We start from the raw sequence: 67,770 nt of genomic DNA on the forward strand, positions 1-67,770 counted from the left end.
CCTTTTCCTTTGGGGTATCTCTCTGAGGCAAGTCAGGCTTGTTTTTCTATCTTCAGGCTAGTCAGCTCCTCAGGCTGTGCCGAGTTGCATAGGTAGTGTCAGGCGCAATCCACAGCCACCTTTAGTTGTGTTTAGGATAGGTTCAGGTTTGCAGTCTACAGAGATTCCACGTCTCAGAGTTCGTTCTATTGTTTTTGGGTTATTGTCTGATCACTGTATGTGCTCTGATTGCTGGCACACTGTGTCACTGGATTGCCTACATAACAGTATCAGGAGCCTACCTAATGATTCTCAATAGAGGGAAAAAAGAAGTTCTGACATCATTTTTTTTCCTCAGCTCTGTGTTCACTCTTTTTTTTCCCCTAGACATTTGGGTGTTTCAGGACACAGGTGTGGACATGGATATTCAGGGTCTGTGCTCTTCAATGGATAATCTCGTTATAAATGTACAAAGGATTCAAGATACTATTGATCAGAAATCTATGTTAGAACCAAGAATTCCTATTCCTGATTTGTTTTTTGGTGATAGAACTAAGTTTCTTAGTTTCAAAAATAATTGTAAGCTATTTCTGGCCTTGAAACCTCATTCTTCTGGTAATCCTATTCAACAGGTTTTGATTATTATTTCTTTTTTGCGCAGCGACCCTCAGGACTGGGCATTTTCTCTTGCGCCAGGAGACCCTGCATTGAGTAATGTCAATGCGTTTTTCCTGGCGCTCGGATTACTTTACGATGAGCCTAATTCAGTGGATCAGGCTGAGAAAAATTTGCTGGCTTTATGCCAGGGTCAGGATGATATAGAAGTATATTGTCAGAAATTTAGGAAGTGGTCAGTACTCACTCTGTGGAATGAATCTGCGCTGGCAGCTTTGTTCAGAAAGGGTCTCTCTGAGGCTCTTAAGGATGTCATGGTGGGTTTTCCTATGCCTGCTGGTTTGAATGAGTCTATGTCTTTGGCCATTCAGATCGGTCGACGCTTGCGCGAGCGTAAATCTGTGCACCATTTGGCGGTATTGTCTAAGATTAGACCTGAGCCTATGCAGTGCGATAGGACTATGACCAGAGTTGAACGGCAAGAACACAGACGTCTGAATGGTCTGTGTTTCTACTGTGGTGATTCCACTCATGCTATTTCTCATTGTCCTAAGCGCACTAAGTGGTTCGATAGGTCTGCCGTCATTGGTACTGTACAATCCAAATTCCTTCTGTCCATTACCTTGATATGCTCTTTGTCATCGTATTCTGTCATGGCGTTTGTGGATTCAGGCGCTGCCCTGAATCTGATGGATTTGGATTATGCTAAACGTTGTGGGTTTTTATTGGAGCCTTTGCGGTGTCCTATTCCGTTGAGAGGAATTGATGCTACACCTTTGGCCAAGAATAAACCTCAGTACTGGGCCCAGCTGACCATGTGCATGGCTCCTGCACATCAGGAGGTTATTCGCTTTCTGGTGCTACATAATCTGCATGATGTGGTCGTGTTGGGGTTGCCATGGCTGCAAACCCATAATCCAGTATTGGATTGGAACTCTATGTTGGTGTCCAGCTGGGGTTGTCAGGGGGTACATGGTGATGTTCCATTTTTGTCTATTTCGTCATCCTCTCCTTCTGAGGTCCCAGAGTTCTTGTCTGATTATCAGGATGTATTTGAAGAGCCCAAGTCCGATGCCCTACCTCCGCATAGGGATTGTGATTGTGCTATCAATTTGATTCCTGGTAGTAAATTCCCTAAAGGTCGATTATTTAATTTATCCGTGCCTGAACACGCCGCTATGCGCAGTTATGTGAAGGAATCCCTGGAGAAGGGACATGTTCGCCCATCGTCATCACCACTGGGAGCAGGGTTCTTTTTTGTAGCCAAGAAGGATGGTTCGCTGAGACCGTGTATTGATTACCGCCTTCTTAATAAGATCACTGTTAAATTTCAGTATCCCTTGCCATTGTTATCTGACTTGTTTGCTCGGATTAAGGGGGCTAGTTGGTTCACTAAGATAGATCTTCGTGGTGCGTATAATCTGGTGAGAATCAGGCAAGGAGATGAATGGAAAACTGCATTTAATACGCCCGAGGGTCATTTTGAGTATCTAGTGATGCCGTTCGGACTTGCCAATGCTCCATCTGTGTTTCAGTCTTTTATGCATGACATCTTCCGTGAGTATCTGGATAAATTCCTGATTGTTTACTTGGATGACATTTTGATCTTCTCAGATGATTGGGACTCTCATGTGAAGCAGGTCAGAATGGTTTTCCAGGTCCTGCGTGCTAATTCTTTGTTTGTGAAGGGATCAAAGTGTCTCTTCGGTGTGCAGAAAGTTTCATTTTTGGGCTTCATTTTCTCCCCTTCTACTATCGAGATGGATCCGGTTAAAGTCCAAGCCATCCAGGATTGGACTCAGCCGACATCTCTGAAAAGTCTGCAAAAATTCCTGGGCTTTGCTAATTTTTATCGTCGTTTCATCTGTAATTTTTCTAGCATTGCCAAACCATTGACCGATTTGACCAAGAAGGGTGCTGATTTGGTTAATTGGTCTTCTGCTGCTGTGGAAGCTTTTCAGGAGTTGAAGCATCGGTTTTGTTCTGCCCCTGTGTTGTGTCAACCAGATGTTTCTCTTCCGTTCCAGGTCGAGGTTGATGCTTCTGAGATTGGAGCAGGGGCGGTTTTGTCACAGCGAGGTTCTGGTTGCTCAGTGTTGAAACCATGTGCTTTCTTTTCCAGGAAGTTTTCGGCTGCTGAGCGTAATTATGATGTGGGCAACCGAGAGTTGCTGGCCATGAAGTGGGCATTCGAGGAATGGCGTCATTGGCTTGAAGGAGCTAAGCATCGCGTGGTGGTATTGACTGATCATAAGAACCTTACTTATCTCGAGTCTGCCAAGCACTTGAATCCTAGACAGGCCCATTGGTCGTTATTTTTTGCCCGCTTCGATTTTGTGATTTCGTACCTTCCGGGCTCTAAAAATGTAAAGGCGGATGCTCTGTCTAGGAGTTTTGTGCCCGACTCTCCGGGTTCATCTGAGCCGGCGAGTATCCTCAAGGAAGGAGTCATTGTGTCTGCCATCTCCCCTGATTTGCGGCGAGTGTTGCAAAAATTTCAAGCGAATAAACCTGATCGTTGTCCGGCGGAGAGACTGTTCGTCCCTGATAGGTGGACTAGTAAAGTTATCTCTGAACTTCATTGTTCGGTGTTGGCTGGTCATCCTGGAATCTTTGGTACCAGAGAGTTAGTGGCTAGATCCTTCTGGTGGCCATCTCTGTCACGGGATGTACGTACTTTTGTGCAGTCCTGTGGGATTTGTGCTAGGGCTAAGCCCTGCTGTTCACGTGCCAGTGGGTTGCTTTTGCCCTTGCCGGTCCCAAAGAGGCCTTGGACACATATTTCGATGGATTTCATTTCTGACCTTCCCATTTCTCAAAAGATGTCAGTCATTTGGGTGGTCTGTGATCGCTTTTCTAAAATGGTCCATCTGGTGCCCTTGGTTAAATTGCCTTCCTCCTCTGATTTGGTGCCTTTGTTCTTCCAGCATGTGGTTCGTTTGCATGGCATTCCTGAGAATATTGTTTCTGACAGAGGTTCCCAGTTTGTTTCAAGATTTTGGCGAGCCTTTTGTGGTAGGATGGGCATTGACCTGCCTTTTTCCTCGGCTTTCCATCCTCAGACTAATGGCCAGACCGAACGAACCAATCAGACCTTGGAAACATATCTGAGATGTTTTGTTTCTGCAGACCAGGATGATTGGGTGTCCTTTTTGCCGTTGGCTGAGTTCGCCCTTAATAATCGGGCCAGCTCGGCTACCTTGGTCTCTCCATTTTTCTGCAATTCTGGGTTCCATCCTCGTTTCTCTTCAGGACAGGTTGAGTCTTCGGACTGTCCTGGTGTGGATTCTGTGGTGGACAGGTTGCAGCAGATCTGGACTCAGGTAGTGGACAATTTGACCTTGTCCCAGGAGAAGGCTCAACTTTTCGCTAATCGCAGACGCCGTGTGGGTCCCCGACTTCGTGTTGGGGATCTGGTTTGGTTATCTTCTCGTCATATTCCTATGAAGGTTTCCTCTCCTAAATTTAAACCTCGTTTTATTGGTCCGTATAGGATTTCTGAGATTCTCAATCCTGTGTCTTTTCGTCTGACCCTCCCAGACTCCTTTTCCATACATAATGTATTCCATAGGTCGTTGTTGCGGAGATACGTGGCACCTATGGTTCCATCTGTTGAGCCTCCTGCCCCGGTTTTGGTGGAGGGGGAATTGGAGTATATTGTGGAGAAAATTTTGGATTCTCGTGTTTCTAGACGGAAACTCCAGTATCTGGTTAAATGGAAGGGTTATGCTCAGGAAGATAATTCCTGGGTTTTTGCCTCTGATGTCCATGCTCCAGATCTTGTTCGTGCCTTTCATGTGGCTCATCCTGGTCGGCCTGGGGGCTCTGGTGAGGGTTCGGTGACCCCTCCTCAAGGGGGGGGGTACTGTTGTGAATTCTGTGGCTGAATTCACTCCTGTGGTCACAAGTGGTACTGCAGCTTCTGAGCTTCCTCCCTCAGGTGTTCTGGTGAGCTCGTTGGCTGCTTTGTTATTTAACTCCGCCTGATTCTGTCTTCCTTGCTCCTGATCAATGTTCCAGTGTTGGATCTGAGCTTCTGGATCTTTCCTGTGGCCTGCTGCTCTGCTTAGATAAGTGCTTCTTTGCTTTTGTTGCTGCTTTTTCTGTCCAGCTTGTCAATTTGTTTTGCTGGAAGCTCTGAGACGCAAAGGGTGTACCGCCGTGCCGTTAGTTCGGCACGGTGGGTCTTTTTGCCCCCTTTGCATGGTTTTTTGCTTTAGGGTTTTTTGTAGACTGCAAAGTTCTCTTTGCTATCCTCGCTCTATCTAGAATATCGGGCCTCACTTTGCTGAATCTATTTCATCCCTACGTTTGTCTTTTCATCTTGCTAACAGTCATTATATGTGGGGGGCTGCCTTTTCCTTTGGGGTATCTCTCTGAGGCAAGTCAGGCTTGTTTTTCTATCTTCAGGCTAGTCAGCTCCTCAGGCTGTGCCGAGTTGCATAGGTAGTGTCAGGCGCAATCCACAGCCACCTTTAGTTGTGTTTAGGATAGGTTCAGGTTTGCAGTCTACAGAGATTCCACGTCTCAGAGTTCGTTCTATTGTTTTGGGGTTATTGTCAGATCACTGTATGTGCTCTGATTGCTGGCACACTGTGTCACTGGATTGCCTACATAACAGTATCAGGAGCCACCCTAATGATTCTCAATAGAGGGAAAAAAGAAGTTCTGACATCATTTTTTTTCCTCAGCTCTGTGTTCACTCTTTTTTTTCCCCTAGACATTTGGGTGTTTCAGGACACAGGTGTGGACATGGATATTCAGGGTCTGTGCTCTTCAATGGATAATCTCGTTATAAATGTACAAAGGATTCAAGATACTATTGATCAGAAATCTATGTTAGAACCAAGAATTCCTATTCCTGATTTGTTTTTTGGTGATAGAACTAAGTTTCTTAGTTTCAAAAATAATTGTAAGCTATTTCTGGCCTTGAAACCTCATTCTTCTGGTAATCCTATTCAACAGGTTTTGATTATTATTTCTTTTTTGCGCAGTGACCCTCAGGACTGGGCATTTTCTCTTGCGCCAGGAGACCCTGCATTGAGTAATGTCAATGCGTTTTTCCTGGCGCTCGGATTACTTTACGATGAGCCTAATTCAGTGGATCAGGCTGAGAAAAATTTGCTGGCTTTATGCCAGGGTCAGGATGATATAGAAGTATATTGTCAGAAATTTAGGAAGTGGTCAGTACTCACTCTGTGGAATGAATCTGCGCTGGCAGCTTTGTTCAGAAAGGGTCTCTCTGAGGCTCTTAAGGATGTCATGGTGGGTTTTCCTATGCCTGCTGGTTTGAATGAGTCTATGTCTTTGGCCATTCAGATCGGTCGACGCTTGCGCGAGCGTAAATCTGTGCACCATTTGGCGGTATTGTCTAAGATTAGACCTGAGCCTATGCAGTGCGATAGGACTATGACCAGAGTTGAACGGCAAGAACACAGACGTCTGAATGGTCTGTGTTTCTACTGTGGTGATTCCACTCATGCTATTTCTCATTGTCCTAAGCGCACTAAGCGGTTCGATAGGTCTGCCGTCATTGGTACTGTACAATCCAAATTCCTTCTGTCCATTACCTTGATATGCTCTTTGTCATCGTATTCTGTCATGGCGTTTGTGGATTCAGGCGCTGCCCTGAATCTGATGGATTTGGATTATGCTAAACGTTGTGGGTTTTTATTGGAGCCTTTGTGGTGTCCTATTCCGTTGAGAGGAATTGATGCTACACCTTTGGCCAAGAATAAACCTCAGTACTGGACCCAGCTGACCATGTCCATGGCTCCTGCACATCAGGAGGTTATTCGCTTTCTGGTGCTACATAATCTGCATGATGTGGTCGTGTTGGGGTTGCCATGGCTGCAAACCCATAATCCAGTATTGGATTGGAACTCTATGTCGGTGTCCAGCTGGGGTTGTCAGGGGGTACATGGTGATGTTCCATTTTTGTCTATTTCGTCATCCTCTCCTTCTGAGGTCCCAGAGTTCTTGTCTGATTATCAGGATGTATTTGAAGAGCCCAAGTCCGATGCCCTACCTCCGCATAGGGATTGTGATTGTGCTATCAATTTGATTCCTGGTAGTAAATTCACTAAAGGTCGATTATTTAATTTATCCGTGCCTGAACACGCCGCTATGCGCAGTTATGTGAAGGAATCCCTGGAGAAGGGACATATTCGCCCATCGTCATCACCACTGGGAGCAGGGTTCTTTTTTGTAGCCAAGAAGGATGGTTCGCTGAGACCGTGTATTGATTACCGCCTTCTTAATAAGATCACTGTTAAATTTCAGTATCCCTTGCCATTGTTATCTGACTTGTTTGCTCGGATTAAGGGGGCTAGTTGGTTCACTAAGATAGATCTTCGTGGTGCGTATAATCTGGTGAGAATCAGGCAAGGAGATGAATGGAAAACTGCATTTAATACGCCCGAGGGTCATTTTAAGTATCTAGTGATGCCGTTCGGACTTGCCAATGCTCCATCTGTGTTTCAGTCTTTTATGCATGACATCTTCCGTGAGTATCTGGATAAATTCCTGATTGTTTACTTGGATGACATTTTGATCTTCTCAGATGATTGGGACTCTCATGTGAAGCAGGTCAGAATGGTTTTCCAGGTCCTGCGTGCTAATTCTTTGTTTGTGAAGGGATCAAAGTGTCTCTTCGGTGTGCAGAAAGTTTCATTTTTGGGCTTCATTTTCTCCCCTTCTACTATCGAGATGGATCCGGTTAAAGTCCAAGCCATCCAGGATTGGACTCAGCCGACATCTCTGAAAAGTCTGCAAAAATTCCTGGGCTTTGCTAATTTTTATCGTCGTTTCATCTGTAATTTTTCTAGCATTGCCAAACCATTGACCGATTTGACCAAGAAGGGTGCTGATTTGGTTAATTGGTCTTCTGCTGCTGTGGAAGCTTTTCAGGAGTTGAAGCATCGTTTTTGTTCTGCCCCTGTGTTGTGTCAACCAGATGTTTCTCTTCCGTTCCAGGTCGAGGTTGATGCTTCTGAGATTGGAGCAGGGGCGGTTTTGTCACAGCGAGGTTCTGGTTGCTCAGTGTTGAAACCATGTGCTTTCTTTTCCAGGAAGTTTTCGGCTGCTGAACGTAATTATGATGTGGGCAACCGAGAGTTGCTGGCCATGAAGTGGGCATTCGAGGAATGGCGTCATTGGCTTGAAGGAGCTAAGCATCGCGTGGTGGTATTGACTGATCATAAGAACCTTACTTATCTCGAGTCTGCCAAGCACTTGAATCCTAGACAGGCCCGTTGGTCGTTATTTTTTGCCCGCTTCGATTTTGTGATTTCGTACCTTCCAGGCTCTAAAAATGTGAAGGCGGATGCTCTGTCTAGGAGTTTTGTGCCCGACTCTCCGGGTTCATTTGAGCCGGCGAGTATCCTCAAGGAAGGAGTCATTGTGTCTGCCATCTCCCCTGATTTGCGGCGAGTGTTGCAAAAATTTCAGGCGAATAAACCTGATCGTTGTCCGGCGGAGAGACTGTTCGTCCCTGATAGGTGGACTAGTAAAGTTATCTCTGAACTTCATTGTTCGGTGTTGGCTGGTCATCCTGGAATCTTTGGTACCAGAGAGTTAGTGGCTAGATCCTTCTGGTGGCCATCTCTGTCACGGGATGTACGTACTTTTGTGCAGTCCTGTGGGATTTGTGCTAGGGCTAAGCCCTGCTGTTCACGTGCCAGTGGGTTGCTTTTGCCCTTGCCGGTCCCAAAGAGGCCTTGGACACATATTTCGATGGATTTCATTTCTGACCTTCCCGTTTCTCAAAAGATGTCAGTCATTTGGGTGGTCTGTGATCGCTTTTCTAAAATGGTCCATCTGGTGCCCTTGGTTAAATTGCCTTCCTCCTCTGATTTGGTGCCTTTGTTCTTCCAGCATGTGGTTCGTTTGCATGGCATTCCTGAGAATATTGTTTCTGACAGAGGTTCCCAGTTTGTTTCAAGATTTTGGCGAGCCTTTTGTGGTAGGATGGGCATTGACCTGTCTTTTTCCTCAGCTTTCCATCCTCAGACTAATGGCCAGACCGAACGAACCAATCAGACCTTGGAAACATATCTGAGATGTTTTGTTTCTGCAGACCAGGATGATTGGGTGTCCTTTTTGCCGTTGGCTGAGTTCGCCCTTAATAATCGGGCCAGCTCGGCTACCTTGGTCTCTCCATTTTTCTGCAATTCTGGGTTCCATCCTCGTTTCTCATCAGGACAGGTTGAGTCTTCGGACTGTCCTGGTGTGGATTCTGTGGTGGACAGGTTGCAGCAGATCTGGACTCAGGTAGTGGACAATTTGACCTTGTTCCAGGAGAAGGCTCAACTTTTCGCTAATCGCAGACGCCGTGTGGGTCCCCGACTTCGTGTTGGGGATCTGGTTTGGTTATCTTCTCGTCATATTCCTATGAAGGTTTCCTCTCCTAAATTTAAACCTCGTTTTATTGGTCCGTATAGGATTTCTGAGATTCTCAATCCTGTGTCTTTTCGTCTGACCCTCCCAGACTCCTTTTCCATACATAATGTATTCCATAGGTCGTTGTTGCGGAGATACGTGGCACCTATGGTTCCATCTGTTGAGCCTCCTGCCCCGGTTTTGGTGGAGGGGGAATTGGAGTATATTGTGGAGAAAATTTTGGATTCTCGTGTTTCTAGACGGAAACTCCAGTATCTGGTTAAATGGAAGGGTTATGCTCAGGAAGATAATTCCTGGGTTTTTGCCTCTGATGTCCATGCTCCAGATCTTGTTCGTGCCTTTCATGTGGCTCATCCTGGTCGGCCTGGGGGCTCTGGTGAGGGTTCGGTGACCCCTCCTCAAGGGGGGGGGTACTGTTGTGAATTCTGTGGCTGAATTCACTCCTGTGGTCACAAGTGGTACTGCAGCTTCTGAGCTTCCTCCCTCAGGTGTTCTGGTGAGCTCGTTGGCTGCTTTGTTATTTAACTCCGCCTGATTCTGTCTTCCTTGCTCCTGATCAATGTTCCAGTGTTGGATCTGAGCTTCTGGATCTTTCCTGTGGCCTGCTGCTCTGCTTAGATAAGTGCTTCTTTGCTTTTGTTGCTGCTTTTTCTGTCCAGCTTGTCAATTCGTTTTGCTGGAAGCTCTGAGACGCAAAGGGTGTACCGCCGTGCCGTTAGTTCGGCACGGTGGGTCTTTTTGCCCCCTTTGCGTGGTTTTTTGCTTTAGGGTTTTTTGTAGACTGCAAAGTTCTCTTTGCTATCCTCGCTCTATCTAGAATATCAATCCTCACTTTGCTGAATCTATTTCATCCCTACGTTTGTCTTTTCATCTTGCTAACAGTCATTATATGTGGGGGGCTGCCTTTTCCTTTGGGGTATCTCTCTGAGGCAAGTCAGGCTTGTTTTTCTATCTTCAGGCTAGTCAGCTCCTCAGGCTGTGCCGAGTTGCATAGGTAGTGTCAGGCGCAATCCACAGCCACCTTTAGTTGTGTTTAGGATAGGTTCAGGTTTGCAGTCTACAGAGATTCCACGTCTCAGAGTTCGTTCTATTGTTTTTGGGTTATTGTCAGATCGCTGTATGTGCTCTGATTGCTGGCACACTGTGTCACTGGATTGCCTACATAACACACTTCCCCACTGTTTAAACAGATTCGGATGCGAGATGAGTGAGCACTGCAGCATTTCTGCACCACTCAAGACATAACGGTGCAAACAGCATCGACATCATCAGAACGGCGCCAGCCTGAGAGATGAGTATTTGCTGTTTCTATTTTACACGAAACACTGACTCATTTACAGTGGACAACCCCTTTAATAGGAATCTATCAGTGATATAATCTCCCAGACCCAAACCACATATATAGACATGCAGGTCTTTAGAATGTAAACCACTTTTACATCTTCTATCTGTTGCTGCATTACCAAGTAATTAGAGTTTATATCCATATGCAAATTATGCATTAAGTGCTCTGGACATGACAAGGCACTTACTAACTGAACCTGCGTCTCCAATGCAAATTCAGTACAGAGTGCAGAATCTGACGCCCCCTCTCTTTAGTGATGGCAGTGCCGCCTGAGGCAAAGCGCTCAACTTGCCACATGGTAGCGGCGCCCCTGGTGCCAGGCAGGGAAATCAGACAATAGGCCATAAATAAAGCCAAAGGGGCTTGTTCTGGCAGGGCAAACAAGCTCAGAAAATAGTGCATTCTTAAGTGCTTTATCATGCCCAGAGCACATAATGTCTCATCTTCATCAAATATATATATATAATTAATATATAGATTATTTTCTTTTAATATGCAAATAAGATATTATGGGCTATGGGCGTAACAATGCACTTAAGGAGACATGATGTCTCCTTAAGTGTTTTGTCAAACCTAGAACACATAATGTCTCATTTGCATGTAAGTTTAAATGCTTATTACTTGGGAATGTAACAACAGATGAAAGATATAAAGGTGTCAGTTGATTTACAGTTCAAAGACCTACATGCCTATATATGCAGTTTAGGGGAAATTAATCTTGCTGAAAGATTTTCTTTAAGTAGCCGATATTTTCTTACCTGCATTTCTTACACGTCTTAGGATAAGATGGCACTTACCAGAATCAATCGAGACTGCATCTATGCAGTCTTTGATCAAGCAATGCTACAGCCTTCATAATTATGAATTCAGCACTGGAGTATAATGCAGGATGTAATTCAGGATCAGTAATGTATGTACACAGTGACTGCACCAGCAGAATAGTGAGTGCAGCTCTGGGGTATAATACAGGATGTAACTCAGGATCAGTAATGTAATGTATGTACACAGTGACTGCACCAGCAGAATAGTGAGTGCAGCTCTGGGGTGTAATACAGGATGTAACTCAGGATCAGTACAGGATCAGTAATGTAATGTATGTACACAGTGACTGCACCAGCAGAATAGTGAGTGCAGCTCTGGGGTATAATACAGGATGTAACTCAGGAGCAGTACAGGATCAGTAATGTAATGTATGTACACAGTGACTGCACCAGCAGAATAGTGAGTGCAGCTCTGGGGTATCATACAGGATGTAACTCAGGATCAGTACAGGATCAGTAATGTAATGTATGTACACAATGACTGCACCAGCAGACCAGTGAGTGCAGCTCTGGAGTATAATACATGATGTAACTCAGGTTCAGTACAGGATCAGTAATGCAATGTATGTGCACAGTGACAGCACCAGCTGAATAATGAGTGCAGCTCTGGAGTATAATACAGGATGTAACTCAGGATCAGTAATGTATGTACACAGTGACTGCACCAGCAGAATAGTGAGTGCAGCTCTGGGGTATAATACAGGATGTAACTCAGGATCAGTAATATAATGTATGTGCACAGTGACTGCACCAGCTGAATAATGAGTGCAGCTCTGGAGTATAATACAGGATGTAACTCAGGATCAGTAATGTATGTACACAGTGACTGCACCAGCAGAATAGTGAGTGCAGCTCTGGGGTATAATACAGGATGTAACTCAGGATCAGTAATGTAATGTATGTACACAGTGACTGCACCAGCTGAATAATGAGTGCAGCTCTGGAGTATAATACAGAATGTAACTCAGGATCAGTAATGTAACGTATGTACACAGTGACTGCACCAGCAGAACAGTGAGTGCAGCTCTGGGGTATAATACAGGATGTAACTCAGGATCAGTAATATAATGTATGTACACAGTGACTGCACCAGCTGAATAATGAGTGCAGCTCTGGAGTATAATTCAGAATGTAACTCAGGATCAGTAATGTAACGTATGTACACAGTGACTGCACGAGCAGAATAGTGAGTGCAGCTCTGGGGTATAATACAGGATGTAACTCAGGATCAGTACAGGATACGTAATGTATTTACACCGTGTTTTCACTTTTTATATTGATCAGTTGTACATATGAACTATTATTGGAGATTGTACCCAATACCAGTCAGCGGGGTGATTGTAGAAACACTGTCAGAACTTTTTCTGATCAGTTATTGCAATGAGATAATTTGTTCTTCCTTAAAGTTTCCCTATCAAAATTTCTGCATTTTTCAGGATAGTGTTGACATACAGTAACTAAGAGATAGTAGAATTCAATGCCTATAAAGAATGACTCGGGGAAATGTTGGAATTTCTTATCTCTTCGCTTTGTTATCCTTACTGGGAGCACAGGGACATGCCTTTGTTGGCTACAAAAATGAAAGGAAATGAAAATGAATCAAGGGGGCTTGTGTAAATAAATAGGAAAACATTTCCAACCCTAGAGGTCAGGGACTGATAGTGGAGCTTTATACAGAATTGATATATATACTAGGTTTCCTCCTCCTGATAATGAGATGACTCTGTTGGCTCTGTCCCTGTTTATACAGTAAAGTTGACAAATGAGCAGCTGAAAACAGGAAGCAGCAGGACGTGCCGGACACCTTCAGCATTTGGTACTTTAACAGCCAGGTATTTCCTCCCAGTAAGCAGTCTCCAGTCATCAAATGGGTTTGTTCTTCTTCAGGCATCTCTTCTTTGACGGCTGCATACATCATCAAGCCTTTATCGTCATTACCTTCTTCTAAAATGTGTTTTCCCAAAATTGTGAATTATCCAATATTAATAGGATTTGGGATGACCTACTGATTGCTGGGGGGAAAACTGCTGTAATTCATACATTGTTTATGGGACTACCGTAGAAAGCTGAGAACAGCACTCCATTATTTCCATTAGTCAGACACCTTCTCTCCATTTAAGACGGAGCTCTGCAGAATCCCATCCTTTGGATTCCTGAGCTCCATTTTCAGGATCACTTGGTCAGACTCTCAGCAATCAGCAATTAATCCCCTTTCCTATGTCTTGTTACACCCGGGAACACAATACACATTTGCTGTCTTCTATAATTCAACAGAATACATAATCTATTGTGTGAGCAAATCTGAGATTCGTATCCACAAATTTGCTCTATTTGGTTGGCAAATTCCATTCAGTGTAAACCAAAAGTGCTCCAATTACCATAAAAAGCCATGTATTATGTCCTGAGACCCCAATGCATAATAAACAAAGAGAAAGGGTCAATAAAAAATAAAATACATTGTCCTCACCTGTTCTTGCGCCGCTTCGGCTGCATCTGCCCGATCCTCCGCCCCAGCCTTCCGTTCTTCCAGCGTTCCCTTCCGGTGCTGATGCTAGTGATTGATGTTAATGGCGTGTGGGACCACGTGACCATGTGAGGCTAATCACCGGCCTCAGCACCAGGATGGACTGCTGGAAAACCTGGAAAAAAAAACCCCTCCCTGTTGGCATCGAAAGGATTTGTATGAATTGAATTCCGGCAATTTTAGATATACCAGGTTGGAAAATTTTGACAAATTTTGAGAAATTCAATTTGTTACTGATCAAACTTATCTCTTGCAATATCAAGATATAGTGAGTTTCAAGGCCAAGAGTTTCATTAACGGAGTCTCTCTCTTATCCGCTCAGGCGAGTCATTCTATGGATCGCCGCTCGCCAGGAAGTTCTATCGCACGTTGATTCATTCAGTTCGCCAATGGCCATTCCCATGTCGCTCTTGAAGGTGTCGATCCAGCGGATTCTTGGACGTCCTCATCTTCTTCAGCCACCAACCGATCCACATAAAAGGAGCATTTCGCATCACTATGTAATTTCCACCTACAGGAATAGTGAACGGTCATTTGGGGTCAGGCCCCTTTTATGTACAAGGTGGATTGTATGAGCTGTTGGTTAACCAAGCACTCTACAGTAGGAAATCGGCAATCAGACCTCCACCGATCTAGCATTTATCACCACTCCAATGGATACATTATAAATTCTAATACCTGGAATATCCCTTTAATGAAGAACAATACACAATATGGTGACTGTCAACACATAACGCAATATGCCCTGTGTTGCATTGCGAATAATACGATGATTGATCCTCTGATCCCCACCATGATAAACCTTTCAGCAGCCCAATCAGCCTGGCACAGACTACAAACAGCCATAGCTGGGCACAGCAGATTTCTGGAATGCCACACCTTTAATCTCTCTGTGTTTTCTTCATGGATTGTGAAACTCATCAATTACAATCATTCAGATTTTCATTTTTATACCTAAATTATCACATCTTTCATAGCCTCTTAATTTTGCTCCTCATTTGCAAAAGCATCAGGTGCCCAAAATCCATTTCTGAAGTATTGAAAGATTTTGTAAGTAGCTGTAATTATCATGGCCGTTCACATCAGCCTTTAAACTTCACGAGTGCAATGTAAGAAAATCTCGCTTGGCACTCACTATCATGTTAGTTAATGAGAGAGCGCTCATCTGTGAGGTTTCCCTCACCTGTAATTGGGGTGAGGAAAAATTGTCAGCATGCTGGGTATGGCTGCGTGACACAGTCGAGACTCACCAATGAAAGCCAATGAGTGCGAGAAAAAAAATTGCATGATACGAGGACCATGCATGTGTCGGACGATTTTTATGCACCCATCTCATAGGAAACCCGACATTTCATCAGCCGAGTATAGTAAATTCACTGCGTGAACATTAGAAAAAAATAGAAGACATATAGTAACATAGTAACATAGTAACATAGTTAGTAAGGCCGAAAAAAGGCATTTGTCCATCCAGTTCAGCCTATATTCCATCATAATAAATCCCCAGATCTACGTCCTTCTACAGAACCTAATAATTGTATGATACAATATTGTTCTGCTCCAGGAAGACATCCAGGCCTCTCTTGAACCCCTCGACTGAGTTCGCCATCACCACCTCCTCAGGCAAGCAATTCCGGATTCTCACCGCCCTAATAGTAAAGAATCATCTTCTATGTTGGTGGAAAAACCCTCCCTTGTGCCCGTCACCTTCCTTGGTATAAACAGATCCTCAGCGAGATATTATTATTGTCCCCTTATATACTTATACATGGTTATTAGATCGCCCCTCAGTCGTCTTTTTTCTAGACTAAATAATCCTAATTTCGCTAATCTATCTGGGTATTGTAGTTCTCCCATCCCCTTTATTAATTTTGTTGCCCTCCTTTGTACTCTCTCTAGTTCCATTATATCCTTCCTGAGCACCGGTGCCCAAAACTGGACACAGTACTCCATGTGCGGTCTAACTAGGGATTTGTACAGAGGCAGTATAATGCTCTCATCATGTGTATCCAGACCTCTCTTAATGCACCCCATGATCCTGTTTGCCTTGGCAGCTGCTGCCTGGCACTGGCTGCTCCAGGTAAGTTTATCTTTAACTAGGATCCCCAAGTCCTTCTCCCTGTCAGATTTACCCAGTGGTTTCCCGTTCAGTGTGTAATGGTGATATTGATTCCTTCTTCCCATGTGTATAACCTTACATTTATCATTGTTAAACCTCATCTGCCACCTTTCAGCCCAAGTTTCCAACTTATCCAGATCCATCTGTAGCAGAAAACTATCTTCTCTTGTATTAACTGCTTTACATAGTTTTGTATCATCTGCAAATATCGATATTTTACTGTGTAAACCTTCTACCAGATCATTAATGAATATGTTGAAGAGAACAGGTCCCAATACTGACCCCTGCGGTACCCCACTGGTCAGAGCAACCCAGTTAGAGACTATACCATTTATAACCACCCTCTGCTTTCTATCACTAAGCCAGTTACTAACCCATTTACACACATTTTCCCCCAGACCAAGCATTCTCATTTTGTGTACCAACCTCTTGTGCGGCACGGTATCAAACGCTTTGGAAAAATCGAGATATACCACGTCCAATGACTCACCGTGGTCCAGCCTATAGCTTACCTCTTCATAAAAACTGATTAGATTGGTTTGACAGGAGCGATTTCTCATAAACCCACGCTGATATGGAGTTAAACAGTTATTCTCATTGAGATAATCCAGAATAACATCCCTCAGAAACCCTTCAAATATTTTACCAACAATAGAGGTTAGACTTACTGGCCTATAATTTCCAGGTTCACTTTTAGAGCCCTTTTTGAATATTGGCACCACATTTGCTATGCGCCAGTCCTGCGGAACAGACCCCGTCGCTATAGAGTCCCTAAAAATAAGAAATAATGGTTTTTCTATTACATATAGATATAATAAAAGAAAAAATGGCACAGGGTCCCTCATATTATTCTTAACTAGCTGAGGGAAAGCTGGCAGATGTTTATAGTCTGGGAAGATTGTAAAAAAAACATGGAGCTTACCAGTCTACTAATATCAGCTCACAACTGTCTACTTAGCTTTCATTGGTTATTAACAAGGGGTGACCCCCCAAAAAATATGATGTGGGGGTCCCCCTTATTATTAATAACCAGCAAAGGCTAGGCAGACAGCTGCGGGCTGATATTACTAGCCTAGGAAGGGGACATGGATATTGTCCCCCTCCCAGACTAAGAACATCAGCCCTCAGTTGCCCCAGACACGGCACATCCATTAGATGCAGCAATTCTGGCACTTAAGCTCCGCTCTTCCCATTTGCCCTGGTGCGGTGGCAAGTGGGATAGTGGTATTCAGGTTGACGTCAGCTTTGCAATGTCAGCTGACATCAAGCTTAGGGGTTAGTAATGGAAAGTCATCTATAAGATTCCCAAACTACTAACCCATAGTCACAGAGTAAAGTGCTTTGAGAGAAATTTCTCAAGCAGCGAGCGGTGACTTCAGTGAGGTGACCGGATGTCATCGGTTATGAACTCCAGTTACCTTCTTGATGTCAGTGCTCGGGACTGAAGCTGCACTCTTCACGCACAGCTCAGTGTTTCCTGGATGTCGGGCTGAGTGGTCACATTTTATGTGACCACTCGGCAAAGCATCCAGATGTATCTGAGTTGGGCTTGGATTATCAGTGGACAGCTGAGGATTTCTTGGTTTTTCATTTCTCTTTGTTGAATATTACTAAATAGGTAGAATAGGATCGGGGAGTTTTTATTTCAAACAAAGGAGTTTGTGTGTTGATTTCAACTAAAGGATTTACTTTGTGTTTGTCTTTATCAAATTTGACTATGGGGTTAGTAATGGTGGTGTCTTATGGACGCCTCTCCATTACTAACCTATGGGCTTGATGTCAGCTGACATCAACCCCAATATTATTACCCCACTTGCCCCCACACCAGGGCAAATGGAAAGAGCAGGGGCTAAGCGCCAGAATGGATGTGCCACATCTGGGGTGATTGAGGGCTAATGTTCTTAGTCTAGGAGGAGGACAATATCCACGGTCACTTCCTAGGCTATTAAGATCTGCCCACAGCTGTCTGCCTAGCCTTTGCTGGTTAGTAATAATAGGGGGGACCCCATATCATTTTTTGGTGGGCTCACCCCTTGTTAATAATCATTAAAAGCTAAGTATACAGCTGTGAGCTGATATAAATAGCCTGGAAAGCTCCATGTTTATTACCCCCTTCCCAGGCTATAAACATGTGCCCACCAGCTGTCGGCTTTCCCTCAACTGGTTAAGAAAAATATGGGGGCCCCCCACGCCATTTTTTTCTTTTATTTATTTAATTACTATCTAAATACATGTACAGTACACTACACATGAACTGCATTGATTATATATCTCAATGACATTTATATATCATCTATCTATATCTGTATATATAAAAGTCTTTTATTAGTTAGTAAACTAGCTTGAAATGAAATAGAGAATGACTGTATGTAAAAGCTGATGTTAAAAATGCATTGCATATGGATGCTAGGTGATGGAAAAAACACACTCGCATAGCACTCACATGGCACATGGATGCTAGGTGATGGAAAACAAGCAGGACACTCGCATGACACACTCCAACTTTTCTGGCTGAGAATCTAAGCTACTTTTTATAAATTGATGTGAGCGCATCCTAATGGTGGTTCTCTGGGTCTCTTCAATGCGGTGATGATGAATGTCTCCATGCGGAATACAAAACTATGAGAAACTAAACACAATTAAAGTTCCTTCATCCTGCACTAACTCCGCCCCCTCCTCCCCGCTCATCACACTGAGCAGCGGATGCGTTGTAAAACTGCATCCGCGCCCACGTTGTACACCGTCCGTCGGTATATCGGGCCGACGGTTTGCGACGGCCCCGTACCGACGGACAAGTGTGAAAGTAGCCTCACGCTACATTTTACAGAATGCATTTCCTATAGCTTCCACAAGGGGGCGATTACAGCCTGCAAATTTATACAGATCCCATTGTAGTCAACAGCGGCAACATGAATTTATATGCTGTGAGCTCCCCCTACTGGCAGCTGCCTGTACAGTCTGCAAACAGATTAAATCCTTGCCAAATTTATTATCCAACCTTCATTCAATGAGATACTTTATACACAGGAAATAAAAAGGATGACAATTTTTTTTTTTTAATAGATATCTGTACAAATGATCTGCCTGTGACACCTATGGGAATGGACTACTGATACCATGTAGCTTCCTCCGGCGATCCAATTCATAAGTGTGAGCTGAGCAGCTAAATGATACCAGACAGACTGATTGCTGGAGGATTAAAGATGGGTTGGAATATATATATTTTTTGCCGCTGCAGAATTTTATCGCAGCAGCACGATGCACAATTGTCAACGTCTGACATTCAAGAATAAAAGGAGACTTTGGCCCAGCGTCTGCAGTAAAGAATAGGTGCATCCATGATTTTTTGGAATTATGGATGATTACTGTTCTCAATGATTGCTCCATATAAGTAATAGGTGCATTAAAGGAAATGTGGCAAAATGATCCTCTTTAATAAATAGCGTGAGTTGATTTCCATTTGCCTGCGTCGTCTGGCAATATTGTTCAGGAGGCTCAGTGACCACACGGTGCCTATATGCTTTTGAACGGCTTCCCGAAAAGGCACCTTTTCAGATGTTGGCATTCATGGCTTTTCTTTTACAAAAAATAAATTGTACAGGTGCAAAAATGTACAGGTGTTAAAAAAGAGTAATCCGATGAGACTTGATTTTACGAATAATTTTGACAAATTTAACAAATTTTGACATCCAGTTTTAGACCGATATTATATGCATGGTTTATCTGAAAAGAGGGCGTGGTTTATAATCTGCCAACAAACCTCAAACATTTTTGGTGCAAAATATTTTTTTTTTAAAGTAAACCAACCGAGAGGGGGAGTAAAATTAAATATAAGGGTCTAAATACGATACTATTATCACGTAGAAAGAACCATATGGATATATTTAGCTCATTCTCAGGATTTCTGGTCTAAGGAAGTCTAAACATTACACAGGACTTGTATATTTGACCCCAGAAGTTCGAGGACCTCTTTAAGCAAAGCAGGACATACTGCCAAGTAATTGTACAGTCAGTGAGCAAATAATGCTACAGACAAACCCCAGGAATTTCAAGTTTAGAATTTTGACAATTATTTATTTTCAGGAAAAAATGATAAATATCAGACATAATTTGTTTTATTTTTAATAAATGTGAATTGTCCCTTTAAATATTTGGCATATACCACATTCAATATAAAGCTTAAACAATTGTCACTGCTATAATATAAGGCTTACTGTATATAGAATGTGCAATGTGCATGACTTCAGAGATAAATATATTTATGGTGCATGTACGTAAAGAATTGGGATTAGATGAATCCAGAACGTGTCGCCTCTCCTGACGTGTCTGAAGCAGAGTTGTGTGTTCCCTATAAAATAACATTTCTAGAGCATCTTATCTCTGATGTTTTTGCTGTGCTGTTATTACTCCTGGAAATCTTTGAATAAACTGACAACTGGGTGTTAAAATTCCCCTTGACAATAGGGTGTGTCCTTCCACAGTGTGACGCTGCCCGTGCTGATTGGACAGTATGAGGTTATATAGAGACGCATCCCGTGCTGGTAACACCCACTTTGCAATTTCATCAGACATTTGCAGGAAGGATAACAGAGGAACGGCGATATTTAGAATTTTTGGATAAGATTTTTTAGAGTTTTTATTTGATGGGTAACGTAAATATTTACTAATACAAAAATGTCATTAGAGCTGACCAACTATCTGGAAATGGAATCTCGTATCCATTATAACCGTATCACATAGACGTTAGCATAGAGACCCTTCCTGATTCATGACGTCAAATCTCCCAAAAATTGAATATGGGTCAATTTTGTTTCCATTAAGGAAATTCAATGCAAATCGAATCTGCCAGTAAGGGGCAAAAAGGCTAATAAGCTCTTACTCACCTCTTCTCAGCCCTCCTCTTACCTAACCCGCCACCACTGTTGCCTGCCTGATCCTCCAAAAGGTCCCTTTTCCATCTTCTCCTTCCTCAAGTTCTTTCGCTGCTGACTAAGCCCCATGCGGTCATTTGGACGCATCGCATGTCAAAGACATTAAAGGAGTATTCTCAAGTTATTAAATTGCCTCAGTTAATTAGACCACATGAAAATAAGCAAGTTTGCAATTGACTTGCTTTTTTCTGTTTGCTGTCATTCATCTGTAATGAGATCTTTCATTTTACATAGAGTACAGCTTGTTTACAAGGAGCTTGGCCACCAGACCCTGGTGTCGAAATGTCTGCAGTAGTTACATTACAGGCTGAAGAGTCAACTTCTAATATCACAGTCAGCTCTCTCTAGTCCATTGATTTCTATACAACTTTTAGATGCTCACCTTCCTCTTTTATCATCTCAGCTCCTAATGAGGGTTCTCTTATCAATCTTGTAGAATCACAATCCCCAGGATCTGGAATTTATTGTGCTTCAGCAAGACAGACCAGAACTGTTACTCAACAGAGGAGCACCTGTTCCCCAAGCAACCAGGAAGTAGGGAGATTGCATAGCTCTGAGCTGCTCAAGAGGCTACTTAGAAATGTCCCTTTAATGTCTTGCGTTGTGCCCCATGTGGTCACATGCGATGCCATGCATGCCATTGATGTTCATTGCTCCCCATGTGACCAAATGCTGCCTTCCTGAAGACCCATAAGAAGGAAAAAAGTATTCAATCTGAGGGCATAGCAAAGAGAAAACAAGTGTGAAGCGTTGGTATTTTAACCCTTTCTTGGCCCTCAGAATTAGGAAGAATGGCAGAACACCGTTCACCACTGTTTGCTGGATTTGCACAAATTAAATAATCAAAAAATTAATAAAAAAATGGGATTCCTTTAGTGTTAATGAGCTCATCTTTATATAATGGATTGCAAAAAAATGTGTACATGTGAGGGGAGTTCAGCTCGTAGAAATATGTGTAGGGGGCCAAACCGAGCTTATAAACCCCATAACATCTAATGTTTGCTTAACACAGTCCCCTTGTAGTCAGATGATAGAGTAGAACAAAAATGCAGGTCCAAAGAGTCTGAAACCTTCACCAGATGCCCTGACGAAAAGGAGGCATTAGAACCCTTATCAACATTGGCATTGGCACTGTAGAAACACTTTAGTCCTACCTAGGTTCTGCCTGATTTCGCTTCCAATCCCAAACAGAACCAGCGTTTGTAGGGTAGGTCGTGTAAACCCAACCCTTTTCCTCCTGGGAAATGTAAAATTTGCTGGGACTATTTAAGAGAAAATCAGGACACTCTTGGAAAAATTGGGTTAGTTGGCTAGTACACATCAGTGTTCCGCAAGGGCGTGACCTCCGCCTTCTCCGACCAATCAAATACCCACCAGTTGTCCAGATCTCACATTGTTTCAGAGGAAGACTGAAAACTTAGGTCCCAACCCAGTGAAGATGTCACATAAGCTCCATCAATGGTGCCAATTTTTTTAGGCATTCTGTACAGTGCTCATGGGGACATGTGTTTTTTTTTTTAATATTGAACTATGTCCGTGAATGGTTGTAGATTTCAGCAGCTACTATTGGTCGCCTTTGATTTCCTTTCCCATCCCTGGCGGATTTTTGTGATCCTCTGGTCCAGACATGGCACAATCAGGATGAATTTCACCACCAGTACGGCACATGGGATAATTAGTGAAACCACAAAAGCTGGAGGGAGATACCATCGGTAGAAAGGTCCATAGATGAATCTGTCCCCACCGTAGACAAGTGTATGTGCAGTGCACAGCACCAAAGTCAGGTAGCCTAGTTTTGACTGTAAAAAGTAATAAAACATTTAAAAAATGAGTTAGTCACAAACTTGAGAAAGAAAAACAAAAGAAAAGGAATAAAATTGAAGAAAAAATAATAAAAAACTGAAAAACATATATATATATATATATAAGAGAATCTACATGTTCCACAATGCAAGAAAATTCAGAAATCCTATAAAAAATATAAATCCAGTCCCCATGTATAAGGGTAATGAGTAAAAATGACTTTACTGAAATTAGTGAAGAACTCAAAGATAATGGCAAAGCCAATTTTCTAATCACAAATTCTAAAAAGGAACATGGATTGGATTATGCAATGTGCTCACCTGTACAAAGCGAAATTCCCGCCAGTTCACAGCATTGCTTACTGATGGCAGCGATGTGATGCCTAATAAAACGTAAAAGAAAAATCCTAGTATGCCCAATGCCACGTAGGAGTCAGAAAGCCAGGCATAGTAGTTTCTGAATGGGTATGTATCATTGTTTTTTATCTGAAAAGAAACAATAGGAACTAGTATGATTTCTAGAAAAAATTTTTCATGTGACAATCATAGTCCTAATCTCAGACACCTTCCACTTACCCTTTTCCCTAAGATATTGTCCTTATCTACTACAATTCACTACTATTGTGAATGTTGGATCCTGTGTTATCTACTGTATACAGAGGTGTTATCAGTCATTGTACAGGAGGAGGAGGTGAGCTGTGATATCACCTATTGTGAATGGTGAATGCTGTGTTATCTACTGTATATAGAGGTGTTATCAGTCATTGTACAGGAGGAGGTGGTGAGCTGTGATATCACCTATTGTGAATGGTGGATCCTGTATTGTCTACTGTATATAGAGGTGTTATCAGTCATTGTACAGGAGGAGGAGGTGAGCTGTGATATCACCTATTGTGAATGGTGGATCCTGTATTGTCTACTGTATATAGAGGTGTTATCAGTCATTGTACAGGAGGAGGAGGTGAGCTGTGATATCACCTATTGTGAATGGTGGATCCTGTGTTATCTACTGTATATAGAGGTGTTATCAGTCATTGTACAGGAGGAGGAGGTGAGCTGTGATATCACCTATTGTGAATGGTGGATCCTGTGTTATCTACTGTATATAGAGGTGTTATCAGTCATTGTACAGGAGGAGGAGGAGGTGAGCTGTGACATCACCTATTGTGAATGGTGGATCCTGTGTTATCTACTGTATATAGAGGTGTTATCAGTCATTGTACAGGATGAGGAGGTGAGCTGTGACATCACCTATTGTGAATGGTGGATCCTGTGTTATCTCCTGTATATAGAGGTGTTATCAGTCATTGTACAGGAGGAGGAGGTGAGCTGTGATATCACCTATTGTGAATGGTGGATCCTGTATTATCTACTGTATATAGAGGTGTTATCAGTCATTGTACAGGAGGAGGAGGTGAGCTGTGATATCACCTATTGTGAATGGTGGATCCTGTGTTATCTACTGTATATAGAGGTGTTATCAGTCATTCTACAGGAGGAGGTGGTGAGCTGTGATATCACCTATTGTGAATGGTGGATCCTGTATTATCTACTGTATATAGAGGTGTTATCAGTCATTGTACAGGAGGAGGAGGTGAGCTGTGATATCACCTATTGTGAATGGTGGATCCTGTGTTATCTACTGTATATAGAGGTGTTATCAGTTGTCAAGGTAAAAATATATATCTTTATACTCTTTTGTACTTTTATATATACTTGTGCTGTGAAACAATAAGTTTTTCCTTTATGCTTGCTAATGCAGATGTAATTGTATTTAAGATGGCTGCCAGTATTCACCTTTGCCTTAGTTTTTGTTCTTGCCAAGAATCTACTTTAGTTTCTGAAGCTAAAGTATCGTTTCTGGAGAAATGGAAATTTAAAGTGACGTGGAGGAAGGAGGATCCATCATATGACGTCAGACCAACCAGAAGGACTGAATACTAGATACATTGCTTAAACCCCGCCTAACCCCGCCCTCTGCACACCTTCCCCAATAGATCATATAATGTTGTGTATCAGAAAATAAAGTTGTTGTTGCTGTGACGTTACACATGAGCATGCAATGAGTTTGAACCAGCATTGTGTCTGACTCATTCTTATCCGGTACCAACATGCTCTTAATCTGATTTGGAATGACTGGTGGATGAAGGGTATTGTCGTGACGACCCCGACACAGTCATTGTACAGGAGGAGGAGGAGGAGGTGAGCTGTGATATCACCTATTGTGAATGGTGGATCCTGTGTTATCTACTGTATATAGAGGTGTTATCAGTCATTGTACAGGAGGAGGAGGTGAGCTGTGACATCACCTATTGTGAATGGTGGATCCTGTGTTATCTACTGTATATAGAGGTGTTATCAGTCATTGTACAGGAGGAGGAGGTGAGCTGTGATATCACCTATTGTGAATGGTGGATCCTGTGTTATCTACTGTATATAGAGGTGTTATCATTCATTGTACAGGAGGAGGAGGAGGTGAGCTGTGACATCACCTATTGTGAATGGTGGATCCTGTGTTATCTACTGTATATAGAGGTGCTATCAGTCATTGTACAGGAGGAGGAGGTGAGCTGTGACATCACCTATTGTGAATGGTGGATCCTGAGTTATCTACTGTATATAGAGGTGTTATCAGTCATTGTACAGGAGGAGGAGGTGAGCTATGACATCACCTATTGTGAATGGTGGATCCTGTGTTATTTCCTGTATATAGAGGTGTTATCAGTCATTGTACAGGAGGAGGAGGTGAGCTATGACATCACCTATTGTGAATGGTGGATCCTGTGTTATCTCCTGTATATAGAGGTGTTATCAGTCATTGTACAGGAGGAGGAGGTGAGCTGTGATATCACCTATTGTGAATGGTGGATCCTGTGTTATCTACTGTATATAGAGGTGTTATCAGTCATTGTACAGGAGGAGGAGGTGAGCTGTGATATCACCTATTGTGAATGGTGGATCCTGTGTTATCTACTGTATATAGAGGTGTTATCAGTCATTGTACAGGAGGAGGAGTGTTATGAACAGGTAATTCAGAACCACAATGGACCTTGAAGTTCAGAGCACACAAGGTGACCTGACATTTACCAAAAACATAGGACAAGCTCTGAGACATGGAAACTCTGCTGACCGCAATCCCTAATCCTAACACACCACACTAGAGGTAGCCGTGGATTGCGCCTAACGCTCCCTATGCAACTCGGCACAGCCTGAGAAACTAACTAGCCCTGAAGATAGAAAAATAAGCCTACCTTGCCTCAGAGAAATTCCCCAAAGGAAAAGGCAGCCCCCCACATATAATGACTGTGAGTAAAGATGAAATACAAACACAGAGATGAAATAGATTTAGCAAAGTGAGGCCCGACTTACTGAATAGACTGAGGATAGGAAAGATAGCTTTGCGGTCAACACAAAAACCTACAAACAACCACGCAGAGGGGCAAAAAGACCCTCCGCACCGACTAACGGTACGGAGGTGCTCCCTCTGCGTCTCAGAGCTTCCAGCAAGCAAGAAAAAAGCAATATAACAAGCTGGACAGAAAATATAGCAAACAAAAATAACACAAGCAGAACTTAGCTTATGCAGGATAGAGAGGCCACAGGAACGATCCAGGAGGAAGCAAGACCCATACTAGAACATTGACTGGAGGCCAGGATCAAAGCACCAGGGGGAGTTAAATAGAGCAGCACCTAACGACTTAACCTCATCACCTGAGGAAGGAAACTCAGAAGCCGCAGTACCACTCTCATCCACCAAAGGAAGCCCATAGACAGAACCAGCCGCAGTACCACTCATGACCACAGGAGGGAGCTTGGCCACAGAATTCACAACAGTACCCCCCCCTTGAGGAGGGGTCACCGAACCCTCACCAGAGCCCCCAGGCCGACCAGGATGAGCCACATGAAAGGCACGAACCAGATCGGCAGCATGGACATCAGAGGCAAAGACCCAGGAATTATCTTCCTGACCATAACCTTTCCACTTAACCAGATACTGGAGTTTCCATCTCGAAACACGAGAATCCAAAATCTTCTCCACAATATACTCCAATTCCCTTTCAACCAAAACCGGAGCAGGAGGATCAATAGATGGAACCACAGGTGCCACGTATCTCCGCAACAATGACCTATGGAACACGTTATGGATGGAAAACGAAGCCGGAAGAGTCAAACGAAAAGACACAGGATTAAGAACCTCAGAAATCCTATATGGACCAATGAAACGAGGCTTAAATTTAGGAGAGGAAACCTTCATAGGAATATAACGAGATGACAACCAAACCAAATCCCCAACACGAAGTCGGGGACCCACACAGCGCCTGCGGTTAGCGAAACGTTGAGCCTTCTCCTGGGACAAAGTCAAATTTTCCACTACATGAGTCCAAATCTGCTGCAACCTATCCACCACAGTATCCACACCAGGACAGTCCGAAGACTCAACCTGCCCTGAAGAGAAACGAGGGTGGAACCCAGAATTGCAGAAAAACGGCGAAACCAAAGTAGCCGAGCTGGCCCGATTATTAAGGGCGAACTCAGCCAAAGGCAAAAAGGACACCCAATCATCCTGATCAGCAGAAACAAAACATATCAGATATGTTTCCAAGGTCTGATTGGTTCGTTCAGTCTGGCCATTTGTCTGAGGATGGAAAGCCGAGGAAAAAGACAAATCAATGCCCATCCTAGCACAAAAGGCTCGCCAAAACCTCGAAACAAACTGGGAACCTCTGTCAGAAACGATGTTCTCTGGAATGCCATGTAAACGAACCACATGCTGAAAAAACAATGGCACCAAATCAGAGGAGGAAGGCAATTTAGACAAGGGCACCAAATGGACCATCTTAGAGAAGCGATCACAAACCACCCAAATGACCGACATTCTTTGAGATACGGGGAGATCCGAAATAAAATCCATAGAGATATGTGTCCAAGGATTCTTCGGGACCGGCAAGGGCAAAAGCAACCCACTGGCACGAGAACAGCAGGGCTTAGCCCGAGCACAAATCCCACAGGACTGCACAAAAGAACGCACATCCCGCGACAGAGACGGCCACCAAAAGGATCTAGCCACCAAATCTCTGGTACCAAAGATTCCAGGATGACCAGCCAACACCGAACAATGAACCTCAGAGATAACTTTATTCGTCCACCTATCAGGGACAAACAGTTTCTCCACTGGGCAACGGTCAGGTCTATTAGCCTGAAATTTTTGCAGCACCCGCCGCAAATCAGGGGAGATGGCAGACAAAATTACCCCCTCTTTGAGAGTACCCGCCGGCTCAGACAAACCCGGAGAATCGGGCACAAAACTCCTAGACAGGGCATCCGCCTTCACATTTTTAGAGCCCGGAAGGTACGAAACCACAAAGTCAAAACGGGAGAAAAACAGCGACCAATGAGCCTGTCTAGGATTCAACCGTTTGGCAGACTCGAGATAAGTCAAGTTTTTGTGATCAGTCAAGACCACCACGCAATGCTTAGCTCCTTCAAGCCAATGACGCCACTCCTCGAATGCCCACTTCATGGCTAGCAACGCTCGATTGCCAACATCATAATTTCGCTCAGCAGGCGAAAATTTCCTGGAAAAGAAGGCGCATGGTTTCATCACCGAGCAATCAGAACTTCTCTGCGAAAAAACAGCCCCTGCTCCAATTTCGGAAGCATCAACCTCGACCTGGAACGGAAGCGAAACATCTGGTTGGCACAACACAGGGGCAGAAGAAAAACGACGCTTCAACTCCTGAAAAGCTTCCACAGCAGCAGAAGACCAATTGACCACATCAGCACCCTTCTTGGTCAAATCAGTCAACGGTTTAGCAATGCTAGAAAAATTAGCGATGAAGCGACGATAAAAATTAGCAAAGCCCAGGAACTTCTGCAGACTCTTCAGAGATGTTGGCTGAGTCCAATCATAAATGGCCTGAACTTTAACAGGGTCCATCTCGATAGTAGAAGGAGAAAAAATGAACCCCAAAAATGAAATCTTCTGAACACCAAAGAGACACTTTGACCCCTTCACAAACAAAGAATTAGCACGCAGGACCTGGAACACCATTCTGACCTGCTTCACATGAGACTCCCAATCATCCGAGAAGACCAAAATATCATCCAAGTATACAATCAGGAATTTATCCAGGTACTCTCGGAAGATGTCATGCATAAAGGACTGAAACACTGATGGAGCATTAGAAAGTCCGAATGGCATAACCAGGTACTCAAAATGGCGTTCGGGCGTATTAACTGCTGTTTTCCATTCATCGCCCCGTTTGATACGCACAAGATTATACGCACCACGAAGATCTATCTTGGTGAACCAACTAGCCCCCTTAATCCGAGCAAACAAATCAGACAGCAGCGGCAAGGGGTACTGAAATTTGACCGTAATTTTATTTAGAAGGCGGTAATCAATACAAGGTTTCAGCGAACCATCCTTCTTGGCCACAAAAAAGAAACCCGCTCCCAATGGCGACAATGACGGGCGAATATGACCCTTCTCCAAAGACTCCTTCACGTAACTCCGCATAGCGGCGTGCTCAGGTACAGATAAATTAAACAGTCGACCCTTAGGAAACTTACTACCAGGAATCAAATCGATAGCACAATCACAATCCCTATGCGGAGGTAGGGCATTGGACTTGGGCTCATCGAATACATCCCGGTAATCAGACAAGAACTCTGGGACCTCAGAAGGGGTGGATGATGAGATAGACAGAAATGGAACATCACCATGTACCCCCTGACAACCCCAGCTGGACACAGACATTGATTTCCAAACTAATACTGGGTTATGGACTTGTAGCCATGGCAACCCCAACACGACCACATCATGCAGATTATGCAACACCAGAAAGCGAATATCCTCCTGGTGCGCAGGAGCCATGCACATGGTCAGCTGGGTCCAATACTGAGGCTTATTCTTGGCCAAAGGCGTAGCATCAATTCCTCTCAATGGAATAGGACACTGCAAGGGCTCCAAGACAAACCCACAGCGCCTAGCATACTCCAAGTCCATCAAATTCAGGGCAGCGCCTGAATCCACAAATGCCATGACAGAATAGGAAGACAAAGAGCAGATCAAAGTAACAGACAAAAGAAATTTCGACTGTACCGTACCAATGGTGGCAGACCTAGCGAACCGCTTAGTGCGCTTAGGACAATCGGAGATAGCATGAGTGGAATCACCACAGTAGAAACACAGCCCATTCTGACGTCTCTGTTCTTGCCTTTCAGCTCTGGTCAAAGTCCTATCGCACTGCATAGGCTCAGGTTTATGCTCAGATAATACCGCCAAATGGTGCACAGATTTACGCTCGCGCAAGCGTCGACTGATCTGAATAGCCAAAGACATAGACTCATTCAGACCAGCAGGCATAGGAAATCCCACCATGACATCCTTAAGGGCTTCAGAGAGACCCTTTCTGAAAATAGCTGCCAGCGCACATTCATTCCATTGAGTGAGCACAGACCACTTTCTAAACTTCTGACAATAAATCTCTATCTCATCCTGACCCTGACACAGAGCCAGCAAATTTTTCTCTGCCTGATCCACTGAATTAGGTTCGTCGTACAGCAATCCGAGCACCAGAAAAAACGCATCAGTATTACATAATGCAGGATCTCCTGGCGCAAGGGAAAATGCCCAGTCTTGAGGGTCGCCACGTAATAAAGAAATAATGATTTTAACTTGTTGAACAGGGTCACCAGAGGAGCGGGGTTTCAAAGCCAGAAACAGTTTACAATTATTTTTAAAATTCAAAAACTTAGCTCTATCTCCAGAAAATAACTCAGGAATAGGAATTTTAGGTTCTAACATAGGATTCTGAACCACTAAATCTTGAATGTTCTGTACTCTTATAGTGAGATTATCCATCAAAGAGGACAGACCCTGAATATCGATGTCCACACCTGTGTTCTGAACCACCCTGATGTAAAGGGGAAAAGAAAGACAGAACACAGTGCAAAGAAAAAAAAATGGTCTCAGAACTTCTCTTTTCCCTCTATTGAGAAGCATTAGTACTTTGGGCCTCCAGTACTGTTATGAACAGGTAATTCAGAACCACAATGGACCTTGAAGTTCAGAGCACACAAGGTGACCTGACATTTACCAAAAACATAGGACAAGCTCTGAGACGTGGAAACTCTGCTGACCGCAATCCCTAATCCTAACACACCACACTAGAGGTAGCCGTGGATTGCACCTAACGCTCCCTATGCAACTCGGCACAGCCTGAGAAACTAACTAGCCCTGAAGATAGAAAAATAAGCCTACCTTGCCTCAGAGAAATTCCCCAAAGGAAAAGGCAGCCCCCCACATATAATGACTGTGAGTAAAGATGAAATACAAACACAGAGATTAAATAGATTTAGCAAAGTGAGGCCCGACTTACTGAATAGACCGAGGATAGGAAAGATAGCTTTGCGGTCAACACAAAAACCTACAAACAACCACGCAGAGGGGCAAAAAGACCCTCCGCACCGACTAACGGTACGGAGGTGCTCCCTCTGCGTCTCAGAGCTTCCAGCAAGTAAGAAAAAAGCAATATAACAAGCTGGACAGAAAATATAGCAAACAAAAATAACACAAGCAGAACTTAGCTTATGCAGGATAGAGAGGCCACAGGAACGATCCAGGAGGAAGCAAGACCAATACTAGAACATTGACTGGAGGCCAGGATCAAAGCACCAGGTGGAGTTAAATAGAGCAGCACCTAACGACTTAACCTCATCACCTGAGGAAGGAAACTCAGAAGCCGCAGTACCACTCTCATCCACCAAAGGAAGCTCATAGACAGAACCAGCCGCAGTACCACTCATGACCACAGGAGGGAGCTTGGCCACAGAATTCACAACAGAGGAGGTGAGCTGTGATATCACCTATTGTGAATGGTGGATCCTGTGTTATCTACTGTATATAGAGGTGTTATCAGTCATTGTACAGGAGGAGGAGGTGAGCTGTGATATCACCTATTGTGAATGGTGGATCCTGTGTTATCTACTGTATATAGAGGTGTTATCAGTCATTGTACAGGAGGAGGTGGTGAGTTGTGATGTCACCTATTGTGAATGGTGGATCCTGTATTATCTACTGTATATAGAGGTGTTATCAGTCATTGTACAGGAGGAGGAGGTGAGCTGTGATATCACCTATTGTGAATGGTGGATCCTGTGTTATCTACTGTATATAGAGGTGTTATCAGTCATTGTACAGGAGGAGGAGGAGGAGGTGAGCTGTGATATCACCTATTGTGAATGGTGGATCCTGTGTTATCTACTGTATATAGAGGTGTTATCAGTCATTGTACAGGAGGAGGAGGTGAGCTGTGACATCACCTATTGTGAATGGTGGATCCTGTGTTATCTACTGTATATAGAGGTGTTATCAGTCATTGTACAGGAGGAGGAGGTGAGCTATGACATCACCTATTGTGAATGGTGGATCCTGTGTTATCTACTGTATATAGAGGTGTTATCAGTCATTGTACAGGGGGAGGAGGTGAGCTGTGACATCACCTATTGTGGATGATGGATCCTGTGTTATCTACTGTATATAGAGGTGTTATCAGTCATTGTACAGGAGGAGGAGGTGAGCTGTGATATCACCTATTGTGAATGGTGGATCCTGTGTTATCTACTGTATATAGAGGTGTTATCAGTCATTGTACAGGAGGAGGAGGTGAGCTGTGATATCACCTATTGTGAATGGTGGATCCTGTGTTATCTACTGTATATAGAGGTGTTATCAGTCATTGTACAGGAGGAGGATGTGAGCTGTGATATCACCTATTGTGAATGGTGGCTCCTGTATTATCTACTGTATATAGAGGTGTTATCAGTCATTGTACAGGAGGAGGAGGTGAGCTGTGATATCACCTATTGTGAATGGTGGATCCTGTGTTATCTACTGTATATAGAGGTGTTATCAGTCATTGTACAGGAGGAGGAGGAGGAGGTGAGCTGTGATATCACCTATTGTGAATGGTGGATCCTGTGTTATCTACTGTATATAGAGGTGTTATCAGTCATTGTACAGGAGGAGGAGGAGGTGAGCTGTGACATCACCTATTGTGAATGGTGGATCCTGTGTTATCTGCTGTATATAGAGGTGTTATCAGTCATTGTACAGGAGGAGGAGGTGAGCTGTGACATCACTTATTGTGAATGGTGGATCCTGTGTTATCTACTGTATATAGAGATGTTATCAGTCATTGTACAGGAGGAGGAGGTGAGCTGTGACATCACTTATTGTGAATGGTGGATCCTGTGTTATCTATTGTATATAGAGGTGTTATCAGTCATTGTACAGGAGGAGGAGGTGAGCTGTGATATTGCTTATTGTAAATAGTGGATCCAGAGTATTCTATTGTATACTGTATTTGCCATTGTAGTTCTGCCTTTGATGATGAACTGCTTTAAAGTCATCTGTATAGAACAGGAAATGTCAAAGTATTTTAAGATTTTAGGACACTTTAAAATTTAGAGCCTTGACAAATGAAATAATGTCACCAAAATTCATAAAATATAATACAAACTTAATTTAAATTATGTTATTTTCTGATCATGCGGTCCCTTTAAAGGGCATTTTGCAGCTGGCCACATATGTTACTTCAAGTATTCCTAAAGAAAAATATAATAATATGACGGAATGGGCAACAATAAAATGCATCCATACAGTACAAATTATTGCAAACCTTCTCTTGAACTCTACTTTCTTATTAGGGTTCTCCAGTGAAGCCCATAAATGTAACAACGACCAACCTGCAAATATTAGGGTTCTGGTTATACTATAGTATAGTAGTGATTACCTGTTTGACTAGATAATAGTCCGCCCACCATCGTACATAGTATCGAATAGGCATAACCAAGGTGTAGATAGCATGTAGGAAAGCATACGCCAAGGCTATAAGTCCCAGCTGTTTTCGGCAGAGCATCCATTGGTCCAGCCAGTTGGGGAAGCGGTTATATTTTGTGCCTCTATAGAGCTGGATGATAGCAGCAATAATTCCCGCTAGGTAAACTAAAGCCAGAAGAATAAGGGACACAATAGGGAACACTCTGTTAGGAATAGTTATGGCAATAAGATAGGAGGTGTCTTCTTTTCTTACAGCCAACGGGTGAAGCACTTCAGTCACCAAGCAATAGAGGAAAATCAACACCGTGAATCCGGCACAGATGTAACATGGCAGTCTCCACATTGGAAACAGCTGTAGGGGGTAGTTCTCTATCTCGTTGGCTGCCAGTAGAGATCCTTGGTCCAGGGGTGTAAGTCCAAGAGAACGGGCGATCTCCATCACCTCTTCCTTTGCCTTGTTGTCGTCACCACAAATAAAGACCTGTTGCGAGACAAGTCAACGTTGCAAAATTGTGTAATCAAGGGCGTCTACTTTCTAAAATCAGAGATATTTGAGATATGGAGCTCACGTAAAACTTGTCTTTCAATAGACCCAGAGTCATCGGCCATGATGCCAAGTTATGAGTGGACCCTTCTAACTTTGTAGAAAGGTCCTCCTGTTTCAATGTCCTTGCGTAACTCATTGCGTTTGCAAATTGTCACATTATCATTAGAAACTCCATTGCATTTTTTTAATGCAAATTTGCAGCTGCTTTCTACAGTACCAGCAAAGTCTATGGAATTTCAGAAATCTCATGCACACGCATTTTTTTTTGTCGTCAGTATTTTGTGCTTTACATATGGACATAGAGCATGTCACTTCTTTCAGTGTTTTTTTCAGTGTTTTTCACCCATTGACTTGAATGGGTGGTGAAAAAAAAGCTGAAAAAAACGCAGGTATCATGTTTTGCTGTGTTTTTTTTTCCAAAACCTGATTCTATAGAATAGGACTTTTTTTTCAACACTAAAATTTATCAGCATGAACAAGAGACAAATCTAGCATGCCAAAACCGCCACAGAAAACGCACAAAAAACGCATAAAAAAAACAGCAAAAAGAAAACACAACAAAAATATGCTTTTTTCTGCAGCTTCTTTCCTGAGATCAGGTTTTGCTGTAGAAAAAAAACACTGAATAAACACTTAGTGTAAACTTACCCTAATACACACAACGCATTGATAAGAATGAAAGTGTGTAATGCTTCATTTTCCCAGTGGGGGCGCTGCACAAAAATTGAACACTTACTGTTGACCCCAAAAGATGAATATCCATTCCATGTATTGTTTTTTTCAATTAAGTATTAATGTATCCTCTTTTAAAATCTATTTCCTTTGCGTGTGATAAAGCGTATTTTAAGCCTGTCGGTAGGTTTTTACACCCAAAACTAATGTCATCACAGTGAAGTACCTGTAATGATCATTACTTCCATGACTGTTTTATTACAAATTTGTGTCTGTTGTTTTGTAATCCATTGGCGAATTCTTTTGTAAATGAGCTCACAACTTCAGGGGCTTGAGCTGCACTTATAGGTCTATGGCCTCTTTCTCCTCCCGACGCCGTCCTCCTGCCAGTGATTGACAGGTCACTCTTCTCTATCACCAGCTCCACTCATTTCGGGGGTGAGGCCACCTCTGGGAATGATGTCTCCTGTGCAAGATGTCGGTCTCGGTGACCTATTTTCCCACCTGAGATCTCAAGCAGGTGCCATCATTCCCAGTGGCGGCACATGTGCCAATGGATATTCCAGGTCTCGCAACGTAATTAGGACGTTACTACACATATTCCACCTCCATAACGATGGCGCCTGTATGAGATGTTGGCCTGGGGGACCATGTCATAGAGATGAGTGACCTGTCAATCACTGGCAGAAGGACGGCTCCGGGAGGACTAAGAGAGCTGTAATTGCAGGCCAAACTCCTGAAGTTGCGAGCTCATTTACATAAGAATTTGCCAATGGATTACAAGACAACGAAGACATAGGTTTATAATATAAAGGCGCGTACGTAATCATCATTACAGGTTCTGTGATGACGTTACCTTGGGGTCTAAAAATCTGCTGACAGGTTCCCTTTAAAGAATATGAACACCTTCTGGGGAAATTTTATTTTAATTAAATGCGTGTATTTTGTCCTAAAAATAATTTTTATCTTCAACTTTCATTACAAATGTTATACTGTTTGGTTTTTATGTCTTCTTCATTTCCCTGTCCATTGCCGGCTGTAGAGCGAGTCAACTGAGAATTCGGCAATGACCTCATCCTGTCGGAGAGCTTGTAATTCTTTTATCTGTCCTTTTCTGAACCCCTCTTAGCTGATTTAAAATATGTCCACAGACATCAAACAGACCAAAGTTAAAGGTGGAGGGAAACAAAGCAAAACAGTGCAACATTTTTTAATGACACCCTATTGCGAACATGATTTTTAGCCCCAAATACATTAATATAATAAAAAATGAAAAAGTTCCCAAATGGTGTCCAAATCCTTTACACCAAATCCTTTAAACAGAGCCTTCACCTATCACATGTTATTTACAACACTGGTGTCTTCTAGAGATGAGCAATGAGATTTAGATCACCTTGGTCTGGCATTCAGTTTGGTCCTTCATGGCAACCGGACCATGGTTGTATTCCCTTTTGCACCGGCATCCTGCTGCTTACTAGGCTTTTGTGATGTTGACGTTGTCTGGGGCCAAGTAAGAGTCAGAGGTGCCCAGGAGGCCGTGCAGAGGGTTACTCATGCAGAATTGTACACTGCCTTGATCTGTCTGCCATCAAGAACCAAATCTACTTGTTCATCTCTAGTGCATTCTTATGAGGTAGAGGGTCCTTTGAGCCTTATTGCCATGAAACCTCAGCACACGCCCTGTTATGATCTGGTGGCCTAGGAGCAGCATGAGACGTACTCTGGAGAAGGTGGTACCTGTACTGACCGCAAACCCTGAACTTAGCAGCGCAACTAGAAGTAGCCGTGGGGGGTACCTAACACTCCCTAGACCCCTCGACACAGCCTAAGAACTAACTACCCCTAAAGACAGAAACGGGAAAACTATCTTGCCTCAGAGAAAATCCCCAAAGGATAGATAGCCCCCCACAAATATTGACTGTGAAAGGAGAGGGAAATAACATACGCAGACATGAAATCAGGATTTAGCATAGGAGGCCACACTAGCTAAAAAGGAAGAATAGGACAGAGTACTATGCGGTCAGTATAAAAACACTAGAAAATATCCACCACAGAAAATACGGATCACCACATCTGACTAAAGACATGGAGGGTATATCTGCATCTCCAGAGACACAGCTTGGCTGCAAAAAATCCTTCACAGACAAAGCTGGACAAGACAAAACATGAAAATGCACAGAACTCTAAGGTCCACAGCAGGTGGACAGCAAAAACAAGGCCAGAACTTATCTTTGAAGAAATGAACAGCAGAACAGGAGAGACCAGGTATGGATGTGAATCCTCCAAAAACAATGGACAACTGGTACTGAATAAAGGATAAAGCAGGACTTAAATAGCCCAGCGCAAATTGCAAAAAATGGATACACCTGATAAATGCTGCGATCCAACTACCGCAGCACTACCACTCATAACCACCGGAGGGAGCCCAAGAGCAGAATTCACAACAACGCCCCAGTTGAGTTGGTGCTCAATGCTAATGTATCCCTAACTGTTGGTTTAACTCTAGAAGTAACTTATAATCATGGCAATGCTCAATCATTGATAGCACCCAGGAATCACTATGTTCTGGCTAGGAAAGCTGCAGTAGAAACACACAGAAGAAGCTCCAGAAGCTTTAATATAGCCCATGATGTAGAGAGACGTAATGTAGATTTTGCACCAGCTACATTCTTGATGTATCTGGCAATTTTCATCATTCTGACCATGCTCTTATTAAAGAGTAGTGTTGATGGAGCACTGAGATGCTTGAGTGCTCGGTACTCGAATTGGGCACTTCGGACACTCAGGCGTACTCTACTCGAGTAACGAGCATAATGGAATTTAACGGCAAACTCAAGCATTATTCCAGAGGAAAGAAAAATTCTCTGTGTCTCACTCTCTGCGCTCTGCTCAGTTAATTCACTTAGGGGAATCCGAGCACTGGAGCCCCACGCGATACTCGGCATTGCTCGCTACTTGATTGAGCACACCAATGCTCGATCTATAATCGAGAAGTGCAGAGCATCTCTATAAAGAGCTTTGCTGGTGAGACCCCTTTTATCAACTGGCTCTCCACAAGGAGGACCAATGCCTTCCAAGAAGACTTCAATGGTGTAAATGGATTATGTGTTTTGGGATGTAATGGACAAACCAAAGCCAAAAAGCGTTGGCAAAAGAGCTGAATTTCTTGTAGGTTTGTCCCCAATGGTAACAATTTGAAGCTACTTCTCCCCTCAACAACATTGTGCCATTTATAACAGGACCTTGGTTTGCCTGCCACCTCTGATCCTCCTATAGTTATACCTCTTGTGTCTCTCATTGGTTTCCCGATGGGTATATCTTTAATGCTCACCTGTCTACTTGCATCTAACGTTCCGGACTGCAGCGCCCAGGCAGAGACTGTGTTGAAAGCCTTAACTACTTTGCATCCTGGTAACAAACCGGCCAGGTATTCCGCATTGGATTCCGGGTACTGGTTTATTTTCAGATTGTTGCTGACGTCTACCAAGACTTTACCCTTCAAAACATCGGCAATACCAGAGAGAAAACCATAGTGTTCTCTGTGGATGGCTATGATAATAACTGAAGATTTTTTTGCTGCTTCTGCATGGTCAAAAATTTCTGCTCCCTTAGGGATGAGATTGGAAGAATTAGGATTTCTGCTCCCGAAAATAAGAGAATAGCCGCATTGGAGCAACTTGACTCCGAGAGATCTTCCAAAATCTCCTGTTCCAAAAATACAAACAGTTTTGAGTTTTGCTGACTCCATTGTCCGAAGTGGAAAACAGTTTGATGAATCAACGTTTTCCTGCAAAATATAAACATGAATCATGGGTGAGGATCAGTGACAACAGACTTGATGACAATTTGTTTTCATCTTTTAATTATAGACAGTTTTAATTATTTCTGTTTATTCAGAGATTTACACCGATTCATCTTCACAGGGGTCAGTCAAGGACAAGGGGGCCCAATCTGGCCTCAAGAAGTGTTAAAAGAAAACTTTGGGAACAGCTGTTTGATGTTTTTGCAGGGAGTTGGCCAAACAGGTACAACGAGGAATTGGGGCAACATGGTAAAAAATATCCTTATGAAAATAAAAGTCAGGGGGAGGAGGGAGATGCAGCTTCAGCTTCTTCTTCTGTCTTTTATTTCCAGTGATACAACACAGGTCTTGGAGCTGAAGTCAAGGTATATAGTCTCCAAAATACCATAGAGCCTTCTTCTGGAAAACAGGGAACAACAGAGGAGCTGCATAATTTACCTTAATTGTGAGTGCAATGCTACCATCCTGCATTATTTGTAGTGATTGACCACGTTCTAAAAAGCAATGAAATGTTGTGCGCTGCCATAAATTAGCATTATTTCCGAAGGTCCATTTCAAGACCCTTTGCTGCCCATGGATCTCAGGTGTAAACACTGGACAGCAGCTGCTGAGAAGAACTTCTGCGCATGTGAATAGTTTTTTTTGGCACCTGGGCAAAATAGGATGTAGTCAAGTAGTTCCCCACCTGACTGCTACCATCTTGATTGCCATGGACGTGTTAGTAGATGTAGTATTTGCACTGCCAATCTATACACTGCAGGTAAATTAAAACACAGCATAGCGGTTTTCCATTGGGGTATTCAAGATTGCTTTATCTGTTAAAAACATTTCAGGGATTTTTTAAATTTGGTTAGAAAGTGTTCAACCCCTTCAAAAGAGTCATTTTGAAAACATTAGAGGAGTTGTTCAAGTTTGGGGCTAAATTTTGCAGTCACTAAATGGGACTGCAGACTTGTGAATCCTCACAGTGCACACTGTCAGGGGTCACCAGTGTCAACGCCAGGGGCGCAGTATGCGATTTGAATACTTCCGGCCACATTCCGACTAGACATGTCAGGCCTCGTTCAGTTCACTTGTATTGAATGAGGTTGTGCACTTCTAGTTGGCATGTGACCACATCTATGCAAATAGCATCTGGCATCTCCTGACAGTGTGTTCACTGAGCTCTGTGAGGATTCACAAGTCTGCAGACATAGAGCGACTGCAGACTTATACCCCAAGCCTGGATAACCCCTTTAAATATTCTTCAAGCCAGATAAAAAGGAATGCTCTTCTATTTCCAGCAGAGGTTGATCATGCACACCTGTGCTCCATTCTGTGCTCTACAGATCTCAATTCTCTGGTTCCAGAGCCCAGATCTCAGCATCACTGGGGGGGTCCCAGCTATAGGACCTCCAGCAATCAGTCAATTAAACTCATCCTACAGATAGGTAGATAACTAGTAGAATACAGTTGTCATGAAATCTTCCATCGACGTCTCTGCCCCAATCTACACAGCAAAGCTAAATAGCGAGCTTCAATAAACAGGAAATGTCTACTGTGATCGCTTTGGTGGCCAATGTAGAAACTAAAATATTTCATTTTTTTTACTGGATAGTTACATAACATGCTAAAAAGAAAGTAATATAAAAATAAGTTTATTGTAAAAACCTGGTTGAAATCATTTTACTTTCCGATGATACTTTCCTTATAAAAACAGAGATGACTTCACATGCCAAGAATTTCAACACTCCAAAATACTTCAAGCAGAACAAGGCAAACGAAATAGCTGCTTCCCCATATCATTACCGCAGGCTTCTGGGAACATAAGGCAGCATATACACAGCTAGTAATGTATTCTCTCTGTCGGATTTAGCTTTACATACCAATGATCACTGAGCCAGTATGTGATCCCGAACTTACCGCTCCGTTTTGTTCCATCCTTGCAGAAGTCAATGCAAATCCTTCCTGAAGCAACAAGAGTATATTATCCAAGACGCCTGCAGCCTTTAGCCGGGAACATGAAGTGTCCTGTGTATTTTACATAGAGTCACATTTGCCAGATTTAAATCCCTCCCATACCAGGAAAGGTTTGGGCAAGATTACTCGGGGAAAGTCCGAATACTTCAGAAAACACAAGTTTCTTAAAAAAAATACACTTTAGGATATTGGTAAATTTACGGTGTAGAGCAACTGACAGACTCATATTCCATAGCTCTGTATGAGTCACTGAATCTGTAAATTTTCATAATCTTTGTAGATTCCGGCCCTGCAAAAAATTACAGCACATCCCTCATCACTTTACAGTTTAAGGAGGAACTGCCTCTGGATGAAAAAAGTCCAGTTCTTGCTAATAATTTATTCTCGCTGATCTCTTGAGCGTTTTGATTTGTTTTTGTTTTAAATCCACCATAAAGTTCCAGAGCTAAGGACCTTTTTATCTAGTGACTATTTTTATGTCCTTAACTAAGTGGGCGTGTCCCATAGGACTCTCTGGAGGCGTGTCATTAGGCTGCTCTGCATAATCACCCTGTGAGCCACGCCCCCTTGTAAAGACTGTAAAAATCTGCACTATATAAAGGGGCCCATATCTATTGTGAATTCTGTTATCGAACTCCCTCCTGTGGTCATGAATGGTACTTCGGCGAGTTCTGTCCATGGACTCCCTCTGGTGGCTGTGAGTGGAGCTGCTGCTTCTGAGGTTCCTTCCACAGGTGATGGAGTTTATTCGTTGGCTGGCTGCTCTATTTAACTCCACTCAGATCGTTACTCCATGCCAGCTGTCAATGTTCTTGTACTGGTTCAGTTCGCTCTTGGATCTTTCTGGTGACCTGTCTACTCCAGCAGAAGCTAAGTCCCTGCTAGTTAATTATTTGTTCATTGTTTTCTTGTCCAGCTTGCTATAATGATTTTGCCTTGCTAGCTGGAAGCTCTGGGATGCAGAGTGGCACCTCCGCATCGTGAGTCGGTGCGGAGGTCTTTTTGCACACTCTGTGTGGTCTTTTTGTAGTTTTTTGTGCTGACCACAAAGATACCTTTCCTATCCTAAGTCTGGCCTCCCTTTGCTGTAACCTGTTTCATTTCTGTGTTTGTGACTTCATCTTAACTCACAGTCAATATATGTGGGGGGCTGCCTTTTCCTTTGGGGAATTTCTCTGAGGCAAGGTAGGCTTTATTTTCTATTTCTAGGGCTAGTTAGCTCTTAGGCTGTGAAGAGGCGTCTAGGCCGAGTTAGGTACGCTCCACGGCTATTTCTAGTTGTGTGATAGGATTAGGGGTTGCGGTCAGCAGAGTTCCCACTTCCCAGAGCTTGTCCTGTGAGAGTTTAACCATCAGGTCGTTCCGGGTGCTCCTAACCACCAGGTCCATAACACATATCTCTGGATCTGTGTGGTAGATTAAAACAATAAAAAAACAAATTCTTAGGGAAGCAGCTGGAAAAAATAAGAACATGCACTCCCCACTTTTTACATAGTGAGAGGTCTTCCTTAAATTTATAGAACACTTTTCTCTATGTATTATGTTGTGATTTTGACTTATATTATGTCTATTCACATCTATTCATTATGTCTATTCACAGTCTATCTACATTCAAAGTTGCTATCCTTTTTACAAACTTTGCATAAACAAAAAGTACAAAAAAGTATAAGAAACTTTGTAATATACCTTGTCAGAGAAATGTTTCCTTTTGTCCACTTACGTGCCATTTCTTCTCCTTCCTCTTAAACTTATAATTTACTGTGAAAAATTGATCCTGCTCCAGATGAAGGAGAACAGGAATCCCATATGTCTGTATGTGCTGTGTAGGAGACATCATAGCATGTAGTCTCTACCTACTAGCTCAGAGACAACTGATGACTAGAAATAAAGCCTGCAGAGGGGAAAACTGGTGAAAAATGCAAAATACAAGTCATATAATGACCAGAAATAGCATCTTTTTTAATGTACACACACAACACCTTAATCTGAAGTCATTTGTAATGATAGGTACACTTTCATTTCTAATTAGTTCCCAGGCTAAATGATCTGTTATCTGCTAGCATCCCCTTTGCTTGTTCACTGTCACAATAGGATATGCCTTACATTTTAGGAGATTGTGGGGCTGATTTATAAAAACGTTTAAACCACAAAAGTTTTCACTTTGGATCTGCACAGGAACAGAGCAGGGAAGGAGCTAGGGCTGCAAGGGTCATAAGTACTCCCTCCGTCAAATTCATCAAAATGTATATATAGTACAAACCAAAAGTTTGGACACACCTTCTCATTTAAAGATTCTTCTGTATTTTCATGACTATGAAAATTGTACATTCACACTGAAGGCATCAAAACTATGAATAACACATGTGGAATTATATACTTAACAAAAAAGTGTGAAACAACTGAAAATATGTCTTATATTCTAGGTTCTTCAAAGTAGCCACTTTTTGCTTTGATGACTGCTTTTCACACTCTTGGCATTCTCTTGATGAGCTTCAAGAGGTAGTCACCAGAAATGGTCTTCCAACAATCTTGAAGGAGTTCCCAGAGATGCTTAGCACTTGTTGGCCCTTTTGCCTTCACTCTGCGGTCCAGCTCACCCCAAACCATCTCGATTGAGTTCAGGTCTGGTGACTGTGGAGGCCAGGTCACCTGGTGTAGAACCCATCACTCTCCTTCTTGATCAAATAGCCCTTACACAGCCTGGAGGTGGGTTTGGGGTCATTGTTCTGTTGAAAAATAAATGATGGTCCAACTAAACGCAAACGGATGGAATAGCATGGCGCTGCAAGATACTGTGGTAGTCATGCTGGTTCAGTATGCCTTCAATTTTGAATAAATCCCCAACAGTGTCACCAGTAAAGCACCCTCACACCATCACACCTCCTCCTCCATGCTTCACAGTGGGAACCAGGCATGTAGAGTCCATCCGTTCACCTTTTCTGCATCGCACAAAGACACGGTGGTTGGAACCAAAGATCTCAAATTTGGACTCATCAGACCAAAGCACAGATTTCCACTGGTCTAATGTCCATTCCTTGTGCTCTTTAGCCCAAACAAGTCCCTTCTTCTTGTTGCTTGTCCTTAGCAGTGGTTTCCTAGCAGCTATTTTACCATGAAGGCCTGCTGCACAAAGTCTCCTCTTAACAGTTGTTGTAGAGTAGTATATAGTTAATGAATAGAACTAGCCCAGTGGGTGAGGACTAGTGTTACTGAGAAAGTCGGCACTTCCTGGTAGTGACTCAGATAGGGAAGTACCATAACAAGGTGAAGTTCAGGTGCAGTGGGCTGCTGGGGCCAATCATTCGAGGCAGTGTGAGGCAGTACTAATTTTCATTGTGGACATCCCTGCAACATCTGCAGCTAAAGGCTCGGTTCAGGTACTAGAGAGAGTGCCTGGCCTTCTGACATCTCAAGGTCGGTGGACGTGAAATCACGTGAAGGGCACGTGGCTGGTCCTGGGTGCACTGCTGAAGTGGACCGAAAATTCTTGAGGCTGACGAAATCAGTGAGCTTAGGATGGTCCAGGATGAATGAGTGGTAGAGATGAAGATACGTTGTGCTAAGGAAGTAAGAAACGTGCAATGCTATGACCTTTCACAAATGTCAGAACCTGATGAACTTGAACTGACTCGTAAATGTTTGCTTATTGCAATGAACTTGGTGTTCCCTGAGTTGTGTGTGGTGGCTTCTGAGAAAGGAAGCCTGGAGGCAGAGGAGGCATTTGGCCTACAAGTGAGTGTGATGCTCCCCACACCTAAAAGGACACTGCTTTCCTGTAAAGTGCTAGAGTGTAACCAGACAGCAGCTAGGTCATGACTACCGCTCATGGCCACTTTACACTTGGCGTAGTCAGTAGGATCAAACCATACATCAAGAAAACTTGACAGATGCGGGGAAGGATCCAGTGAAAACAAAGATGGCACTGAGCACAGAATGCAAGATGGCGGTCAGTGGCATAAAATGGCAAGACGGACCAGGCCATCGTGGGTGTAAGAGTGAATGAGCATGAAAATCCTTCCGGCCTGTAAAGAGTGGCTTGTTTGGAGAGGCCTACATCTAGTGAGCAGTGCCCAGCCCCCAATGGAGCTGGTGGAAAGCAGCTTGATCATGACTACCGCTCGTGGCCACTTTATACGAGTGTGATCCGGTGTTTTGTTGGATCGCACTTGGTCATATGCCCGATCCCTAACAGTATGTAATTTATTACTTATTTCAGAGTAGCTGTAAAAAGATTTATTGCTTGCTCAGGCCTGCGTCCACAGTATTTTTTGTAAGGTGTCATGAATGTAGCCACATTTTTTTAACACTCATTTAAAGAGAAATTGTCATCTGATTCACTAGTCTATATCCACCATAAAAACAGGATCTGTTCACATTGATAAGAAAAAGTTCCTTGGAATAAACTTGATTTATGAGTCGATAGACCGTTGTCAATATAAAAGTTTGTAAAACAACAACGTTCTCAAACTCGCTATTTTGATATGATAAGACAGAATTTACCGTACCTGGAGGAAATACATTTTTCCATATCAAAAAAACTGATTTTATCTGAGAAACATCTGCATAAAACAAACAAAAATAGTTTACCTGCTGTGTCTTCTCATGGCAATTCTGCTTATTTGTCTCCTGCAGGATACGTTTACTTCAGAAATCGTTCTTGCTGCGATGTCTATAAAGTGTCTTATTAACCTACAGGTGACACAATGAAGATACACTAGATTTTGTATATTTTAATTTATGTTAAAACTGGTTATCCTTAAGATGGATCTTTTATCCCTTAACACTCCAGTCCATGGCGTTTATATATTGGGGTGTATGGCGTGCACTCAGGTTCTGAGCCTGTTCATACAGGGTTATGCTGGTTACAGGGCCGGGACAAGGGGTAAGCAGGGAAGATACCTGACTAGGGCGCTAACTCTTGCCTACTCAAGGGGAGTGCACTTTGAAAAAAAACCTGATGAATGCCTGCAGCAGCCTGATGCCTTCCTCCGGCCACAGGCATTCAACACGGTGATGGCCGGGGCACAGGCACACAGGGGAGCAGTGTTAGTCACTGACACCGCTTACCCCTCTCTCTGCCTGCGCCCTGGCCGTGGCTCCCTCCCGAGGGCTCTGCACGGGGGCATGACATGAGGGGCAGTGTGGAGGGGACATGATGTAAGGGGCTGTTCGTGATGGCCATGACATAAGGGACACTGCGGGGGTGGGGGGGGCAAGAAATGGGGGGCTGTGTAGGTGTAAGGAGATGAAACACCAGAAGAGTCTGGGGGCGGTTACCTTCTCGGCTCTGTGCCTGGAATCATTGAGCTGTGCTGCGGGTTCCCCTGGGGGCAGACTTAGAGACTGGGAAAGGAAGGAAGCGGGCAGAGAGAGAAAAAGGCACGGGCGCAAGGGAGATTGCAGCGTGAGCAGCGGTCAGAGCAGGGTGCAGCTGCGCTCCGGGAGAGAGAGAGCTCCCAGTCTGAGGACAAATACAGGGAGACTGCCCAGAAATACTGCGTCTTGTGAGTACTTGAAAGCGGACTATACTGTGACTGGAGAGGGGCGCTTTGAGACCCGTGTAGAGACATTGGCCTGTGTAGAGACTTCTACCCTCTGGTCCCCGCGGTATCAGTACAGAGACTGTGATTCCTTTTACAGAGACTTAACAGTGCAGAGCCCCTGATTCCTGGTACAGAGACTTAACAGTGCAGAGCCCCTGATTCCTGGTACAGAGACTTAACAGTGCAGAGCCCCTGATTCCTGGTACAGAGACTTAACAGTGCAGAGTCCCTGATTCCTGGCTGTGCTGTAAAAGCTAAAGACTCAGAGCCTGTGCATACCACATTAATTCCCGAAACCCCAGGCAGCAGGCTCCTATAGACTACTCAGCCCACAGACAACAGAGGGATGTCAAGTGCCGCTGTTTCTCGGCGCCTACGTTGGAGAAGACGACCCTTCAAGCAAGTCCTCATCAGACTGATAAGTGTTCTTTTCTCAAGAAATCTTGCTTACTTCTGTTACATTGTTTGACTCCCATATTTTTACACTGTTTTATTGCTAGTTATTTTCCTTTGCTTCCTCCCTGCGAGGAGAACCTGATTCCTGTTATTAAACCCCTCAACTGTTGGTCTGTGTGTTCCGTGGTGACATATTCAGTACCTGCATACTATTACATTGGGAGGGCATTAAATTAAGAACTATGCTGGAGAACCATGAAATGAGAGGTTGAGTGGAGGGACAGCAAAGTATGTGAGGAGCTGTGATGACCATACTGAAATGGGGCTGAGGAGGCCATTATAATGGGGGCTGTGGTGATCATACTGGATAAGGGGCTATAATGAATATTATTCTTTTTGGGGTGCTGTTTGTGGGTCAAAATACTGTATGGGGTTCTGTGGAATCCATCATAGTATATATGTGGGGCTGTTTTGGACATCATGCTGTTTATGGAGGGCTATGGTGGACATCATGCTATATATTGGGGGCTGTTGTGGACATCATAGTCTATATGGGGGCTTGTGGTGGAGATCATAATATATATTGGTGGCTTGTTGTGGATATCATACTGTATGGGCGGCTGTGGTTACCATCATACTGTGTATGGGGACAGTGTGAGAAGTTGTTATAGTTTCAAGAGGGCAGCATAGTGGGCAATATGAGGGCATAGTGTGAAGAGAGGGCACAAAAAGGATATAGAGAGGGGACAGAGTGGAAGGGTGCACAATATGGAAAGTGGTAGCATGGTGGGGGGACAGTGTGGAGATATAGAAAGTGTAATTGACAATTAGAGAGGGGACAGCCATGGAAAAGGTCATAAATATATTTTTTCTGGACACAGGCGGAAGATGGACCCTGTGAAGGTGCCTTCAGTTCCAAAGTGGACGGTTGACGAAGACGTCAAGGCGGAAGCCTTCAAGTCTCTGCTATCCTGTTCCCTGCCTGTCTGCATGTACAGTTCCCTGTCTGTCTGCACTTGGGGTCCAGTACCCCCTTGCCAGTGACCTAGTTCTTTTTGAAGCTGTTCCTGCACATCTTAACTGAGTCCTACACCTGCCTGACTGTAAATCATTCATGACCGTCAGCACCTTCATATCTCATTTAGGGCTCAGCTGCCGTATGACCGAGGTCAGTCCTGGTGTAGCACCTGGTCACGCATCTCTGGGCTCTCCTCGGATGGTTGCACTGTCACTTCCCATGCATCCAGGGTGAGTCTTGGGAGGCACTTAGTCATGCCCCTCCAGGCTATCCTCGGTCCACAGCACAGCAGGATCATGATCCACGCTCTCACTAAACAGCTTGAGCACAAGCATAACAACTTGCACACAGTTAAGGCAACCAGTGGCAGAGGCAACAAAGCAACCCAAAACATCATTGAACCTCCACCATATTGGACTGTAGGTACTGTGTTCTTTTCTTTTGCAGGTTTCATTCTGTTTTCAGTAAACATTAAAATGATGTACTTTACCAAAAAGTTCTATCTTGGTCTCATTTGTCCACAAGACACCTTCCCAGAAGGATTTTGGCTTCCTCACGTATATTTTGGCAAACTGCAGTCTAGCTTTTCTATATCCTTGTGCTAGCAGTGGGGTCCTCCTGGGTCTCTTGCCATAGCATTTCATTTAATTCAAATTTTGACGGCTAGTTCATGCTGACACTGATGCACCCTGAGCCTGAGGGACAGTTTGAATTTCTTTGATTGAGGCTGCTTATCCACCATCTGGCTATCTTGCTTTGCAACCTTAAATCATTTATCTCTGCCGTCCTTGTCCAGGGAAATTGGCTACAGTGCCATTGGTTGTAAACTTCTTGATTAAGCTGTTTACCCTGGACAAAGGAACATCAAGATCTCTGGAGATGGACTTTTACTCTTGAGATTGTTGATATTGTTCAACAATTTTGGTTTTCAAGTCCTCAGACAGTTCTCTTCTCTTTCATGCTAGTGTGGCACACAGACAAACACTGCAAAGATTGAGTCAAATTCTTCCCTTTTTATCTGGATTCAGATGTGATTTAATGCCCACACCTGTTACTTGCCACAGGTGAGTTTGAATGAGCATCACATGCTTGAAACAAAGCTGTTTACTAACAGTTTTGGAATGGTGCCAACAATTTTGTCTGGCCAATTTTTGTGGTTTAGTGTGAAATTATGTCTAATTTGCCTTTTTTTCTCAGTTTTTTTTTTTGTGATTTTCCAATACACACAAAGGAAAGGATACTTCATTTTCTGGAACAATTTCAGGGTGCCAATACTTTCGGCCCTGACTGCATATACAGCACATATACATAAAAGGACAACCCCTCCCCTTTAAAGACACAGCCAGTTTCCATCTGTTCCAAGAGTCATAACGTTTGCATTTTCCCAATGATGTAGATGTTTCATGTTTTTTTGTGGAATGAGTTGATGTTTTGAATGACACTATTCACTTTACCAAATAATGCATTAAAAATCAGGATTAAAAATTGTAAGTGAAGTAAAATGAGTTTCATTTTTTTATGGCGTTTATTGTCATTGTTTATTGTGCCATGATTTTGCAAGTCAGCACAATTATGGTGATAATAAACTTATACTTTTTAAAAAAAATGTAATACTTGTAAAAAAGATGTTGATGTGTGCCGTCTATTTCCGTGACCCATAACTTTTACTTTTTTGTAATCAGACCTGTATGTGGAATGTCATTTTTAATGGTACAATTTGTGGTACATGTACCTTTCTGGTACATATGTAGATATAGGAAAAAAATCCTCCACATTTGTTGTCCCTTAAAACTAAGAAACATCAGAATTTTGCTACAGCAGTAAATAAAAGCTCTTTATGAAGCGGCAGCCGGTGATCAAAGGTTGTATTCCATCCTTTTTTTTAAGCTTAATTATATCCATAAAATTGTGCAAATAGCGTCTTCACAGAGGAAGAGAGCAGGGTCTGAAGTTTTTGTTTGCTGAGCTGTACTCCTCTTTGAAACCATTTTAGGGTACAGATGACATTTTGCTAGCTTTCTATTATATTTTTTCAATGAAGTTCAGCGACAAACCAAACAATAGTTGTGTCATTTAATTTTTTCTCTCCTTAACCCTTGTCAGGCTGCATAATTTTACAACCTTAACAGGCTGCATAGGTACAATTGTACCTTCACATATACCTCCACTGTGGGAAGACTTTACTTGGTTTCAGAAACTAAAGTTCATTCAGCTACAAATGTTATGCTGATATCTATTGTTCAGTGTTGTTACTGGTCACTTATGTTGCTGTCAATTAAGTTAATTCAAACTGGGAGTGGCTTCTACTTGTCTTCCTGCCTCCCTCCTCTCATTAGCCATTTTGCTGTTCATCTCATTGCTGTGAGCACACATTTCTAGGCTTGTGAAGTCTTCAATTTCTTGGAAACGAAGGTAGGAAAGTCTCACAGCATCTAACAGCCAGTTATACCTTTATTCTCATTATGTGGGGACAGAACAGTCAAATTGTCTTTCAGCCTGGACTTGGCTTACATATATTTTGTATGAAACTTATCACTATAGGTATAATTTTTATACGAAAAATGGATAATAATTAGTATCTACATATTGTTTTACGATGTTTTATTTATATTCAGCACAAAATACGAAGCCAAAATTCATCTAGCAAGTCATCATGAGTGATAGTAATGCTGGATCTAGTTTCCGCCATAATCCAAGAAAACGTGTTTGCAGGTTAGTATAATTTTGTGAAAAGCCAATAATGTAGTATTTCGGAAAATTATTTATTTTACATTTTTTCATATTTACAGATTTACGTCTGACGAAATAATGCGAATGCTAGAAGAATCTGATTCTGAGCATGAGGATGAACCATATGTTCCATCTGATGATGAAAACTATGTACCACAAGTGGATGTTACTGAAGAAGATTCAGACATTGAACAAGAAATGGTCATAGAGCATGAAAATGAATACGAATCAGACGAAAGTGTTGAGGATGATTCTGTGCCTCAAAGTGCAGGCGACATTTGGACTGCTAAGGATGAAACTCAATGGTGCAGTAATCCACTGCCAAATGCACAAACAAAATCTCGTAATGTCCTACGACAAAGAGGTGGCCCTGCAGCAATCAGCAACCTATATACAGCAAAAGAGCTATTCAAGTCCATCATGACTCCCGAGATGTGTGACATCATATTACGGGAAACGAATCGAAAGGCCAAGAGAGTTTGTGATGCTTACAACAACGAACTGGTACAACGTTTTCCTGATTCTTCCAAACGGCCACCACAAAAAACATTCAAGCAATTTACTGAAACTGAACTTCATGCATTTTTGGGCATACTGATTGCTGCTGGTGTGCACAGAGCCAACAAAGAGAATCTGGAGGAAATGTGGAATGTTGCTGCTCTGCCTCTTATACGTGCAGCCATGTCTCGTGACCGCTTCAAGATGATACTCAGATTTATCAGGTTTGACAACGAAAATACACGTGCAGAACGTGTGCAAACAGATAAAGCTGCACCAATACGGGACATCTGGACAATGCTGAACAGTAATCTGGAGAGAGCCTACAAGCCATATCATTGTATCACCGTCGACGAGCAATTATTTCCATTTAGAGGTCATACTAAATTTACCCAGTATATACCTTCAAAACCAGCTAAATATGGCATAAAGATTTTCTGGGCTTGTGACTCATCAAATGCCTACCCTTTACAAGGTCAGCTCTACACTGGGAAACCAACTGATGGTCCTCGACAAGTAAACATTGGAGAACGAACAGTATTGGACCTAGTGAGCTCGTATAAAGGCTCTGGAAGAAATGTCACCACCGATAACTTCTTTACAACCATGGAACTAGCTAAGGTATTGAACTCCTGGAACATGACACTAGTTGGTACAGTGAGAAAAAACAAAAGGTTCCTACCTAACAACATGCAGCCTGCCAAAGAAAGGCCTGTATACTCGACAAATTTTGCCTACAATCATGATGCAACAGTCTGTTCATATGTACCAAAGAAAAACAAATCAGTCGTGCTTCTATCATCTATGCACATGACGGGAGAAGTTGAAGAGACACTAGCAGCCAAGCCAGAGATAATAAAATACTACAACATAACAAAAGGTGGCGTTGATGTTATGGATAAAATGTTGGGAGAGTACACTGTGAAACGACGAACATCACGTTGGACTTTGGCATTTTTCTACAATATGATTGATGTCAGTGGGTTAGCATCCTACATCATCTACAGAGAACACAATCCAAGCTTCAGGGCAAAGGATCAACGAAGAAAGTTCCTGAAAGATCTCGCAAATCAGCTGTGTATGATTGCAATTGAAGATCGTAGTACAAACAAAATGATAATGAGAAACCATTTTCTTCGAGGTGCAGTAGAAATGGTGCTTGGACGATGCATTGTGGTAGCATCGCAGCCAGCAGCTGGCCCCAAAATACCTCATGGTAGTCGTGGACCCTCCCCTGTTGTTGGTAGTTGCTATGTCTGCAGAGACCTGAGGCGAAAACAACGCAAGACTAGAAAGTCTTGTGTGGTTTGTGTGAAACCCATTTGCGATGAACACTCTGTAGCAAAGCCAACATGCATTACTTGCAAAGAAAATCAATTAAAAAAAGTTTCTTACATTTTCTTTTATAATGTAAATGAACAGTTTTTTACTTGTTTATAATAGTTAAATAGCATTATCATTAAAAAAAAATTTATGCTTTTTCCCTTGCATTATCTTCATTCAAAATATATGAGGTACATTTGTACCTATGCAGCTTGTTATGGATGCAAAAAGATCTCGACCCCTTATCTCGGAAGCGGGTGGAGATATTTTATTGAAATTTGGCCAATATATTCTGGACCAAAAATGTAGAGATGTCACGAAATTTCAGCCCTCTACGTCTTTTCAAAAAAAAGTTATTGCAATTTTAAAACGGAATAGTTACAATTGTACCTATTCAGCCGGATAAGGGTTAAAGAACACTTTAAAAATTTTTAGAATTTCAAAAATCATTTTTATGGACATGAAAATACCAAATATGTTTTTTCCCATTTTTTTATTTATTTATTTAGTCTGATGAAAAAAGGGGGTGATTTAAACTTTTGCAATTTTATTTTGAATTTGTATTCTTTTTTTTTAGTTTTACTTTATTTTTTTTGAGCCACAGGGGACTTGAAGCTGCGATCACTTACACTAGTATATACAGTAAAACGACAGTATTGAAGTTCTGTATATAGGGTAATTGCAATTCTCCTATGAATCACAGCTTTGGGGGACTAAGGTGACAAGTAGTGTTGAGCATTCCGATACCGCAAGTATCGGGTATCGGCCGATATTTGCGGTATCGGAATTCCGATACCGAATTCCGATACTTCCCGCGTATCGGATACCGGAATCGGAAGTTCCCAGAATTCAAATTGAACGCAGCAGCCAATGAGGAATGAATGAAAGTGTGGGCACATCCTGTTTAGCATGGTGGGCATGTAAGTACTGGCAAGGCTGGGATTGGCTGCTGAAATGATGTCACTCTGCACTATAAAAAAGCGCTGCCGCCATTTTGCGCTCACTCTGCTGTGATTTCAGTTAGGGACAGGACGCTGTGTTCTAACTGAGGGCCAGTCGAGCTAGCTAATTGCTTTATTTTCCTTTCCAAAGGCTAATTTAGCAAAACGCTGTGTGTTCTTCACTGTTCACCTTGCTCTTGCCTTGCAGCGCTGTTTTAACAGCGTTCTGCAAGGTCTCTGTGTGTGTGTGTGTGTGCAGCTCACTCTGTAGTCTGTGTGCAGCCATATACCCGGTTGTATTCAGCTCAGGGGGGGTTCACACTGCCTCACACAGTTGTTCTTTTTTGCTCTTAGTGCAGCCTGCTGCACATTTTTTCTCAAATTTCCTATTAGTGTTTTTCCACCAGTCTCCAGCTCTATTGTGGAAAAACACTACATAGGATAACCTAGAGGGGGTTTTTAGGGCCTTGCAGCGCCGTTTACGGCTGTCTGCACGGTCTCCGTGTGAGCCCAGCTCGCCCTGCAGTCTGTGTGCAGCCATAGCCGGTTGGATTCAGCTCAGGGTTCGTTACTGGCTCATACCTTGAGAAAAATTTTCCTTTTTTTCAAATAGTGCAGCCTGTTTAAAATTTGAAAAAAAAAATTCCTATTAGTGTCTTTCCACTCGTATCCAGCTAAATAGTGGAAAAACACTATATAGGATAACCTAGAGGAGGGTTTTTTGGCCTTGCAGCGCCGTTTACGGCTGTCTGCACGGTCTCCGTGTGAGCCCAGCTCGTCCTGTAGTCTGTGTGCAGCCATAGCCGGTTGGATTCAGCTCAGGGTTCGTTACTGGCTCATACCTTGCGAAAAATTTTCCTTTTTTTTCAAATAGTGCAGCCTGTTTAAAATTTGAAAAAAAAAAATCCTATAAGTGTCTTTCCACTCGTATCCAGCTAAATAGTGGAAAAACACTATATAGGATAACCTAGAGGAGGGTTTTTTGGCCTTGCAGCGCCGTTTACGGCTGTCTGCACGGTCTCCGTGTGAGCCCAGCTCGCCCTGTAGTCTGTGTGCAGCCATAGCCGGTTGGATTCAGCTCAGGGTTCGTTACTGGCTCATACCTTGAGAAAAATTTTCCTTTTTTTGAAATAGTGCAGCCTGTTTAAAATTTGAAAAAAAAAAAAATTCCTATTAGTGTCTTTCCACCAGTCTCCAGCTCAATTGTGGAAAAACACTACATAGGATAACCTAGAGGTTTTTTTTGGGGCCTTGCAGCGCCGTTTACGGCTGTCTGCACGGTCTCTGTGTGAGCGCAGCTCGCCCTGTAGTCTGTGTGCAGCCATAGCCGGTTGGATTCAGCTCAGGGTGCGTTACTGCCTCATACCTTGAAAAACAATTTCCTTTTTTTCAAATAGTGCAGCCAGTTTAAAATTTGAAAAAAAAAATTCCTATTAGTGTCTTTCCACTTGTATCCAGCTAAATAGTGGAAAAACACTATATAGGATAACCTAGAGGAGGGTTTTTTGGCCTTGCAGCGCCGTTTACGGCTGTCTGCACGGTCTCCGTGTGATTTAAACTAGCTCTGTAGCCCGATCTGCACCAAAAAAAAGGTTAAGTTCACCAAACACAACTTAACACTTGTGTAGGCCACATTTGAAAAATAATAAAGTTTAGTCCACAATTTACAACATTAGTGTTTCTTACACCTGTTAGGAGGAGCATTACAGGAATAAGCACACTAAGGCCTTAGTACTTTTCTGCTTATCTTTATCTGTCAACCAAGATGAAGAGGGCAGGGAGTAAGGCACGTGGGCGTGGGCGCGGAGCAGGGAGAGGAGCAGGGAGAGGACGTGGTGATTCTGTGCCTGCTGCGGGCGCCGGTGACTCGTCGTCACTCAGTTTCAGCAGGGAACAGTCCTTCATGCGCAGCTTTGTCGGAGAGCGCCGTGCACCGCTGCTGCGTGAAGACCAAATTGAAGCCGTTGTCGGGTGGATGGCAGCTAACGCCTCGGCATCGACTTCAGTTAGTGCCACATCCTCTCAGGCACAGAGCACTGGAGAGCAGCCATCTGTCTCTTCACCACCTGCCAAATTGGCCAGGCAGTCAGAGAGCCCAGGACAGGAGCCGTCTCTACTTCTGTTCTCTGAATCTCTTGGCTTTGAAACAGGGGGCCAGCCAAGCAGCATTGGAGAAATGGAAGAAGAGGCAGTGTGCAGTGATGCCCAACACCTTTTTCTCTCTGACTCTGAAGAGGCAGGTGGGCCAGTGCCTCCGGTGACCACAGCGCAGTACGCATCTGATGATGAAACTCAGGTGCCGCTTTCTCGTGCGTACTGTGCTGCTGAGACTACCCAGGAGGAGCAGTTGGTGGCAGAGGGTAGTGGAGATGATGAGGTCCTTGACCCATCGTGGCGTGAGGAACAGGAAGGTGGTGGGAGCAGCTCAGAGGAAGAGCTTCCTCTTACGGGCCAAAGAGGGAGAGGGAGGGGGAAGACTGCGGAGCCTGTAGCCTCCACTTTGGCACCCGTTAGGAGCCTGTCTCTTTCCAAAGCCAAAAAGGGCGCTCCCAAGACTTGCAGTGCCTGGTCCTTTTTTGACACAGTTGCAGATGACATTTGTTTTGTCAAATGCAAGCTGTGTCATCATAAAGTAAAAAGAGGGAAAAATGTCAGCAACCTCAATACCACAAATATGTGGAAACATGTGCGGACCAGGCACGCGGTGGAGTTACAGAAACACACTGAAGATGTAGGCCAACCAACAGCGGCAGCTACCACCTTGTCAGCTCGTGTTGCCTCTTCCTCCAGCTCAGGCACAGCTGGTTTGGCTTCCTCCCAGAGACCTTGTGTAATTCCACCCACAGCACCACCTTCCCAGTCATCCTCACACTCCCAGTCTACTCTACAGCCATCGGTAGTACAGGCATGGGAGAAAAGGCGGGCATTCTCGGCCAACCACCCCCGAGCACAGGCTCTGAATGCAGGCATTGCCAAACTGTTGTCCCTGGAAATGCTCTCGTTCAGGCTGGTGGAGACTGACAGCTTCCGTGACTTGATGGCATTGGCAGTCCCACAGTACAAGGTGCCCAGCCGCTTTTACTTCAGCAGGCAGGCTGTCCCTGCCCTGCACAGGCATGTTGAGGCAAACATAAAACATGCGCTACTGAACGCCGTCAGTAGCAAGGTCCACCTCACCACCGATGCGTGGACCAGTCAGCATGGACAGGGACGATATGTTTCCCTCACTGCCCATTGGGTTAATGTTGTTGAGCCAGGTACAGATCGTGCGAGTGGCGCAGGACGTGTCCTGCCCACTCCAAGGATTGCAGGAATCCAGTCTGTACGCATCGACTCCTCCTCTTACACCAGTTCCTCTGATTCCTCTCTGCAGGATCCGTTACAGTCCACCCCCACATGGACCCGTGAACGTTTACCTATGACCGACATGAGCACAGCCGTGGCCAAACGTCAGCAGGCCGTCTTGAAACTAGTTTCATTGGGGCATCGAAGCCACACAGCGCAGGAGCTCTGGAATGCCATAAAGCAGGAGAGCGATGTGTGGTTACTGCCAGCGAATCTCCAGCCAGGCATGGTAGTGTGTGACAATGGCCGAAATCTGGTGGCAGCTTTGGCCCTTGGCAACCTCACTCACATCCCATGTCTGGCACATGTGCTCAATTTGGTTGTGCAGAGTTTTCTGAGGGACTATCCGGATCTTGATGCCCTGCTGCACAAGGTCCGCCTAGAGTGTGCTCACTTGCGGCGTTCCAGCTTGGCCAGATCCCGCATTGCTGCTCTGCAGCGCCGATTCCGCCTTCCGGAACACCGCATCATATGTGACCTACCTACCCGGTGGAATTCCACGTTACATATGTTGGAGCGGTTGTGTGAGCAGCAGCAAGCAGTTATGGAGTACCAGCTGCATCAGGCGCAAAGAAGTCGCAGTCAGCGCCGATCAGACTTCACAACCACAGAGTGGGCCACTATGAAGGACGTCTGCCAGGTTTTGCGTCCTTTTGATTATTCCACGCGGATGGCAAGTGCAGATGATGCACTAGTCAGCATGACTGTCCCCCTTATCTGCCTGCTTCAGCAAACTTTGCAAGGGTTAAGGGATGATGTGGTGGAAGAGGTGGAGGATGAGGAGTCACCTTTTCCATCAGCTTCTGGAGAGTCAGCGCCACGTGGTTCCTCACAAAGGGGTACGCAGGGGCCAATTTGTGAGGAGGATGAGGAGGAGTCAATGGAGGAGGAAGAGCTCCGTCCAGAGGAGGGAGCGACACAATTGTCCAGTGGTCAGTGTGTACAGCGAGGGTGGGGTGATGACGAGCGGGCAGAGATCATGTCTCAAGCAGGGGACAGCGTTTCTGGGCCAGTTGGCACTCTGCAGCACATGGTGGATTTCATGCTGCAGTGCCTGAGAAACGACCGCCGCATCGACCACATTCTCAACATGCCTGATTATTGGGTGTTCACCCTCCTCGATCCTCGCTACCGGGACAACGTCTAAAACCTCATCCCTGCGTTGACCCGGGAGCGTAAATTGCGGGAGTACCACGACACACTGGTGAATTCCATCATCTTCTCCTGTCCAACTGAGAGGAGTGCTGCTAGTGCTTTACAAAGCAGCTCAGTGCGTCGAGGCAGTGGGGGAGGCTCTGCCCAAAGAGGGAGCAGAAGCAGTGCCTCTGCCCAAGGCAAGCCCAGTATGGCACAACTCTGGCACACTTTTGTGTGCCCGCCCCAAATGTCTACACCATCACCGGCGGCTCCAGTCAGCAGGAGGCAACGGTTCCGTCAGATGGTGACAGACTACATGGCTTGCCCTCTTACTGTACTCCCAGACGGCTCTTCCCCGTTCAAGTTTTGGGTCTCTAAGCTGGATACATGGCCAGAGCTAAGCCAGTATGCATTGGAGGTGCTGGCTTGCCCTGCAGCTAGTGTCTTATCGGAACGTGTCTTTAGTGCCGCAGGTGGTGTACTAACAGACCGTCGCATGCGACTATCCTCCGATAACGTTGACCGGCTTACTTTCCTGAAAATGAACCAGGCCTGGATCTCGCAGGAATTTGCCACTCCTCTGCCTGATTAAGTAATTGGGTGTCATCCAGGTCTCCTGCTGTGTTCATCTTTCTACCACCTGAACTGCTATTCCTGGGCTCCAACACCGCCAGTTGCGGCTCAGAAGTGCAGGCTGCACAGTAAAAACATACGACCCAGTGTTATTGGGTTTCAGTAACGTCAGCTGATCCCCAGCTGTGTAGCCGGCAATGTGTCCTGCGACCGCCACGCTGGCACAACAACCTAAATGTAAGGGAACCTGTCCCCCCCCCCCCCCGTTGTTTGTTACTGAAAGAGCCATCTTGTGCAGCAGTAATGCTGCACAAGGAAAAGGTAGCTCTTTTTTTTTAGCTCTTTGCACACGCCGAACTTAACACTTATAAAATGTGTTCACTGATACCGTTATACCGTCCCGGAGCTGGGACTTTCCTTCGTAATGTGACGCAGCACAGCCGTCATTCCTACCCCCTTGGTGCCATGCGCTGCCTCCTCAGCGTTGTTTTAAGCTGTCACGGAGCCTGCGCTGTTCTGTTATCCCTTGGGCATGCCCTATTTGCGCTGCCTGTCTTCTGACATAATTTGGTGTCAGGCTGGCTGCGCCTGTGCGGCCGTGGTGCCCGAGATCCCGCCTCGCAGTGTCTTCTGATTGAGTCACACTGCGGGCCTGGGATCCATGGGCATGCGCAGTGCATATCTTCCCCTCGGGCTCTCGCTCATTTCCCTCCGCCTTCTTTAGACTGTGCGCCGTCAGCTGATCCCTAGCATGCCACGGCCGTGACACCGCACAGTCTGAAGAAGAGGGAAGGAGGGGAGTGAGAGTTGAGGTTATGCACTGTGCATGCCCATGGTTCCAAGGCCCGCAGTGGGATTACGTTAGATGAGACTGCGAGGTGGGATCTGGAGCAGCGTGGACGCACAGGCACTGACAGCCTGACACCAAATTATGTCAGAAGACAGGCAGCGCTAATTGGGCATGGCCAAGGGCTAACAGAACAGCGCAGGCTCCGTGACAGCTTAAAACAACGCTGAGGAGGCAGCGCACGGCATCAAGGGGATAGGAATGACAGCTGTGCTGTGTCCCATTACGAAGGAAATTCGCACCTCCGGAACGGTTTAACGGTATAAAGGGACACATTTTTAGTGTTTACTTCGGTGTTTGCAAGGAGCATAATTAAAAGAGCAACCTTTTCCTTTTGCATCCTTAGTGCTGCACAAGATGGCTCTTTCAGCTACAAACGTCTTGGGGGGGGGTTAAAGGTTTCCTTTCAACTTGCTCCAATCAGGCTTCGGCCTACACTCTGTTCCTCTGCTCCTCCTGCTGTCCCTGGGCTCTAACACCGCCAGTTGGTGCCTGGAAGTGCTGTGTGCACAGTCAACAGTCGCTCCTCTGTTATTGGGGTTCAGTAACGTCAGCTGATCCCCAGCTGTGTGTGCGGCAATACCTCCAATCTGCTCCTCCTGCTGTCCCTGGGCTCTAACACCGCCAGTTGGTGCCTGGAAGTGCTGTGTGCACAGTCAACAGTCGCTCCTCTGTTATTGGGGTTCAGTAACGTCAGCTGATCCCCAGCTGTGTGTGCGGCAATACCTCCAATCTGCTCCTCCTGCTGTCCCTGGGCTCTAACACCGCCAGTTGGTGCCTGGAAGTGCTGTGTGCACAGTCAACAGTCGCTCCTCTGTTATTGGGGTTCAGTAACGTCAGCTGATCCCCAGCTGTGTGTGCGGCAATACCTCCAATCTGCTCCTCCTGCTGTCCCTGGGCTCTAACACCGCCAGTTGGTGCCTGGAAGTGCTGTGTGCACAGTGAACAGTCGCTCCTCTGTTATTGGGGTTCAGTAACGTCAGCTGATCCCCAGCTGTGTGTGTGGCAATACCTCCAATCTGCTCCTCCTGCTGTCCCTGGGCTCTAACACCGCCAGTTGGTGCCTGGAAGTGCTGTGTGCACAGTCAACAGTCGCTCCTCTGTTATTGGGGTTCAGTAACGTCAGCTGATCCCCAGCTGTGTATCCGGCAATGTGTCATGCGACCGCCACGCTGGCACAACTAAAATGTAAGGGGACCTGTCCCCCCCCCCCTAGGCGTTTGTTACTGAAAGAGCCACCATGTGCAGCACTAATACTGCACAAGGGAAAGGTCGCTCTTGAAATTATGCTCCTTGCAAACGCTGAACTACACACTCATGTAATGTGTCCCCTCACACCGTCCAACCGTCCCGGAGGTGGGACTTTCCTTTGTAATGTGACGCAGCACAGCCGTCATTGCTACCCCCTTGGCACCGTGCGCTGCCTCCTTAGCGTTGTTTGATTCCGTCATGGACCCTGCGCTGTTATGTTATCCCTTGGCCATGCACAGTTTGCGCTGCCCGTCCTCTGACATCATTTGTTGTCGTCCTGGCTGCGCCTGTGCGTCCACGCTGCCCGAAATCCCACCTCGCAGTGTCGTCTAATGTGATCCCACAGTGGGCCTGGTATCCATGGCCATGCGCAGTGCATATACTAGCCTCTCACTCCCCTTCTTCACGCTTCTTCAGACTAGGCGGCGTCAGCTGATCCCTAATAGCATGCCACGGCCGTGACGCCGCACAGTCTGAAGAAGCAGGAAGGAGGTGAGTGAGAGGCGATGATATGCACTGCGCATGCCCATGGATCCCTGGCCTGCAGTGGGACTACATTAGATGACACTGCAAGGTTGGATCTCGGGCAGCTTGGACGCACAGGCACTGCCAGCCTGACACCTACATGATGTCAGAAGACGGGCACCGCTAACTGTGCATGGCCAAGGGATAACATTACAGCGCGGGCTCCGTGACAGAACCAAACAACGTTGAGGAGGTGGCGCCCGGCACCAAGGGGGTTGGAATGACGGCTGTGCTGTGTCACATTACAAAGGAAAGTCCCACTTCCGGGATGGTTTGACGGTGTGAGGGGACACATTATATGAGTGTGTACTTCAGCGTTTGCAAGGAGCATAATTTTCGGAGCCACCATTTTCCATGTGCAGTATTACTGCTGTACAAGATGGCTCTTTCAGCAACAAATGCCTGGGGGGGGGGTTAAAGGTTCCCTTTCAACTTGCTCCACTGCAGGCTTCGGCCTACACTCTGCTCCTCTTTGATTCCCTGGGTTTCAACACTGTCAGTTGCCACCTGGAAGTGTTGTCTACACAGAAAAAACACTAGGTGATGTGTCAGTGGGGTTCAGCACCGCCAGCTGTTCCCCTGCTGTGTAGTCGGCAACGTGTCCAGCACAAGCCACGCTGGCACAACAGAACAAAAGCTGCCACCAGTTCAGGCTTCGGCTTACACTCTGCTCCTCTCCTCCTCCTGCTGACCCTGGGCTCAAACACCGCTAGTTTTTGCCCGGAAGTGCTAGCTGCACAGAGTAAAACACCAGCCAATGTGTTAGTGGGGTTCAGCAACGCCAGCTGTTCCCCTGCTGTGTAGCCGGCAACGTGACCTGCAAACGCCATGCAGGCACAGGAACTGAAATTAAAGGGAACCTGCCCCCCACCCCCCCAGGTGTTTCTATGTATAACAGCCACCTAGTACAGCAGTACTGCTGCATTTGTACAAGGTGGCTGACTTTTTCTCCTTGGCCACGTGGAACTCAACACGTACAAAATGTGTCTCATTGAGACCATTCCACTGTCCCTGAGGTGTGACTTTCCTTTCTAATGATATGCAGCACCCCCCTTGGTAGCGTTTCCCGTCTTTTGTCATCATGGTTAGCTGGCTGCGCCTGTGCATCCGCCCTGCTAGAAACAACGCCCCTCGTTGTCATATTTCTTTTGTCAGCGAGGGTGTGGTTTATGGGCACGAGCAGTGCATATGTTCGCCTGTCTTAACTCATCTCCTTCCGCCTTCTTCAGACTGTGCGGCCTCCTGGCTGTGGTAGGCGATAAGGGATCAGCTGAGGCCGCCCAGTCTGGAGCAGGTGTAAGGACATGTGTAAGCTGCAAACCTATTTACTGCACAAGGCCACGAATCCCAGCCACGCAGTGTGATTTTTTGAAAACACACTGTGGGTCTGGGATTCATGTCCATCGCTAACCGCAACGGCCGACATGAAATGAGGTCAGAAGACAGGAAGCGCTCACAGCGCATGGCCAAGGGATCACAATAGCGCAGACTCCTGTACAGCAAATAACAACGCTCAGGAATCTGCGCCCAGTACCTAGGTGCAAATTTTGACACCTGTGCTGCGTCTCCTTAAAAAGACAAGTCACGCCTCCACAACTGTTTGACAGTATAATGGGCTAAATAGTGTACGTGTTTTAGTCAGCGTGTGCAAGGAGCAAAACAAATAGAGCAACCTTTTACTTGTGCAGCATTAATGCTGCACAAGGTGTGGCTCTTGTACCTTGCAACACCTGAGGGGGGGTTAAAGGTAACCTTTGAAATTGGTTCAACTAGGCTTCGGCCTACACTCTGCTCCTCTCCTGCTGACCCTGGGCTCAAACACCGCCAGTTTCTGCCCGGACATGCTAGCTGCACAGAGAGAAACACCAGCCAATGTGTTAGTGGGGTTCAGCACCGCCAGCTGTTCCCCTGCTGTGTAGTCGGCATCGTGTCCAGCACAAGCCACGCTGGCACAACTGACCAAAAGCTGCCACCAGTGCAGGCTTCGGCCTACACTTTGCTCCTCTCCTCCTCCTGCTGACCCTGGGCTCAAACAACGCCAGTTTCTGCCCGGACATGCTAGCTGCACAGAGAAAAACACCAGCCAATGTGTTAGTGGGGTTCAGCACCGCCAGCTGTTCCCCTGCTGTGTAGCTGGCAACGTGTCCTGCAAACGCCACGCAGGCACATGAACTGAAATTGAAGGGAGCCTGCCCCCCACCCCCCCAGGTGTTTCTATGTATAACAGCCACCTTGTACAGCAGTACTGCTGCATTTGTACAAGGTGGCTGACTTTTTCTGCTTTCACACGTGGAACTCAACAAGTACAAAATGTGTCTCATTACAGACCATTACAATGTCCCTGAGGTGTGACTTTCCTTTTTAATGACACGCAGCACCCCCATTGTTAGCGCTGCCCGTCTCCTGACATCATTGGTTGGCTGGCTGTGCCTGTGCGTCCCCCCTGCCCGACACAACGCCCCCCGTTGTCTCATATATTTTGACTGCGAGGGTGTGATTGATGGGCACGAGCAGTGCATATGTTCCCCTGTCTTCACTCCCCTCCTTCCGCCTTCTTCTGACTGTGTGGCCTCATGGCCGCGGCATGCGATAAGGGATCAGCTGAGGCCGCCCAGTCTGAAGCAGGTGTAAGGACATGTGTGAGCGGCGAACCTATTTACTGCACAAGGCCACGAATCCCAGCACCGCAGTGTGACTTTAGGAAAAGCCACTGTGGGTCTGGGATTTATGGCCATCGTTAACCGCACCGGCCAACATGAAATGAGGTCATGAGACGGCCTGCACTAACAGGGTATTGCCAAGGGATAACACAAGAGCGCAGTTTCCTGTTCTGCAAATAACAACGGTAAGGAATCTGCGCACAGCACCTAGGTGTAAATTGGTACACCTGTGCTGCGTCTCCTTAAAAAGACTAGTAGTCACGCCTCCACTACTGTTTGACAGTACAATGGGCTAAATAGTGTACGTGTTTAATTCAGCGTGTGCAAGGAGCAAAATTAAATAGAGCAACCTTTGACTTGTGCATCATTAATGCTGTTCAAGGTGTGGCTCTTGTACCTTGCAACACCTGAGGGGGGGGTTAAAGATAACCTTTGAAATTGGTTCAACTAGGCTTCGGCCTACACTCTGCTCCTCTCCTCCTCCTGCTGACCCTGGGCTCAAACACCGCTAGTTTTTGCCCGGAACTGCTAGCTGCACAGAGAAAAACACCAGCCAATGTGTTAGTGGGGTTCAGCAACGCCAGCTGTTCCCCTGCTGTGTAGTCGGCAACGTGTCCAGCACAAGCCACGCTGGCACAACAGAACAAAAGCTGCCACCAGTGCAAGCTTCGGCCTACACTTTGCTCCTCTCCTCCTCCTGCTGACCCTGGGCTCAAACACCGCCAGTTTTTGCCCGGACATGCGATCTGCACAGAGACAAACACCAGCCAATGTGTTAGTGGGGTTCAGCAACGCCAGCTGTTCCCCTGCTGTGCAGCTTGCAACGTGACCTGCAAACGCCACGCAGGCACATGAACTGAAATTGAAGGGAGCCTGGCCACCACCCCCAGGTGTTTCTATGTATAACAGCCACCTTGTGCAGCAGTACTGCTGCATTTGTACAAGGTGGCTGATGTTTTCTCCTTGCCCACGTGGAACTCAACACGTACAAAATGTGTCTCTTTGAGACCATTCCACTGTCCCTGAGGTGTGACTTTCCTTTCTAATGATACGCAGCACCCCCCTTGGTAGCGCTTCCCGTCTTCTGACATCATTGGTTGGCTACTTGCGCCTGTTCGTCCGCCCTGCCTGAATAAAATGCTCCTCGTTGTCTTAATTATTTTGACTGCGAGGGTGTGATTGATGGGCACGAGCAGTGCATATCTTCGCCTGTCTTAACTCATCTCCTTCCGCCTTCTTCAGACTGTGCAGCCTCATGGCCGCGGCATGCGAGAAGGGATCAGCTGAGGCCGCCCAGTCTGAAGCAGGTGTAAGGACGTGTGTGAGCAGCCAAAATATTTACTGCTCAAGGCCACGAATCCCAGCACCGCAGTGTGGCTTTATGAAAAGGCACTGTGGGTCTGGGAATTATGGCTATCGTTAACCGCACCGGCCAACATGATATGATGTCATAAGATGGGCAACGCTAACAGGGCATTGCCAAGGGATAACACAAGAGCGCAGACTCCTGTACAGCAAATAACAACGCTCAGGAAGCTGCGCCAAGCACCAAGGCGTTATTTTGGACACCTGTGCTGCGTCTCATCAAAAAACCAAGTCACGCATCCACTACAGTTTGACTGTAGAATGGGGTAAATTGTGTATGTCTTTCATTCAGCGTGTGCAAGTAGACAAATTAATAGAGCAACCTTTCACTTGTGCAGCATTAATACTGCACAAGGTGTGTCTCTTGTACTTTGTAACACCTGAGGGGGGGGTTAAAGGTTTCCTTTGAAATTGGTTCAACTAGGCTTCGGCCTACACTCTGCTCCTCTCCTCCTCCTCCTGCTTCAACACGGGCTCTAACATCGCTAGTTTTTGCCCGCAAGTGCTAGCTGCACAGAGAAAAACACACGCCATTGTGTTAGTGGGGTTCAGCAACGCCAGCTGTTCCCCCAGTGTGTAGCCGGCAAAGTGTCCTGCAAACGCAACGCAGACACAAAGCTGCCTCCAGTGCAGGCTTCGGCCTACACTCATCTCCCCCTGCTTACCCTTTGCTCCAACACCGCTAGTTGGGGCTCTAGGAAGACAATCTGTAATAGGCAAGGCAACGCATCTGGGTTCCAGCACCGCCAGCTGGTTCTCGGCAGTGTTCTTGTCACAGGTACTCCCTCGTGCCAAGCCTGGTTTCAGCGCCGTCAGCTGTTTCCGGGTTGTGTCAAGCTCACTGAGACGCCTATGCTTGCCCCGTCGTGGTGCGGTCGAGTTAGCCAACTCCAGGGTGCCTCCAGTTTAGGAGCTTCCTATGTGGGCTGCGTGAACTGGTAGTCAAGGCTGGTTCTGTAGTGCCAGTAGGCCCAGCTCCCCCTGTAGGACTGTTGGGGTTCGGTAACTGCGGCTGCCTCGCGGCCTAGCTGTTCTCTCCTCTCCTGTGGACCTTCGGGTCCACCACCTGGTTCCAGCACCGTCAGCTGGTTCCGGGCCGAGCCTTTGGCTTAGGTGCCTCCTCCTGGGTATCCGAGTTCCGCCAACGCCAGGCGGTCCTTGGTAGTGCTTTTAAGCGCGGGCACCTACAGCTTAGTAACCGGGTTCCAGCACCGTCAGCTGGTCCTCGGTCGTGCCATTGGCTCTTGCACACTGGGGCAACGCATCTGGGTTCCAGCACCGCCAGCTGGTTCTCGGCAGTGTTCTTGTCACAGGTACTCCCTCGTGCCAAGCCTGGTTTCAGCACCGTCAGCTGTTTCCGGGTTGTGTCAAGCTCACTGAGACGCCTATGCTTGCCCCGTCGTGGTGCGGTCGAGTTAGCCAACTCCAGGGTGCCTCCAGTTTAGGAGCTTCCTATGTGGGCTGCGTGAACTGGTAGTCAAGGCTGGTTCTGTAGTGCCAGTAGGCCCAGCTCCCCCTGTAGGACTGTTGGGGTTCGGTAACTGCGGCTGCCTCGCGGCCTAGCTGTTCTCTCCTCTCCTGTGGACCTTCGGGTCCACCACCTGGTTCCAGCACCGTCAGCTGGTTCCGGGCCGAGCCTTTGGCTTAGGTGCCTCCTCCTGGGTATCCGAGTTCCGCCAACGCCAGGCGGTCCTTGGTAGTGCTTTTAAGCGCGGGCACCTACAGCTTAGTAACCGGGTTCCAGCACCGTCAGCTGGTCCTCGGTCGTGCCATTGGCTCTTGCACACTGGGGCAACGCATCTGGGTTCCAGCACCGCCAGCTGGTTCTCGGCAGTGTTCTTGTCACAGGTACTCCCTCGTGCCAAGCCTGGTTTCAGCGCCGTCAGCTGTTTCCGGGTTGTGTCAAGCTCACTGAGACGCCTATGCTTGCCCCGTCGTGGTGCGGTCGAGTTAGCCAACTCCAGGGTGCCTCCAGTTTAGGAGCTTCCTATGTGGGCTGCGTGAACTGGTAGTCAAGGCTGGTTCTGTAGTGCCAGTAGGCCCAGCTCCCCCTGTAGGACTGTTGGGGTTCGGTAACTGCGGCTGCCTCGCGGCCTAGCTGTTCTCTCCTCTCCTGTGGACCTTCGGGTCCACCACCTGGTTCCAGCACCGTCAGCTGGTTCCGGGCCGAGCCTTTGGCTTAGGTGCCTCCTCCTGGGTATCCGAGTTCCGCCAACGCCAGGCGGTCCTTGGTAGTGCTTTTAAGCGCGGGCACCTACAGCTTAGTAACCGTGTTCCAGCACCGTCAGCTGGTCCTCGGTCGTGCCATTGGCTCTTGCACACTGGGGCAACGCATCTGGGTTCCAGCACCGCCAGCTGGTTCTCGGCAGTGTTCTTGTCACAGGTACTCCCTCGTGCCAAGCCTGGTTTCAGCACCGTCAGCTGTTTCCGGGTTGTGTCAACTTCACTGAGACGCCTATGCTTGCCCCGTCGTGGTGCGGTCGGGTTAGCCAACTCCAGGGTGCCTCCAGTTTAGGAGCTTCCTATGTGGGCTGCGTGAATTGGTAGTCAAGGCTGGTTCTGTAGTGCCAGTAGGCCCAGCTCCCCCTGTAGGACTGTTGGGGTTCGGTAACTGCGGCTGCCTCGCGGCCTAGCTGTTCTCTCCTCTCCTGTGGACCTTCGGGTCCACCACCTGGTTCCATCACCGTCAGCTGGTTCCGAGCCGAGCCTTTGGCTTAGGTGCCTCCTCCTGGGTATCCGAGTTCCGCCAACGCCAGGCGGTCCTTGGTAGTGCTTTTAAGCGCGGGCACCTCCTGCTTAGTAACCGGGTTCCAGTAACGTCAGCTGGTCCTCGGTAGTTCCATTGGCTCTTGGACCTTCGGCTACCCATCCGGGTTCCAGTACCGTCAGCTGGTTCTCGGCAGTGTCTTTTGCTCTTGTACCTTCTGCTCCCCATCCTGGTTCCAGCACCGTCAGCTGGTTCTAGGCAGTGTCTTTTGCTCTTGTACCTTCTGCTCCCCATCCTGGTTCCAGTAACGTCAGCTGGTTCCGGGCAGAGCCTTTGGATTAGGTGCCTCCTTCTGGGTATCCAAGTTCCACCAACGTCAGGTGGTCCTTGGTAGTGCTTTCAGGCACGGGTACCTCCTGCTTAGTAACCGGGTTCCAGTAACGTCAGCTGGTCCTCGGTAGTTCCATTGGCTCTTGGACCTTCGGCTACCCATCCGGGTTCCAGTACCGTCAGCTGGTTCTCGGCAGTGTCTTTTGCTCTTGTACCTTCTGC

General features: G+C 45.3%; 1 protein-coding gene across 1 annotated transcript; it reads right to left on the reverse strand.

The window, feature by feature from the left end:
* Window positions 1-19,846: 19,846 nt before the first annotated feature.
* On the reverse strand, window positions 19,847-40,410 carry LOC138641792 (metalloreductase STEAP4-like). The gene is made up of 5 exons (XM_069729444.1): window positions 40,303-40,410; window positions 37,930-38,385; window positions 33,333-33,860; window positions 22,855-23,019; window positions 19,847-22,530 (listed from the first exon to the last, which is right to left on the reverse strand). The coding sequence occupies exons 1-5, from the start codon at window positions 40,318-40,320 to the stop codon at window positions 22,285-22,287; spliced, it is 1,413 nt and encodes a 470-aa protein (XP_069585545.1). The 5' UTR covers window positions 40,321-40,410; the 3' UTR covers window positions 19,847-22,284.
* Window positions 40,411-67,770: the final 27,360 nt, after the last annotated feature.

This window comes from Ranitomeya imitator, chromosome 6 (assembly GCF_032444005.1).
Source record: "Ranitomeya imitator isolate aRanImi1 chromosome 6, aRanImi1.pri, whole genome shotgun sequence".
Taxonomy (NCBI): domain Eukaryota; kingdom Metazoa; phylum Chordata; class Amphibia; order Anura; family Dendrobatidae; genus Ranitomeya; species Ranitomeya imitator.

Coding starts and splice junctions, on each gene's coding strand:
- LOC138641792 (XM_069729444.1), bottom strand. Junction 33,861..37,929: donor CGTTAGATGCAAGTAGACAG/GTGAGCATTAAA, acceptor GTCTCGCAACAG/GTCTTTATTTGTGGTGACGA. Junction 23,020..33,332: donor ACTATTATCTAGTCAAACAG/GTAATCACTACT, acceptor GTTTCTTTTCAG/ATAAAAAACAATGATACATA.